General features: G+C 40.1%; 1 protein-coding gene across 1 annotated transcript; it reads right to left on the reverse strand.

The window, feature by feature from the left end:
• Nucleotides 1-33,307: 33,307 nt before the first annotated feature.
• On the reverse strand, nucleotides 33,308-40,852 carry LOC147417946 (uncharacterized). The gene is made up of 2 exons (XM_086507056.1): nucleotides 40,768-40,852; nucleotides 33,308-34,000 (listed from the first exon to the last, which is right to left on the reverse strand). Exons 1-2 carry the CDS (start codon nucleotides 40,850-40,852, stop codon nucleotides 33,510-33,512), a joined length of 576 nt encoding a protein of 191 aa, XP_086363182.1. The 3' UTR covers nucleotides 33,308-33,509.
• Between the last annotated feature and the right edge of the window lie 28,739 nt (nucleotides 40,853-69,591).

Genomic DNA, 69,591 nt, shown 5'->3' on the forward strand with positions numbered 1-69,591 from the left:
GAATATTTGAGAGAGTTTTGTGAAGATTTCTTAGACGACCTTTGTGTTTACTCTTCTTGGAAAGAACATCTATCATGTTTGCGGAAGGTGTTTGAAAAGTGTAGGTTATATCGTATCTCATTGAACCCGTTCAAATGCCAATTTTGGGTCAAGCATGGAGTTATTTTAGGGCATATAGTATCTAAGAATGGTATCTCAACCGATGAGAGCAAAATTAAAGTGATTCTAGAGTTACCACAACCAACCAATTACAAGGGAGTTCAAAGGTTCATGGGACACGTGGGTTATTATCGACGGTTTATTTTATTTTTCACTGAGATAGCACGTCCTTTGTACAAGCTTCTCATTGAATTTAAATGGACTAAAGAGTGTGACCAGGCCTATGAACACTTGAAGAAAACACTAGCAAGTGCTCCGATTTTAAGGACACCTAACTGGGATGTCATTTTCCATGTGCATATTGATGCATCAAACTTTGCTATTGGGTGTGTTCTCACTCAACCAGGAGAACATAAATTGGACTATCCCATTAGCTTTGCAAGCCGTCAATTGAACGATGCTGAAAGGAACTACACCACTACAGAGCGAGAAGGTTTGGCAATGGTTTATGCAGTAAAGAAATTTCGCTACTACCTTCTGGCAAACAAGTTTGTATTTTATGTGGATCATCAAGCGTTGCTGTATCTGGTAAACAAGCCATGCTCCACAGGAAGAATCACACGATGGTTGTTAATTCTTCTGGAGTTTGATTTCACAATTGTAGTGAGACCCGGTAAAAGGCACGTCATGGCTGATCATTTGTCTCGCATACCCAATGGTGAAGCCCCTACAGGAGTTGATGATGAATTACCCGATACTTCCCTATTCATAGTTGAGACTATGCCTGAATGGAGTGAGAACATTGTTAACTTTTTAGTTAATGGTTTTCCACCCAAGGAACTTCGTAAGGATATCGCTCGAAGGCTAGTAAAAGAATGTGAACCCTATTGTTTGATTGCCAGAACTCTGTATAGACTAGGCAAGGATAATATTCTTAGGCGTTGTGCCCGCGAGGATGAATATTTGTATATCTTGCAAGAAGCACATATGGGCATAGCAGGAGGACATTTTTCAGGAGACCTAACTGCTAGAAAGGTGCTGCAATCAGGCTATTGGTGGCCAACTTTATTTAAGGATGAATCACTTTTTACAAAAGGGTGTGATGAGTGCCAACGTTACAAGACCACACAGCACAAAGACAGAATGCCCTTACATCCTATTAAAGTAACCCAACCATTTGAAAAATGGGGCTTAGACTTTGTAGGTTCAATTAGTCCTGCAGCTCGCAACACTCAATCTCGATATATTCTAGTTGCTACGCACTATGTAACAAAGTGGGCTGAAGCTAAGGCTTCACAAAAAGCTGACGCGAGGACAACAGCTAAGTTTCTTTTTGAGAACATTATCACAAGATTTGGTTGCCCTTTTGAAATTGTTAGTGATAATGGTACCCATTTTATAAATGAGGTAATAAGAGAGCTTACCACCACCTTTATGATATCCCACCATAAGTCTACACCTTATTACCCGCAAGCTAATGGACAAGCCGAGAGCACCAACAAAACTCTAATCTCTATTTTAACCAAGACGGTAGAAGCTCATCGCACTAATTGGGATTTGAAGTTGACATCTGCTCTATGGGCTTATCGTACTGCTTATAAAGTGGCTATTAATTGTACGACATTCAAAATGGTATACGGCCAAGAAGCGGTTATGCCTTGGGAGTTTGTCATTCCTAGTCTTAGGGTAGCTTCGCAACAAGGATGGAATGGTAACCCCTTAACCGAGCATTTGTATATCTTAGAAAAACTAGACGAAGAGAGACAGTTGGCTGTGCAAAATGCTCTTGTGGAAAAGGATAGGAGAAAGAAGTGGTTTGATCGCCATGTGAAGGACAAGGACATCAAAGTTGGTGATAAAGTTCTTATGTATGGAGTACGTAAAGAGAAGAAAAAGTTGAAATATGCTGGTAAACGACCATATAAAGTATGTGAAATTACCCCACAAGGTACCCTTCGTGTGGAAACTCTTGATGGAGTTGAAACCATTGGATTCCTCAATGGGAGTAAATTCAAAAGATATTATGATCCTTTAAGCCAAGAAGAACTACGGGTCATTCATCAAAAGAAGGCCGCCAAAGCACAAACCGAGTTAAAGAAGATACAAGCTCAAGCTGAGGCTACGGAGCGACAACAACGTATAAGACAAAAACGAGAGGCTAACCTTGGAGTCACAAATGCATTCCATGTGGAAATCGAAGAGGATTGGTTGGACTCTGACACACCTCTACGATACCCTATTGAGTTAAAAAGTGCCTATGGAAAAGTGCTATATAACGCCTTATTGGACACAGGTGCTAAATATAATCTGCTATCCTATGGGGTGTGGTGTCAGTAAGGGAAGCCACCTCTATCTGAGAGTATTATCCAAGTCAAGGGTGTCAACAACAAAAAGACTACGGTTTTTGGAATCTGGCACACTTCTGTCAGTTATGACAATGGAATTATAGCTCAAGACTTTTTGGTCATGCCTACTGGAACTATGGAGGGTAATATAGACCTAGGACGCACGTGGATGATAGCCACCAAATGCACTATTGATTGGGGAACTGGGGGTGTCACAAAGCAAAAACCAACTCTTATCCCTACCACTCAAGCCATAGTCCCTGAGATATTGCCTAAGGAAATAAAACCCAAGACATTGCATGTCCAGGAGGTTGAACCATATGTCCCCATAGCCCAACTCTCTAGATCTTCAACTGATGTAGTTGAAAGAAAGCTTGAGACACACAAGAACCATCCTAATATAACAAAGAAAGCATACAAGTGGGTCCCTAAAGCTTCTTTAGTAACCATGGCTGATGCTAAAAAATGGAAGCCTCGTAAGAAACGTCCCACTCGCTCCAAGAAATGTAAGAAAACGTGGCGCTGGATTCCTAAACGACTATTAAAAGCCCAAGGATACTATGATGGAAATGAGAAAATTTGGGTACCTAAACGTAAAATGTGTCCTTCCCTATCGACAACAAACCCATATGAGTCAAACAGTGTAACGCTAAAGCCAATGGCAGACCGTGGGAAGGGAAAGATCACAGAATGCTACACACCTAGTCCAGAGCTAGTTTGGGCTCCAAGGCAAACCCAATTTATTTCACCTAGCTCAGGAAGGGGGGAGTTCCATGAAGCTTCTGGCTCCTCATGTAATACATCCATAGAGGTAAAAGCTTCTACACAGCCTCCATCTATAGTAATGGACCTCAATGAAGCTACAAAAGAATCCACACCTCCCAGTGTTCAAGAATCACCTGATAAACCACTTCAAATTCGATCCTGGGAGAGTACCTTACCACCCTTGCAACTTGACGAGGCACCTAGGGTAATAGAAAACTACTGGCAAAAATCCTCACCTATTACCAACTGGAACAATTGGTTTCAAAGGGTGACAAGCTCATTTCAAACGGTATGATCTACCCAAGGAAGGGGGGAGTGTTTGTGGACATCCATCATTCACTTGCTTCCCTCTCAACCTTTCTCCCTGACCTCTTAATCTCCGATCTTAGGGAATGTATATATAAAGCCTTATACTAACAAAAACAAGATAAAAAAGTAAAAGAGCAAGAGCCATCACACAAATCGTAAAAACAAATTATGCACAAGAACACGACCCTTGTAATATTTTCACTCTAACCATCATCTATTTGCGTGTACAGATATGGCTAGTACGCTAGAGTCATCCACTCCTGCCTTGGGTGAGAGGTACCCTCGTTACTTTTCACAAATATTTCACATGGTCTTTCCAGTGCTTGCATGTGAATGGGATTTGATAGGTACGCTAGCATGTGAGAGGAATTTTGAGGAGTTAGAATGGCTGATACGTCTCTTGACCACGTCTGATCCATACTTAGTAGAGAGCGTTTCTCCCATTGCACAAGCCTACCCTTTTGACCAAGATGACTATAGGCGTCTAGTGACCTTCTTAGTAAACATGGGCACCTATGATGAAGAAGAAAATTTACATGACTACACGGATGGCACATATGGTCTCATGGATGACGACTTTGTTTATCTCGACGACGAGGATAGGGGTTTAGCCTTAGGGTTTCCCCCCAACCTCTACAATATCCTATTCCCTTGACTCTTTAGGGGGAGTGCAAATAATTAGGTTAGGGTTCCTTATGTTTTTTGTTGTGTTCAATAAGTGTTGGTACCTTTTCCCACTAATGTGCCTCCTGGAGGTATTCCTTTTGTTTCCTAGTGTGTACAGGAGAGTGTTGCTATTGATAGGATTTGGACCTTCATGGAATCTTTCTCTCGTTCACACTTCAAATCAAGCGCGACCATCAACACAAACAGGTGTTTTATGTCCATTAGCATTTCCCTTATATTTTTGCATCCATGTTTGTCTGCTTTGATTGTGATTGGTAGCATAATATTCGGCGCGTTTGCTTAGTATCAAACATTTAATTCAATGTAATGTTTTGTCATAATCACTTGTCTAGGTTTAAAATTCAAGCAGTCCGACTAAGCTAGTTTGACCAAGTTAGGTATTAGAAATCTTCTCTTAATACCATGGGGAATGCCTTCCTAATAAGCAATGGTTACTTAGGTTCTTAATCCGATTTAGGCAGCATTGTGTGAAATGTACTAGGGCTTTCTAGTGGGCTTAACCCTATTGACCTTTAGCTTAAGTATTATAAAGGGAGTTTACTAATGTGATGAGCCTGGGGAGGGTAAAAGTGTTATATGACCCCCCAAAGTTACAAAATTAAAATGCTGAAAATGAACAAACAAAAAATCAAAGTGCCACAATGAAAAATTTTAAGCTGGAAGAGAAATCCCTACTTAAATTGGTACTTCACTCACATGTATCGCCTATGGTACTAGAGCCCTAGAGGTTCCCAGTGTGGGCGCTTTTCCTTGAAAAGCAAAAAACCCAAGGCATACAAAATAAGCACACACATCAAAATTGAATCAATGTGAAAAGACTTTGGGGGGTCAAAGAAAAGGTAATCAGTCAGGCGATGATTTCATGCAAAATTCCTTTTATCGTAGCTTAACTACAAGGTCTTCTAGGTATAGCCTCTAGTCAGCCCTCGAACATCAAATACTTGGCTCTCGCGATTAACCAACTTAATTGACCAGAAAAAATTGAGAAGTTACCCATGGTATTAATAGTCGAGCTCTAGTGCCTTTTGACCGTTAAATTAGCGACCCCGGACTTGTTTAATTTTTTACCTTTACATCTGTTTATGCATTTGATTATATTGAAATTTAATGTTTATTGCTGAAAAATTGTCTAAAATTCTGTTACCAATCAATTTGTCTGTCTATTGCATATGATTTTTAATTGTATATGAGAATGCAATTACTGTGGCAATGTTGTTTGATTTTGCAGTGATTGAAGAAGACTACGCACATCCATGTCGACTCCTCTCCCATCTCGACGAACGAGCTTCAACTAGATAGCTTCCGAGGACGGAATCTACATCAGAAAAGGGGGCATGTTAACCCTCACGGCACACGGACACCCTATGATCTATAAACGTTGTATTATTTAGAGTCAGGTACCAGGCTTGTCGGACCAATAGGAACAGGGTAAGGGTGATCGCCGATGACAGGCGCACTCTAACTGGAATATTCAAGGAGTTAGTTGGCTAAGTATGGGCGCCCAAGTGTGAATGGGGTGAGCTCATATAAAAGCCACTAAACCTAATTTTTACTCATTCTCTCATTGTGCAATAGAAGCTGCTCTTGCTCCATCTCCACCTTCTCCTTCACCATCTCCTTGTGTGTGTGTGTGTGTGTACGTGTGAGAGAGAGAGTGTGTGAGAGTGTGTGTGTGATCGAGCGTTGCGGCGGCACGACGACGGCGAGGCGGTTGAGCACGGCGTAGCGGCGTCTCCCTCTTCTTCGCGGCCTGGGAATCCTTCATTCGCAACTACGCAGGAAGGTGAGTGACACACCATTCTTCCTTGTGAGCTTGTTTGTTGTATGACTGTGTGCTAGGAGCCTTTGTGGCTCGCACACGACACGTAGCAAGTCCCTAGCCGTGACAGATACTCAGAATGACTTGTTAAATGTACAACTACTTCTAAACAACATTAACGGATAGTTGTTTATGTATATAGCAAGGCTATGAGTTGTTAATGAAAAGGTTTCGTGTTTGTACCATGTTTCACCCTCTATAATGGTTCAAACGTTTTAGCAAGGCTTGCAAATGATTGTAGCAAAAAGTATTTAGTTTCTTTTTAGAACTATTTACATTCCTCGTTAATGTGTGCTAGGAGCATCACATTTGCCATCACTATTGGCAAGGATGATCATGGATATACAGGTTTGGATCAGTTTTTTGCTAAATGCATGCACACTAGGTGTTATGGGCCCTAGTGTTTAGTAAAGTTGATTTGGAGCAGCATGCATATTCATCACATTAGTGCTATAAACCATTTTGCACTCTATGTGAAGTATCTCTATGAGTTTATGTTTGGATCTACCAACCACCAATAGAGGTCATGGCTTGGTTTGGGTGCTTGTGGATCTTTCAAGTTAACCAATATGGTTATGAAAAACACCTCAGTATTGTCCGTTATGGGGATAGGCAGATTGCAAAGAGTAATCTTGTGCTAAATTATATGCACAATGCGTACATTAGCACCAAGCAATCCAATTAGTAATCATTTATTTCTCTAGTTGGAGTTTGCTTACCATTAGTTAAAAGCATGTTTGCAACTAGGTTTAGTCTCTTCATGTATAATTCATGCTCTTAACCATGAACACTAGTTATGGTGGGGTTGTTTTACTAATGAAAATTGAGAACTTATATTTTGTTGATAAGTTACGTCAGCTAGTTACTTTCATGCAAAGTGAAAAGAGGGACTCTTTTGGTACATCTTTGTTGTGATAAGTCTTTTAGCATGCTCATGTGTGTTCTAAATGGAGTCTACACACTATGTTGGATAGGAGCCGGTAACACAAGATGGTTGCAAATGGACAACAATGTGGAAAATCAAAATATTACTTTTGGTTTGATTGAACCTCCTACTGAATCGTGTTGCGGTCAAGCAACCAGCTGGATCCATGAAGGATGCCAATGTGGAAAACATTAGTGTATCACCACTCCTATTTTTTAGGGTAAAAACACTTCTCCAAGGGGGGAGTAATGTCAAGCCTAAGGTAGGATGGGCCAAGGCCAAGGGTTAACTCCAAATATAGCCAGAGGGCAAGGGGCCTATATATAGGCAGGTTGGGTGGTTATGAGCATGTCTATCTTCCCTCGGTCTCACAATGCATGCTTATGACCATGTTTGTGGGTGACTACGTCTCCTAAGCACCAAGTAGAACTTGTCAATCTACTTTGGAGCATTGATACCAAAATCCTTGCAGCAGCTAAGTCTCCCAAGCACCAATTGGACTAGTCATCCAGTTTGGAAAGATGTCGTTGGGTAAAAAAGGAATCCTCTATCCACTAGGAAACCATGGACTAATGACTATGCTTTATCTTTCCTTCCTCATAGTCAAGGATGACTATGATTTCAAGGGAGAGCTAATATCATAAAACGTAATATCTAACTTTCTCAAATGATTTTCTCATCGTAAACTATCCACTTAAAATGGGAAGAAATTGAGAGCAAGATTTGCTAGGCTTATCTCAACAAGGGACCAAGAGGAGAGATAGTACACCAAATAACAATGTGAACCCAATGAAGCTTGAAATAACTAGGTATTTTAGACTATCTGACATTTTCTGAGCTTACCATGAGAGCCCAAGTGGGCAAGTGCAACCCCCCACTTGCAAGGGAAAAGCTCTAGGTGTAGAAAGATGAAAGAGAAGACACACACACACACACACACACACACACACTCTCTAGAGAAGACACACACTCTTTCATATAGGTCATAAAGACACATGACAGGTTCCCAACCATGTTACCCTTGACCAATCTTGAACCATGTTGGCTAGCCAACTTAAAGAACCAATGATAATTAAGATTCATTAGAATAAACTTAATCTCATTGGATAGCCCACAAAGAGAACCAATAAAAATTGATCCCCACATGAGCTATCTAGGGGAGCAAACTAGAATCAATCATCCCATGAGCTAGCTTAAATCCTCAGGGGGGTCACCTATAAAGATGTGAACATAGCACGTGAGTTCAACATAAGGGGTTTTTAAACCTTGAATTACCCTTATTTAACATACATAAGGGTATCTAATGTTGGGGTATAAAGCCCAATGTGGTCGCCCAGGTAAGTGGGCGGGCCGCCAGGTATGTACACATATTATTTTGTAAAAACCTAATAAGAACTCACTATGCTCTACACATTACAGTAGAGCGAGTTCACCATATTGTCGTGCTCTTCTTCTCGCACTCTCTCTCGCGTCGCACTTCCGCTCGTACTCCTTCAACTGGTATCAGAGCTCAGATCGAGGCTCGGGGCAGTACTGCAGGAGGCTAGAGTCACCAACTCAGATTGGAGTTAAATTCGATAGGCGAAGACACGGCCACAAATCTCATTCTGAGGTCATCTCGGTTACCGTTCGGCTTCGACAAAGGTCTGCTTAGGCCATTTTCGACTACGTGGTCTAAGCGGGCGCAGATTCGACTCTGCAAATTTGGGGTTTTCGGCCTACGACTGCAGGTGTTGAGGATATCGACACTCCCAGAGTGTTGATTTGTGGCTGTCTACACATCGAAGGACGGCTCACAATTCTTGGAGGCGTCACATACGACACGGGCGCATCTACACACAGACTATAGGCGACATCCACTAGTTCATCAGGTAGCTTTTGTTTGCTCCTTGATATTCCAGATTTCATCCTGACATTGCAGGTACTTCCACATGGGATGTATTGTCAGAGATGATGTATGTCTGTTGAGGGTTTGCTGGCTGTGAGTCACGCAACAAACAACCGCCGCAGCGGTTACAGCATACAGTGGGAAATTTGTGGATGTATGACTTTGTGGGAAGTCTATGTACTATCAAATTTACTCAGCCTTTGTTGAGGGTCGAGTGAGGTTTTATTGAGCTGGGGGATTCTCGAATGTTGAGATCCTTTCGGTGATACAGGTCTTGGAGCGATCCCTCGAGCACCCTTAGATAGGCAGCTAGGATGTATTGACTGTGAGTTAGACAGTTGGGATTGCATCTTTGCTTTACTGCCGTTGAGGCATTGTCGTAGTCTATGCTTACAGGACAGTGACAGGACAGTGAGAGACAGTACAGGTGCAGGACAGGTTTACCCGCAGCTTACAGTGTCACAGAGAAAGTGTTTTTTGAGTACACCAGATCCATTTTACAAAGGAGACTCTGCCAAAATTTATGCAGAATCTGAAGCTTTCTTGGTTCATTTGACAGGTTGATATTGGTTCAGAGGTCAGTTTACAGGGGAAACTCTGTCGAATTTTTCCCAGAAAGTAAACTACTGTGAAGCGTAGCTATGGCTGGATCACAAAACACTGCTCTTTACAATATCAAGAAGCTGGATGGAACCAATTTCCCATTGTGGAAGCAGCAGATTTGGCACATGTTGGTACAAAAGAAGCAGATAAAACCTATAAAGCTCAAGGGGATAAAACCAGAAGATATGGACGAAGATGAATGGAGCGAAATGGATGAATTGGCACTTTCTACCATTATGCTAACTTTGGTAGAAAGCGTTTACTTCAATGTAGCAGACGAGATGTCGGCTTATCAAGCATGGTTAAATCTGAGTGATCTTTATGAGAAGCAACGTGCAGCTTCACAGGTATACTGGCTTAAGAAGCTTGTTGACTTGAAGATGAAAGAAGGGACACCTATGTCCAATCATCTGAATGAATTCAACACAATCTATAGTCAGTTGTCAGCTCAAGGTGTCAAGTTTGATGAACCTGTTAGAGCTATGTTCCTGTTGATCACATTGCCGGAAAGTTGGGACACTTTTCGCACAGCTTTGAGTAATTCTGCACCTCTAGATGGTTTGAACATAGCAGGTTTAGAAGGAAGTCTGCTTACTAAAGAAACCAATAGAAAGACAATGGACAAAGGCAAAGGAACAGCCTTAGTTGTCAAGGGAAGGACCAAAGAAAAGTACAAAGGTGGAAAGAGGAATCAGTCTCGTAGCAAGTCCCGCAGTGCTAAAGGCAAGAGTGACATAGAATGCTACCATTGTGGCAAGAAGGGTCACATGAAAAGAGACTGTAGAGAATGGAAAGCGCAAAAAGGCAAAGAGAAAGCTGAAGACCATGGTGAGAAGAACATGTCCTCAGTGAAGATTTAAGAAATAAATGTGACAAAAACTGTTGCAGAGGATGACAGTCTAGTGTCAGGAGACATCTACTTCTTGAAGAATACAATGGACTCAGCTCTTCTTACAGCATCTGATGGAAATGCACTGAGTGACTGGATTATAAACTCAGGGGCATCACTTCATGTGTCTCCAAACAAGGAGTGGTTTACCTCTTATGTGACCACTAAAGATCATGTTCGGCTAGGCAATGGGCAGACATGTGAGATCTTAGGTGTTGGAGATGTTCAATTGAAGTTTCAGAATGGCTCTTCTTTCACGCTGAAGAATGTGAGACATGTTCCCGAAATTACAAAGAGCTTGATCAGCACAGGTTTACTTGATGATGCTGGCTACGTCACCACTTTTGGACAGAACATGTGGAATATATCCAAGGGTTCTATGACAGTAGCACATGGAGTAAAGTCTGGAGGACTTTACATGATTTATGTATCAAATGTCTCTAAAAATGTAATCAATGTAACCGAGCAGCCGAACGTTTCTTTGTGGCATAGCCGGTTAGAACATATGTCCAAGAAGGGAATGGAAATCTTGTCTCGTTCTGGTTATTTGCCTCGCTTTTCATTTAATGATTTTGAATTCTGTGAACATTGTCTGTATGGTAAGCAAACACAATAGCCACATAAGCATAGAAGCAGTAGAAGAGATACACAGTTGGCACTTGTTCATAGTGATTTGTGTGGACCTATGCCTAACCTATCTCTAGGGGGAGCTTCTTACTTTATGACATTTATAGATGATTAATTACTCAAGGAAAGTATGGGTTTACTTTCTCAAGCACAAGGATGAAGCGTTTAGTGTTTTCAAAAGATTTGTGACACTTGTGGAGAATCAGAGTGGCAAGAAGCTTAAATGCTGACGCACTGACAATGGTGGAGAGTATGTTTCATAGGCCTTTCAGGACTTTTGTGAGTCAAAAGGTATAAAACGTGAACTTACTGCTCCTTACAATCCTCCTCAAAATGGTGTTGCTGAGAGGATGAATAGGACCATACAAGAGAAGGTCAGAAGTATGTTGTCTAATGCACAGCTACCAAATGGGTTTTGGGCTGAAGCTGTATCAACAGCTGTTCATCTTATAAATAGATCTCCTAGCAAGGTTTTGCAGAAGGATTCACTGCCAGAGATGGTATGGTCAGGCAAAATGCCCTCATACAAGCATCTCAGAGTCTTTGGCTGTGAGGCATATACTCACATTCCAAAGGAATTTAGGAACAAACTTGAGCCAAAGAGTAGAAAGTGCATCTTTCTAGGCTATGGTAATTCTGGTGAGATGGGGGACAGACTTTGGGATCCCGAATCCAGAAAGGTTGTCTGTAGTAATGATGTTCACTTTAATGAATCCAAATATCATTCTAAACCAGAGAGGGTTGAGGAGATTAGAAGAGTTGTCTTCCAAGAAGATGGACCTGCACGTGCAAGACAAAATGTCAGGGCTCAAGAGGAGCAAGGACAGGATAGAGTGGAACCACAGGTTGTTGTTGAGCCTGAGCCACCTATTGTACGTAGATCTGGACATGTCACGCGACCTCCTGATAGGTTTGTTCCATCTATGAACTATGTCATGTTGACTGATTGCAATGAGCCTTCATGTTACAAGGAAGCAGTACAAATGAAGTACTCCGGGAATTGGCAATTGGCCATGCAATTGTTGCCAAGGGCTTTAAGCAAGAACAAGGCATTGACTTTGATGAAGTCTTCTCTCTGGTGATCAAGATGACTACATTGAGATGCTTTCTTGCATTGGTTGCCATATTAGATTTGGTGTTGCACCAAATGGATGTCAAGACAGCGTTCTTGCATGGTGATTTAGATGTGGAAATTTACATGCAGCAGCCAGAAGGGTTTGTTGAGAAAGGCAAGGAAGATTGGGTATGCCAGTTTCTAAAGAGTCTTTATGGCTTAAAACAATCACCGAGGGCATGGTACCATAAATTCCACAAGTTTATGCTTTCTCAAGGCTACAAACGTAGTGAGTTCGATCACTGTCTATATACAAAGAAGGCTAAGGATGGTAGTTGGCTGATCCTTATTTTGTATGTGGATGACATGTTGATTGTTGGCAAGCACTTGGAAGAAATTTCAGCTTTGAAGTCAAAGATGGCAAAATCGTTTGACATGAAAGACATGGGTGAGGCAAGTCATATACTTGGTATGCGCATTGAGAGAGATAGATCAAAGAAGTTGATTTGGTTATCTCAAACATAGTATATTGACAAGGTTTTGCAACGTTTCAATATGGAGAAGGGAAAGGCACTGAGTGTTCCATTGCCACCATATGTGAAATTTAGCAAACAAGATTGTCCTGTGTCTGAGGAAGAACAGGCTGAAATGGATAAGATTCCATATGCATCTGCAGTGGGTAGTTTCATGTATGCAATGATTGCTACTCGCCCAAACATTGCATTTGCATTGGGAGTAGTAAGTCGATACATGTCAAACCCAGGCAAGAAACATTGGGAGGCAGTGAAAGGAATATTGAGATACCTGAAAGCTACAAAGAGTATGCGTATATTCTATGGGAGTCAGGAGCTAAGTGTAAAGGGTTTTACAGACTCAGATTATGCAGGTGACTTACACAACCGAAGGTCTACGTCAGGGTATGTCTTTACATTGGCTGGTGGAGCAGTATCATGGCGTTCTAGATTACAAGATTGTGTTACTCAGTCTACTACAAAGGCTGAATATGTTGCAGCATCAGAGGCATGCAAAGAATCAATTTGGCTTAATCGACTAGTAACAGATTTGGGAATCAAAGAAGAGATGCCTGTGCTATATTGTGATAGTCAAAGTGCTATACAATTGGCTCGCAATCCAGTTTATCACTCAAAGACAAAGCATGTGGATGTGAAGTATCATTTCATCAGGGAAATGCTCGAGGATAAGCAACTTTAGCTTGTCAAAGTTCACACCACAGAAAATCCTACTTATCTACTTACAAAAGGACTTCCCTCAGAGAGCTTTGCGCATTTTCGCAAAGCAGTTAGGTGTAGAGTAGTACATCACTTCTCTACATCTCTTGTATATTAGCTTGTATAGTAGCTTCTCTCACACTTAAAGTACCACATTAGACTTTAAGTGGGAGGTTGTTGGGGTATAAAGCCCAATGTGGTCACCTAGGTAAGTGGGCGGGCCACCAGGTATGTACACATATTCTTTTGTAAAACCTAATAAGAACTCACTATGCTCTACACATTACAGTAGAGCGAGTTCACCATATCGTCGTGCTCTTCTTCTCGCACTCTCTCTCGCTTCGCACTTTCGCTCGTACTCCTTCATGCTCTACACATTACAGTAGAGCGAGCTCACCATATCGTCGTGCTCTTCTTCTCACACTCTCTCTCGCGTCGCACTTCCGCTCGTACTCCTTCATCTAATAAAGGAGGTTTACACAGATTGAATAAGAAAGGGGTCCATTTTATCCATGAAAAATCTACAGATTAGGGAGTTTAGAAATAGGTCATGAATGCACGTGATATGGAGGGTTTACATATAGTGAACCTCCCGAGCTTAAATCTCATTGGATATCTTACCTTTAGAGCCAGTAATAATTTAGCTCCTTTTAATTAAAGAATTAAGCCCTTTCTCAAACAGGGAACAAAGGACACTTGTGACAATGCTAACCCTCTTTCTTATTATGAAGAAATCTATTCATTGGCTAGCCCCTTGGCAAGGACCAATAGCCTTCAAGCATGCCTTTTGGGAGAGAGGGTCGATGGGGGATGGGGTTGATTTCTCTTGCACTTAAAGCTCATTTTACAAATAATGAAGCTCTCCTTCTCATCGAGAAGGAAGGGAGAAGCCTACACCAGCAACACTTGACCATGGAATGCAAATCCAGGCAAGTGCCAAGCTTACAAGAATTCTCATCTCCTTCACCATATCCATTACTATGTCATGCTATGTTGTACAAGTGAACAAATGTGATAAGAATTCTTCCTCTCTTTCCTCACTCCCCACTAGATCTCTCCACCTTTGAAGGTGTTTGAGGTCTTGGGATTGAGGCCCTACCAAGTGTAATTTTGGTGCATGAATCTTTCCATCTTCATGGCATTAATTGGTCTTTGAAGACACAAAGTTTGTATTATTAACAAGTCTCTCTCAATGGGAGAAGTTATAATATAAAGTCCTTTTGGAGGGGGACCGCCGGATCCAAGTAAATCCCATCCTTAACAAATGTTGGTTTTAATCTCTCTTTCTTTTTCAAATTATTTTGCATGCCAAGCTCACAAGTTATGTTGTTTCTTGTTATAGACTCCAACCAAGCACTTTCTTTTTGCTTCTATCTCCTTAATAAAACACTCTTGCTCATATAATTCCTTTGTAGTTAATGAAACTAGCTTAATTTTGTCACATTTACAACACAAACCGTGATTGACAAAATCGAGTAAAGAAAATGTCCAAATAAAATGCAACAATTATCCTTAGTTTGAAAAACATGATGTATATGTACAATCCATATGAAAAAATTTCAAAGCATTTGGAGAACATTTTATACCAAAATGCTAAGAGTGATATCAAGTTAGTAATTTATGAGTCCAGCGGAGTAGCAAAGCAATAAGGAGCACCTTTAAGAAGTGAAGTTGCAACTATAATGCCAGAACACGGATATGATGAGAATATTAGACATTGTGATATTCAACTTTTGAATATTAATGATAGTATTAGGAGAATCCTCGGGGGGTTCACTATGTGTAAAACTACCATATCACGTGCGTTCAAGACATGTTTGTAAAACGGGCCCTTATCTGTGAATTTTTAAAAGAATATAACATACCCTTTTCTTTCAAAATTTGTAAGTTTTTTTCAAATTTGAAAAAATAATGCCCTTCTGTATATATATTTCTGTAAGTTTCAAGAACTTTAAATACCCTTCTGTTGAACTCACGTGATAGGTTATATTTTTACTAGGTGACCTCCCCAGGGGAGAATCACAAATCTAAACAACTCTTATATGTCATCAACATATGTTTTTCTTTTCCCTAAAGGATAAAAAGGGTGGCATTTGAATATACCAAATCAGATTCAAAGTACATCCACACACAAGAAAGAAAATAATTTATTCCTCAAAAAGATTATTATTCTTACAAACTAAAAATCAAAATTGACACCAATGTATATCTGCTAAGAGGAAGTATGCTTGTTCAAAGATATTTAGTCAATGCTCATAGTAGTAATATTGAAGAATCCAAACTACTTTGATTAAGAAAAAATAATCAAATCTAAGAAGATTATATCAAGGAATTTTTGACACGGTGAGTGAAATGGATGCTTAAATCAAAATTGATGCAAACAATCCTAGAAGAAGAATTATCCTACAAACAAGTTTCTAAAAGTAGGACACATGCATCAACTTTACCAAGATGCAATGGCAATTATCAAATCCAATGGTGAAATTTAAGATTCTTTTCTTCCAAACCAAAGAGCTAATGATTGAGCAGACTTAGCTATGCGAGTTTTTCACAAAAGGCACGATGAATTGATGAATTCTTCGACAAGCTTCTTGGAAAATTCAAGATCCAAGTTTCTCTTGTTGAGTTTCAAAAAAGAGGTTTATATTGTTCTCATATTCTTTTGATCTTGAGAAAGGAAAAATAATACTAAACATTATAATATATTTATTTGTGCTGAGATTCTAGACAAGGGTGTTTTTTGAGATTATGATATTATTTGTCACTGCAATATACATGTTCCATGTGGAGACATGAATAAAAATATAGCTTGCATGAAAAATGGAAGATGTGTTTGCCATTATCCTAGAAAATTACAAAAACCACTACATTGGATGGTGATGGATATCTGATATACATGAGATGTGACAATGGAAAATCAATAAAGTCTAAGCAACAAAAGCTGGAAAATATTGTTAACATATACATGTGGTAGTGATGTGTATGAACACACTTAGGACTTTCGGGGAATTGTTTTCCTCACTTGGAGTTTTTTTCCCATGTGCATTGTATTTATGCCCATCACTCTAGTTCTATCTTATCTTGTTGTTGTTGTTGGAATTGCCTTGGGAAGAACTTTGAGCATTGTTCTTCCCCTTTGAATCATTTTGATATTTGTTTTCTATGGGCTTCGCATTTCTCTTAGACCCTTGTTGGAAATTAATACGAGAAGCAACCATAGTGTGGTGGATGAATTCGGTGATAGAACTAGGCTATTGTGAGTTGACATACTCAGCCATTTCTTTAGGTAATCCCGTAAAAGAATGTTGCTTTTGCTCGGCAAAGTCTATCTTTTGAAAGATTGTAGCCTTGAGATGTAAATCCCAAAACTTTTCTACATATTTGTGGATAGACTCATTGGAGAGCAACTTTAAACTGTGTCATTTGGTGAGCACTTTATCTTTGACATCACTTGCAAGAAATTTCTTCATGATGGAAACTCGTAGAGTATTCCATGCCTTTGGAGCTTCATTGTTGCTAGGAAGGCTAGCCCACCATTGACGAGCAGATTTTTGAAAGTGCATAGCTACATGATGTAGCTTCAAGGATTCATTGAAGCCCTCGTCTCCAAAGGCCGCATCGAATTGCTAGATGAAGGCCAATACTTTGTCAGTAGCACCAAAGGTGCCATCATAGGTGAGAAAAGAGATACTCTTTCCTCCCTCTTTGAACTTCTTAAGCTTGTGGGGCCTTTTCCAATCAGGATAGGATTTGCGATGTCCTCTCCTCTTATATTATCTAGGAGAATAGCTGATCCTTTCATTGAAAGATAAGGAAGGTGAGTGAAGAAGGAAAAGAGGGTAACCTCTTTCTCATCTTTTTCTTACTTTGTTTCCTCTCTCTCCTCTCAGAGTGACGAGGAGAAGGACTATAGGATGATCTTTTCCTCTTGGGAGAAATTGGGGATCTTCGAGACCGCCGTCTTCATGGAGCCACATCTTCAAAGGAATTCGGAGATTCACTTCTTTCTTGTTCATTGGATTCCTCCTCTTCTCTTATCGGAGAAAGTCTTATCTTGGAAGTCTCAACAAGAGGCTTCCTAAGATCTCTTTCTCTTCTTGGAGAGGTAGGGAAATCCCATAAGCACAAAGTTGCTAAGTAACATCGGCTTGTAGGACAGAGTTGCCCATAGCTTGTTGCAACCTGGTAACAAGATAGTTCACAAACATTGGGGCATCATCAGTAGCACCTTTTTGTGCAAAATCAAAGCTGTCAATATTCATTCTACTCTCTTTATTATTTTCATCCACCCTAACTAAACTTATGTATATATGCTACTTGGTGCTTTGGTTTTTGGTACCCTCAAAAACCTTAGTTGCTACTCTTCTTTACCTTTGAAAATTAGCTCTCATGCCACACCCGTGGTTTAGGGAATGTTGATTGCAAAGAGTAGTGGAGAGGGTCTAACATTGCTTGGTTGATTATGATTCCTCTTGAACTTTCTAGTAGATCAATAATGGTTAAATCAAAGGCAAGCCCTGAAAGACTCTATCATTAAGTCTATAGTAACCAACCGTGTACCTCAAACTAAGTCCTTTTCAACCAAGTTAATAGATGCCTATCCCACTTACCCTCTTGCAATGAACATGCCCAACCTTTCATGGACAACTTAAGGACCTCTCTTCCTAAGAAAGAAAAGAGAAACCAATAGCTTTGATACCAATGTAGTGGAATATAGCTATAACATTGACTGCAGCTGAAATTGAAATATTAATAGAGCATTTTCTTTAAGAGAATTCTTAAAGAGCATAAAAAAAGTAATTGATTCAAGGTAGCAAAATGAACATTAATCCTAATTAGCTTTGCATGAACAATACTTGTAAGAGAAACAGAGAAAGGGTTAGAGAAATTGACAACAATTGTTGATCGGATTTATGTGGAGCCGGTCCCCCCTCCTAAAGGCTTTTGTATTATAGTTTTCCCCAGAGACGATGTCTCCTGAACACCAAGGAGAGCTTGTCACTCTACTATGGAAGATTGATACAGGGTAATATGAAAAAATTCTTGCAGTAGCTAAGGCTCTCAAGCACTCAATGGACTAGTCATCCATTCTGTAACGGTGTCGTAGGGTAAAATAGGGATCCTCTACCTGCTAGCAAACGGACTAATAATGAATAGGCTTTATCTTCTCTACCTCATAGTCAAGGACGACTATGATTTCAAGAGAAAGGTAGCATCATAAAAACTAATATCTAATTCTCTCAAATGATTTTCTCATGTTAAACTGACCATTTAATATGGGGAGGTACCAAGGGAGTAAAAGCTAGAATATTGGTAAGGCTGTCAGACTGAACTCAGCAGGGATCCAAAGGGGGACAGTCTTCAAAAGAGCAATGTGCATCAATGGATCTTAAAAGACCTAAGGTTCAGCTCCAATAAGACTTCCATAGGCTATAGTTCCTAAAATTAATTAAAAAATTCAATGGCCAAAAGTGGGGAAAATTGGATGGTTATGGGAAGACTAAAAAGTATTCCCACATCCCTAGGAAGCAGGGGGCAAGCCCTAATGGTAGGGGAAGAGAGAGAAACACACACACACACACACCCAAGCTCTCCCTTTACACAAAGGGAATAATGGACATATGGCAGGCTCCTAGCCCAGATGCCCCCAATCTCCCCTCAAATCCTATTGGATGGCCATAGATGTGGACCAATGAGAATTAGGCTAGAATAAAATTAGTCTAATCAATTTAAAAATGCTTGATATAAGAACCAATAGAAATTAAGCTCCCTAGAAGACTATTGGACAGTCTACCAAGGGGTCCTATGAGCATCCAACATCCAAATGGCTTGCTTAATTCCTATTGGCCAAAAGACTAAAAGGTCCAATGAGAGTTTAAATAAACTATTTTAATTACCTAAATCTCTCACAAAAGGGGAAAGGGGGACACATGTCACAAGGCTATCAATTATGCTTCTAAATTGTTATTTGCTAAGCTTCGCAGAGCCAATGGGAAACCAGCAAGAGTAATTGGGAGGAGGGCTTGACTAAGAGAGAGAGAGAGAGAGAGGGAAAGAGGGAGAGAGAGAGGTTGGTATTTTAATCTATCTAATTTTTTCTATACACACACACAACTCATGTGTTGAGCAAGAATGGCATGCTCATCTCCTCTACCATGCTAATTACTAAGCTAAGCTATTCTATTAGAGTGATTATGTAAGGAGAATACTTCTTTCTTGTAAGATACATCTTCTTATTCTCAATCTTTCCTCATTCCCTGCTAGCTCTCACCATCTTTGAAGGTGTGTGAGGTCTTGGGACTGACACTACAAGAGGCTATTCATATTAGCGACGCTCACATAGCGACGCTCAAAAAAAAAAATCCCTACGTCGCTATGAGCGTCGCAAATTTCTTTGTAAATTTGCGACGCTCATAGCGACGCCGGCTGGGCTAAAAAAATAACAGAGAGCGCCCAAAAACTCAGATCTCAGATCTGAGTTTTTCGGCGCCCTCAAGCAAGGAGCAGGTAACGCTCTCTCCCTCTCTCTCTCTCTTTCTTCTCCACACACACACACACACACGAGGAGAGGAAGGAGAGCCAGGTATGCTCCTTCCCTCTCCTCACTCTCATGTTCCCTTCCCCTCTTTCTCTCTCCCTCTCTCTCTCTCAAACACACACACATAGTGTTTTTGAGAGAGAGAGAGAGAGAGAGAGAGAGAGAGAGAGAGAGAGTACAAACATAAACAAAAACGCTCACACACATACATAAACAAAGAATGCACACACACATTGAGAGAGGAAAAGAGAGAGAGAGCATGCATAACAAAAAACGCATACATTGAGAGAGGAAAAGAGAGAGAGAACATGCATAAACAAAAAACGCACACATTCAGAGAGGAAAAGAGAGAGAAAACATGCATAAACAAAAAAACGCACACACATTGAGAGAGAAAGAGAGAGAAACTAATTTAACGTCATAGGAAACTAATTAAAATTAAAAGACCTAAAGATCTAGCCGACAAGGAGTTGAACTCAAGACCTATTATTCAAGAGGGAAATGGCATAACCAATCTATCATACTTGGCATGGGTGATAGAAAGGTTATACCATTTATCTCTTTTTATTGGCACACACATCCACACACGCGCACACACACAAGAAGAAGAGAGTTATAACGTCGTAGGAAACTATCCTAAAAGACGTTAAAGATTAGGTTAGATGTAGACTTACGTTAAATTAGATTTAGGTTTATTTAAGTTAAATTAGATTAGATTTAGGTTTATTTTTAATTAGATTTACGTTTATTTACGCTAGATTTAGATTTACGTTATATTAGATTAGATTTAGGTCTTCATAGACTGCGATGCCTGCATGAAGCGGGTGAAGAAAGCCCTCAATGGAATATAGGGTATTGCTGCCTTCACTCATGGTGGGCTCCGTCGATCCAAAAGTACTGGTGAAATGTCTTCAGAAGATAGGGAAGAAGGTGGATCTTCAGGGCGGCAAGAGTCACTACATCCCCGACACAATGACCATCTAGACAACCTCTAGTCATTCAACAGCAACTTCAAAGTTAGTAACAAGAGCAAGAATGGTCTAAAGGGCCAATTGCTGTCGTCAGATGTGGATGGAGATGAGGCAATGTCACCGCCGGATGTTAACTCTCACATCTTTAGTGATGAGAATGCCAACTCTTGCCGAGTTATGTGAAAAATTATGTGTTAAATCAGTTTTAAGGTTCTTATAATCCCTGTTAGTTTAGTTCTTTGTTTTTAATATAACATAATTTACGTTACATTTAGATTTATGTTATATTAGATTAGACTTAGGTTTATTTAGGTTTACCCACACACACACACACACACACAAGAAGAAGAGAGTTCTAACGTCGTAGGAAACTATCCCAAAAGACGTTAAAGATTAGGTTAGATGTAGACTTACGTTAAATTAGATGTAGGTTTATTTTTAGTTAGATTTACGCTTATTTACATTAGATCAAGTCCACGCAAGAATTACTTACGGTTTAGGGTTTAGAGTTAGACGAACAGTGAAAAGATCTACTGTGAAAAGATGTTAAGATGCAGTGAAGTGCTACAGCTAGAGAAGAGGCAAAGGGGTTTTGTACAGGGTCTGTAGATTTCTTGTACCCACAAATATAGGTATTGACCAATAAAGACGAGATTATAACCCGGTGGTTCTGATCTCCGTGCACCTCTAGACCGAGGTGTGCGGGGATTGGACATGACTAGAGAATGTGAGGTAGAGAGAGAGAGAGAGAGAGAGAGAGAGAGAGAGAGAGAGAGAGAGATAAGACGAAGAATGCCAATAGAATATTAAATTTGTTGTCCAGGTTATAAGATTTTTATCCTCATTATGAGTAGTGACGAGGATGTGGGACCGTCCAACCGAAACACCTATCTCTCAACGAGGGTCTTATGTCCTTGTAATCAATGCAAGCATGATGTGCGACGGACAAGACGTGTTTCTTTGTAGCACGTTCGCGAATTTGGCGAGTTCGATCCATCTATTATAGATCGAGTTGTTGCCAATTATAACTCGTCGGACTCTGACGCTGGCCAACAAGCAGCAATCTTGCAACCCAATAGACGTGTTCGCAGGCGCTTTGGTCAAGCAGCATATGTGAGGCCATAAAACTCTAAATGTATAATGATCTGATATATTTTTACACGACTGTATCGTATTTTTATGTTGTGTAGATTGCTTAAAGAGCACATACTACCAGCTGACAATGTGATGCCAGATTCCCGAGATGAAGCAAGAAAGATTTTGCGAAACTTGGGGATGGATTACAATTCTATCCACGCTTGTCCTAATGACTGCATTCTTTTCAGAGGGGAATACATAGACATGGGGAAGTGTCCGAAATGTGATTCCGAAAGATATCGAGTAGATCTCCACGGGACAAAAATTCCACAAAAGGTTTTGCGACACTTTCCTCTGCTTCCTCGCATCAAGCATTTCTTCGAATGTAAGTCCATGGCCGCCCTAGCATCATGGCATGAGGAGAATAAATCTTCGGATGGTGTGCTACGAATTCCTGCAGATTGCGCAGCCTGGAAACATATAGATGGAACATGGTCGGATTTTGCCAGGGAAGCTCGAAATTTGCGCTTAGGCCTAGCTATGGATGGCGTAAATCCATTTGGTCAAAGATCAACATCTTACAGTGTATGGGCCGTTGTCATCGTCAACTACAACATTCCCCCGTGGTTGACTACGAAGAAGGGGCACCTATGGCTAAGCTTGATTGTGCCAGGGCGATATAAAGTGGAGAATATGGATGTGTATCTTCGTCCACTATTGGAAGAGCTACAACAATTGTGGATTGGCATAGAGGTGGTGGATATGAGCCGACACACAGGACGACGGAATGCTTTGATCACAGGCATTCTAATGTGGACCATGCATGACTATCCCGGGCTAACAGAATGCTCAGGTGATCTATTGACACTCCTCACTCAGACACTGTAAATCTTGTTTTTTCCCATAGTTGATCTATTATCATGTGTATACATGCAGGGCTTCAAACAAGCGGATACAGAGCATGTGTCACATGTGGACCTAGACTGAATGCACGTAGGGCGCCCTCACTGAAGAAGCAAATCTACGAAGGTCATCAAGCGTATCTTCCAGAGAATCATGTGTGATGTGACGGCTTTTTGGGAAGAGAGCCACCAAGGATGTCTGCACAAGCATGGTTAGAGCAGAAGGAGATGTGCGATGACGGATTGCCTCCAGGGATGAAGAGACTATCTCTATGGTACGAGTTACCATACTGGCCCCGACTCATGATCAATCACTTGCTCGATCCAATGCACATATTCAAGAATGTGGGTAATCTACTATGGGACCATCTGACCGGTAAGAAAGATACTTTGGGAGCCAGAGTTGACCTTAGAAATGTGGATCGTATGGAGCAATATTGGCCGCAAACAGCGTCTGATGGATCGATAAAACTCCCTAAAGCACCATGGATTTTCACAGGAGCCCAAGAACGCAAAGTAAAAGAGACCATTCGATCTTTGTGGACCCCCACTGGCGTAATGCACTCGCTCCGAACGTGTTTTACTAAAGAAGGAAAGCTTACCGGTTTGAAGTCACTTGATTGGCATAAAATGCGTCAGGTACGTTCATAGTGGACTTTAATATCATTGCATAAAATGTGAACGTTAATATCATTGCTGCACATACTTTACAGTTTATTTTACCGGTTGCCATTGAGGGATGTTTGTCTCTCGACATCCGTAACACAATCTACAAACTTGCAAAGCTGGTGCAATGGATCTCACAAAAGGAGATCAACGTAGACTCCATACCATTCGCCAAACTAAATGCTGCGGAGCTTGTGTGCATGTTTGAGAAACATTTTCCTACTACCATGCTAACCATTCAGGTGCATCTTCTTGTTCACATAGTTGATGAGGTGGAAATAGCTAGCACAGTTCATTCCAGATGGATGTTCTTCTTAGAACGTTTCATGAAAACGCTTAAGGGATATGTGCGTCAAAAGGCACGTCCGGAGGGTAGCATGGCAAAAGGTTGGTTGGTATCAGAGTCCGTAGTGTACATTCGAGAGTGGCTAGACGGATTTGATAAAGCCCGGGACACGCTATGGCAAACCATAGATGATGAGCGCATATCTGGGATTGTCATGTGCAATCTCGGTGTTGAGAAGAAGATGACGGAAGATCTAGAGGCTAAAATCAACCGATTTTGCATGCTTCACAATCCAGTGATGCAAAAAAGGATTTCACAATATGAGGATGCAAAGCAAGAGTGACAAAGGGCATGAATCGAGTGGAGACGGGGAAGACGACCACCGATGCACTATCCGACGGTTCTGGAGAGCCTACCAACCTTCATGAGCTTAAGATGGTTGCACAACCAATTGAAAAGCGCACAACAATGCGGTGACGAAGTGACTGAGAAAGAGTGGGAGTACTCTCGGGGTTGCGCGACCAAGGTAAGTTTGCAATGTACGACTAGCTAGTGACTTTATTTCTAAACGTTTGAACGGCCACTCATAATCTTTGTTCGTTGTAGTATAAGTCATACACAGCAGCATGGTGTAAAGGTCGACATTTTAGGGTGGAACAAATCGACAAAAAGCGTTTTACTCAAGATTGTGGAATCATGGCAAAATTTGAACAGTCTAGTCGACAACGTTCCTCTGATGCAGATCCTGTGGTGGCGGAACTCACTTACTTCGGCACGCTACAAGAGATTTTGAGAATCGATTATAGAGGATTTTTTGTCGACTTGTTCGACGTGCAATGGTTCAAGATAATCATGGAGGGTCGCAACGCTACTGTGCGTAGAGGAGAGTCTGGTTTTCTTGAGGTGGATTCTACTAAGAAATGGACTGACCTAAGAGACACTTTCGTACTACCAGATCATTGTGAACAAGTAAGTATGTAAATAGTTAACATCCCCCTTTTACAAGTTATGTGCTTGAAAGCTCTCATGTAAGTTACGTGGCTCTGGCAGGTAATATTTCATCCTACAAAGTCTACATCAAACTGGTGGTACGTCATAGAGGTAGCCCCTAGTAGTGCAAGGACGTATGAAGGCTACCATGTGCCAATCACAACGGCATCAATGGAGGAGATCAGAGAAGATGCTCAATCAAAAGCCGATGCGGTGGTGCCAGACGAGCATCAAGATGCTACTACTCTATATGGGGTGCATGCAGAGGAGCTACAAAATGAAACAGAGGATATGTGTTTAAACGGAGAGCTCTACATAGATATAGGAAGTTATGCTGAGTTATGCGAGGATGAGAGAGAGATCTCTTAAAGCCACAAATATTGTATTTGAACAATTTTGCTCCGTGTTGTAAAAGCTCTGGCTCTCTAAGTACCTTCCATGGTGTATAACGCTCTTTTCTACTCGCGCTCACATCTTTTGATTGAAAATTCTGAGTTTTCGACTTGCCTCTTCTATCACTCAATTCATTGCGTCATTGTATTTATATGCGTCATTACGTCATTGTATTTAATGGTCTTTGCATCATTGTCTACTCTATTCATTCAATATTAAGTTTAAATATTCGTGTGTTTAATGCAGGTATGGATGATGAGGAGTTTCTTTCTTCTTTGTCACCGCAGCAGAGACAATGGTACGTGGAGCGTCATCGCTCTGGCGCATCATCGCGCGTTCCTACTCCATCCGCATCTCCCTCTATTTTGGAGCATTCGACGCGCTCCAAAGCTTCGGCGTCGACGAGACGAGCTTCACACTCGTCTAGACACCTGCGCTCTAGTGGTGGCGGTGGCGGTTGTTGTGGGGATTCCGCCACCGATGCCTCCACACCGCCTCATGTTCGACGAGGCTCTTTACCCTCCCCTTCTTTGCCCGCCCCCACACCAGCCACAGCATCGCCATCTACGCCAGGTTTTGCACAGCTGACTGTTCCTAGCAGCTACACACCTCTACCTACTCCGCCAGGGGCCACCCCACTCGACACTCCTCGCTTCGGGGCCCAAACGCCGATGGAGACACCTGACATCCGTACCCCCATCGACACGCTACTAGAGACCCCTGCCGGGACACCCAGGTTCACGTGTCACCGGCCAGAGGGCTTGCCTTACTCCGTCGACTTCAACGACGGCATCATCATGGATGATGACGGCAAGAAGGTGATCTCGCGCATGCGTGGTCTTTGCTCTCAGCTGTTTAGACACTACATACTAAACAAATGGAGTGAAGTACCAAGTGATTTAAAAAACAGAGTCATCAGCATACTTCATGATGAGTTTTCCGTTCCAACACGGGATCAGCGCTTCAATGAAGACCTGATGAAGATTCGAATGCGCGAATACTGCAAACACAAGCGTTCCGAAGTGCAAAAAGCAATCAAGCATGGGTGGAACAGGCCAAATTGGCTCGCCAAAGAAGATTGGAAGAATGCAAAGAAAGCAGCGCGCGAGAATCCCAACAAGTGGAAGCAACAAAAGGATGCAGCCAGAGCGCGAGTAGAGGCAGGGAGCTCGCACCACTTGGGGAGCGGTGGATGGGCATCATTTGAGGCCGATTTTGTAAGTGTTTTCGCATTGCTCTTTATGTTCGATAGTTTAGGGTTTATGAGTTTTTTAATTCTAACATAATGAATTCTTTGTATGTTTTGACAGTGGTCGATGACAGGACGTGATCCCACACCGTACGAGCGCGAGTACGCAGGCAGGAAGGGCTTAAACGCCCTGATGGACATTCTCAGTTCTCACGGCGGCATGGTTAGTATTAGGGTTTACTCTTTTCTATTTTTTGTATTGTTTTATAAATGTCGTTATATGTTTATACTTACTGAAAGCTGTCTTATTGTCTTTTTTTGCAGAATCCGACAGATACGCCGCTTGGACGCGATGAGACGTCTGACTAGACGACGTCAATTTAGCCGTAGCTAGATAGCATTAGTTTAGGGTTTCTCATAGCTTATGTATCATGAGACGGATTTTATACGTCTTTTTGAACCATGTATATTATTACATTTGTCAACGCAGTTCATTTTGCCAATCAATTCTTTATGCCTATGATGTTGTACAATTGTCATTATTACATTTGCCAATCAATTCATTTTGCCTATGATGTGTACAATTGTCAATTTTACGCTTGTCAATTTTGCAAACAATGCGTCTTGTGGGTGACTATTTTGGGTCTATTATCTACCCTTGCACTTTTTTTAAAAAGTGAATCAAGTACAATATGGTTGATGGGTGGCAGGGCATTCAATGCCCTGTCACCAAAAAAAAAAATCTCTCGGGCATCGCTATAACCGTCGCTATTTATGGATCTGTAGCGTCGCTATGAGCGTCGCTATAGACTTCTGTGTAAACGTCGCTATAACCGTCGCTATGAGCGCCGCTATGAGCGTCGCTATATAGCGACGGTTATAGCGACGCTCTCGTAGCGATGCTATTAGCGACGGTTTTAGCGACGCCGGGGGTTATAACAACCGAGTGTATTTCCGTCGCTAACAGCGTCACAAGAGCACACAACCTCTTGTAGTGTGAGGCTAGGCCCACTAGGTGTATTTTTCAAGCATAATTTGGTGCATGAAGGTTCCATCTTCATTGTACCAAAGAGTTTTGTCAAGGAACACAAAGATTGTATTGTACAAAAGTCTCCCTTGATGGGAGAAGCTATAATACAAAGTCTTTTTGGAGGTGGGACCGGATCCATGTAAATCCGGTCCTCAATTGTTGTCAATTGTTCTATTTCTCTCTCTTTTTAGGTATTGTCTATGCCAAACTAGCTAGGTATAAACTGCTATAATGCTTTCTCCAACTAAGTACTCTCTCTATGCTCACTAGGAACTTGTTCTTAATGAAATTCTCACTATGTTATCATTTTTCCACTACACACAAGTTACTAGTGCATTAATTTCTACAAAGCACCTCAAGCTTCTTGGCCCCCAAGTACCTTAAGCACTTCAAGCATCTTAGTCATCAAGCATGACAAGCACCTTAGTCAACAAGCACAACAAGCACCTCAAGCTTGGGCCGGGTTCCCACCTCAATCTCAGCTTGCCTAAAGTCCTAGGTCTAAGGACTTTTAACATTAACCTTTAGAGGTCCTTAATGAAGCTAACCCTAAGGTATTTTAAGCTCCATTAGCTGGCATTGCTCTTTGCTAGAGCATCTCCCATTTAGATCCATTGCCTTTGCTCCCATGCTGAAATAAATCTAAAAGCATGTCTATATTCTTACTCTTGTTCCCTGTTTATTCTCCCAGATGAAATGATCAGTTTAATATAAGAAAATCATTTGGATTAGTTAGATATTATATTTTATGGCAATGGACATTGCTTAAGCAATATTATTTGGGTCGCTTGAGTGATATTATTTGCACCGCTTAAGCGACACTTTTTCATCGCTAAAGACATCGTGTAGCTAATATTCTTACACCATTTTATTTGTTTAGGCGAAGTCTTTTGGCACCCCTAGCAACAAAGATTAGTAGTATTGAATTCTTAAAAAAATATCTTAAGTAGACATTTAATGTGTCAAGTGGAATTTTTTGTGATTACCATTTGTTATTATCATATTCACATAATTGCACTTTATGTGATTGTATTTAAGCCAATGAATGGTGACCTAATAACCCACCAAAATCCCGTCCGACTATTATTTCTTTGTGGCGGGCCCACTTGGATATGGCAAAAACTCATCAGCAAGCCTATCAGGATGTGGAAAATCCCAATGGGAGTACCAATTTGGGTGGTTTTTTTAGGTTAATAGGAAGGTAACTTAACATTAAAAAGTGAATATTTAACGTGATCATGTGTTTTAAATAGTGATCACTCAACATTATTAACATGCTTGCGTGTTTGTAACTATGTTAATGAGATCCCTGAGATTCTTAAACACAAACTTACTCATTTTTAGCACAAAGTAAGACTCTGATAGAAATCAATACTATACTTGGGCTACATGGAAAAAGTTTAAAAGATTTTCTAGGTCTATTTAAGAACTACTCTTTATAGCACCAATGAGTGCATATTTTGATATGTTAAATCCTACGTTAAGATAAACGTCATGACTTCCAAACCACTAGAAATTTTCCATGTTTCACTATATATAAACATTAATTTGTTTAAATAGCATGTCCATATCTATAGAAGATGAAGGATCCTTAGATTCAAATAGCTTATCATAAGAAGAAATAAGCTTTGAGAAGTCAAAGGAAGAAGCAATGTCACATGAAACGGAGACAAATCTAAATGATTTCAATAAAGTGCATGGGCAAAACAATTTTAATGTGGCATGCTTTTTGTGGTAGTTAGCATATTCAAATGTGCACATCTAAAAAAACTCAAACACACGATAAAATTTTCACAAATAAAATCAAAATTTGTCGGAGTTTGAACATTTGGACTCCTTGTTTCAAGAGCTTTTGATTAATATATCATGTGTCAACGATCTTAGAATCTAGCTCATGTTATTGTGTTGGTTAGCATATGTCAATGGTATGCTAATTAGCACTCTTCAGGGCAACTTAAAGCATGCCATGTTAACATGCTTTCACTTGCATACAAGAACATAATGGAATCTATTTCACACAAAAAAATCAAAGATTTTCTTCTTAGATAGTCTTGGTGGGATCGAAAAAAACATATTTATATGACTTCATTCTTAAACAATTGGGAGGGAATGGAGCGATTGCATTTCCTTTGGAATTGCAAGCATTGCTATTGTCAAAAGAAAGAACAAATCATTCACGTTTTCCTTGACAAAGTAGCATTATTATTTTCAAAAGGAAGAACAACTCATTCAAGTTTCAAAATTCCATTGAATTTGACTTGAACAAGTACTTCTAACATAAAGTACTTGCAAACTTGATTTGAAACATAAGTTTCATTATCTGAGATGAAGATCCAATGACTCATAGATTTACATTTGTATCATTGGATATGACTTTTATTTTATGTCAAATAGCAAACCCTTTGGAGGAAAGAACATTGTTTGAGGTGGATATTTTTAATTTATAAATATTGCCAGTTGTACCAAAAGGAAGTTAAACAAATATTGTCAATGCAGCAAATCTCCATTATGGAATAATGTAGAGATTTTAAATCTAAGCAAAAATATTAGATTATAGTAAGATAGTTGTTTGCAAAACAAAAGATATGCGAAATGGATTCTTGCTATTGGCCGTAATGGAAAAATAAATGACACCAATCAAAGAACACTTGATGAGAAAATGTTGATTGAAACAAGTGAAAGGGCCACGGTGGCTTTATATATAAAACAATAAGAAAGTGATAAAATTATTAGGTTGAGTTTAACTAGAATCAATGTTCAAGAAAGGATTTCCTTAGCTTAGCCTTGAGCCGATTGAAAATCAAGACTAGCTGGTTGCAAACCATGGTAAAGGGAAGAAAAATCAGTGAAATATGTGAGAAAATAGTTTTAAAATCCTATAAATTTCAAAATCTTTGCTAGTGCTTCCGATTTGCTTCTTTGCAAGGAGGAAACTGGGGCAACGACTGCTTAATAATAAAGGAGACTTTCTTGAACACTAACTGAAATTAAGTTATAGAATGCAAGAAAAGTCAAGCCATGTAGGTTGTGAAATGAAAGGTGAAATAAAAACAACTCATCAATATATATTTGCATATGTATATATATAAATATAAATATGTATGTATAGAATTAAAGAGAATTATGTAAGGTGAAGCTTCATTTTAGCATTCTAAAACAATAGAATGCAAGAAAAGTCACGACATGTCAGGATGTGAAATGAAAGGTGAAATAAAAAGATCCGTATAATATTTTAAAATCAAAAGAACATTTAAGATAAGTCTCAATCATTATTGTAAACATTGAAACTATGCCTAACTCAACTCTCCTCTAAGGCTTCTTTTAGAAAGCCAAAAATGACGTGAGAAAGGTGATTTCTTGGCTATATGAAGGTACACATAATATAGATTTTTTTCAAAAGTTTTTCAAGAAGAGAGCTATTTTTGCACCAAGAAATGATAAAGTTCATAAAATAATTTTGATGTCTGTGGATTTGATGGAAGGAGACGTAATGGAATATCTTAGAGTAGATTCAATATAGAAACAATATAAAAACAAAAATCTTATTACAATTAAGTATCTCAATAGCTTAAATCTTGGAGGAGGATATCCACCTCATTTTTTAAAACAATATAAAAATTAAAACTTTATTACGATTGAATATCTAAATAGCTTAAATCCTGGAGGAGTATATCCACCTCAGAATGCACCTATCATATTATTGAGAAACATAAATCCCCAAAGAGGTCTATTCAATGGAACGTTTATGATTTGTGAAAATTTCTTCAAAAGAGTTCTTGAACTTGAAATCATTATAGAAAGTCACATTGGAGATAGAGCCTCTTTGCCAAAAATAACGCTCATTCTAAATTCAAGGACTTGATCATTTGAAATGAGACAAAGACACCTTTTTATACAACTCGCTTTTGCACTGGCAATAAATAATTCTCAAGGAAGAAGTATATCTAAGTTGGGAATATATTTATCAACACCCATAGACAATTAATGTATGTTACATCATCAAACGAATTTTCTTAGGAGTTGATAAAGAATATGCAAAAAATCACACAACCAATGTTCTTAATGAAGAAATATTGGAATTAATAAGTAGAAGAAACTAAAGGTATAAAAATGCACTTTGATATCCATAAATTACTTTTTTAAAAATAGTTAACATATTAAAAAATACATTAACAAAGTAAATGTGAATATATTATTAACATTAAAAAATAATACATGAATTTTATGTTGAGTTTAATCAATGTTGATAGAGAGTTGAATAACAGATATTTTCATGTCTTGCTCAATAGAGATGGAGACCATTAGGAAATCATTTTTTCAAGAAACAATCACCTATACAAGAAATTATATTTTTCAAGAAACAATCACCTATACTTGCATCTCTCATAGCTTCTGCTAGTAGGTTCTCAATTTATTACGAGGAATCCTCCAAGATTCCTCCTCATTGTCTTAGGACAAGTGTTGTCGTTGGTATGCTCCCCTTCTCTCAACAAAAGAGGGGTTTGAACTCACACACAAGTGAAGAAGGTTTTAATGTTGCTACCCTACACCACAAGGGCCACTATGGCATTATGCTATGGGACAACCACATTAATTTTCATGATATGAATGCCACTTTCCCTCCACCTCCTGCTTGCATGACCCCCGTGCCTTTGTCCCTTCTGCCTCTTGCTTGCGCCACGCACCTCTGTCCCCCTCTTTTGCCCCCTCTTCCGCCTCCGACTTTGACGGCCTCTGCACTCCATACCTACATCATCTGAGATTCCCTTGTTTTATCTAATCAACTCCAGCCAATACCCCCTACTTGCATGTAGACGGCATGGCATTATGTAGAACTTTCATATAAACAAGAAATTCATGTTGAGGCTCTAAGGGATGTTGAAACCATGTTTTGCTTTGTAGTTCTCTATGTATGTCAAATTGTGCTACTTGACAGGACCTAGTGTGCCAGGGCAGATTGGCGCTAGTGGCATTCATGGGCTCTTCATGGGCAATTAGTGTAATGAAATTAAATACAAGGTAAATACCAAGTGAATTCGATTTGAGTGCAAATGAAAAGCACAAAACATTAGATTCATAATGAAGTATGTACATAGTGATTTTATAGCCAAACACTACTTGATGCTAAAGGATAGAGATCATGGACCTTCTTAAATGTAGTCTTTGCGGACTTCATTTAATGGGGTCTTCATAGGTCATGGATGTATGCATGTATGTATGCCTCATACACTATGTGAGAGATGATTCCCATGAAGAGGTTTGCCATAACACTACTTTTAAAAACCCAAAAACACTATTTCCTTTGCAAGCATTGCTTACAAATTTAAAGAAGAGTTGCAAAACGGCTCTTGCATAATAAAGAGCATAACACATGTAATCCCTATAGTTAATAGTCAAAGATACTTATGTACAAGTCCATGGAAATCAATGTAAAACGCTCTAAAGTTGCACTCACACAATTTAAAAAACATATGAGAGAGAGAGAGAGAGAGAGAGAGAGAGTCGAAGGAAGTACCTCAGTACTAGTAAGTCTTAAACTCAAGAATATTGTGTACTTGAGTCACCGGATGATAGAATATACTCAAGTCTTTAGCTCAAAGAATATTGCATGGGACATATAGTTGACTCTTGAGGACTATAAATATCATCTCTCTGGCTCTCTCTCAACATGTAGGACTTTTGCCCTTTGCATTACTTTAAAAACCCCAAGGACATTACAACCACCCAAAGACATTAGAGCTAGTGAAAACCCCCCCTGAGATATAACAGGAAACCGGAGGCAAAGTAGAATGGACAATTGTAGAAGAGCTCTCTCTCTCTCTCTCTCTCTCTCTCCCCACAAAAGAGGCAAGTACTACAAAGCTCTAAGTATATAGAAAGCCCAAAGGTGGAAAAAAAACTAGAAAACCCCTCATCCATCATATCCCCCCCTCTCTCTCTTCACTGGGAATTTTCAAATCAAATGTGAATAATATACAGTACATAGAGCATGAGAGAAAACATACTACAATGCAAAAATACTCGAGCACAATCTAATATCAGCATTAAAGAATGTGATGCTTACAAAATTTGCTGTCAATACAGCAATTGGTATGATTTAAAAATGTCTGATAAAACAACTAATTCAACGACAATCTGTTTGTGCAAGCAAGACAGGGAAGGGGGGGGGGAGGGGGGGGGACGGGGGGGGGGGGGCAAACAACCCATGATCTTTGGCGACCAGTGTAACTAGTGAAGAGCAAGGAAGATGAGTGTTGGGATCATGATGATGGTTGTCAATGGGGCATATGTCATGCCGATCGATGTCGCCGCACTTGTTGGCTCCGGCGCCGGGGATGGAGACGGAGAGGAGCCCTGAAAAGGGTGAATTCCTGGAATCTCTGGCACGAATGGAATTGTTGGATAGATAGGTGGAAGAGGGCCTAGAGCGTCCATGGGTGGGGGCGCCGGTGATGGTGTCGGCGTTACAAGAGGCGGTGGCAACGGGATGGGCTTATGACGAGAAGACGCTGGTGCTGGGGTCGGAGCATATGTGGGTGATGGTGCCGGAGCATATGCAGGTGATGGGGCTGGGGCCGGCGCAAATTTTCCTGCACTTGCGGACGAGCACAAAGAGTGGATTGCCATGAAAGCAAGGAGAAGAAGCATGGCCTGCGAGGAGGCGACGTTGCGTCGAGGGAACATATTGCCTTCACGAAGAAAGCTAAGCACCCAAAACGCTGCACGGAGAAGAAAAGGATTAGCTTTGAGACAATGTATTGCTCGCTCTCTCTCTCTCTCTCTCTCTCTCTCTCTCTCTCTCTCACACACACACACAAACACACACACAGACGATCACCACGAGCCCACACGCGCAGACGCGCACACAATCTTACCAGCTATAACTCAGAGTCTTCTGGCTGTCGTCGGTTGCAGAATTGTAAGTTCGACTGCGTGCGGACTAAGTAGAGAGAACTAAATATAGAGTACTTCTGAAAAGAATCACATTTTTCTCCTTTTGCCTCACTAAAAATGACCCCCTTTGACCAGCGTCCGAAAAAAATTATTTTCCCTTCCATACACAATTCCTTTTTAATCTTTTTAGCCTGTCCAAAGGCTACAGCGATGCCTTCTCTTTTTGCTGACTAAAATAGAAAAAGTTTGAGTTATATTTTCAAGTTTTTTTTGATAGGCCAAAAAATTTGATTGGTTGACATAAGGTAGTGGGCATTTATTGTTGCAAAATAGTGTTTAAAAAATGATGAAGCATTGAAAATTGAAATGGTGGTCTTGAGAAGGAAGCATCGTGATTCGTGTCTTTGAAAATCGGACCCTCTGGGTTTTGAGGGACGTCGTCACCTTGGATACCTTTGTCTTGGGAGGTGGATGGTCGACATGAAGTGGGGTGATGTTTTTGAGGCCATTATGAATTGTTCTCTCTCTCTCTATATATATCTCTCTCTCATCCCTTGATTACGGACTGACCCCGCTTCTTTCTCTCTTTCTTTCCCTAATTACGGACCGACCCCGCCTCTTTCTCTCTCTCATTTGCTCCATGCCTGTGTAGTCTCCAAGGTTAATGTGTCGTGTAGTGTAGCGACAACAGTTTGCAGTTTGAATGAGGATTTTTTCTCAGCCCATCATTCTCTCTTTCCAACTTCTTTGTGGGATAGGTGAAACTAAGCATGATTTTATTGACATCTTTCTATGTCAATACGATAATAGGAAGGGCTAACAGCCAAGAAGAAGGGATACACATCATCCATTACCACCTCTTTTGGAATGGCTAAGTGCCATCTCCATCAGTGATTTCTTTCAAGATCGAACGATTCTATTTCTTTGAGTACCAGGCAGGTGCCTTGACTACAGGTAAGTGAACACTGTGTTCAACCTCCAGGTACGCATATGATTTGGTTTAATTCCATTTTTGCATATGCTTTGCTTGACTTTTTCAAGTTGGATGAATAAACTTCTATGTTTAATTCATCCTTTTTGCTCTTCAGCAAGATGACAAGGTCACGTAAGAGCCAAGAAATTTGGGTTGTAGTGTCCACAATAAATTTTTTCATACCGCAGCTATAGACCCATTTGTAGGGTTTGATTTGGCACATGTTGTCACATGGGATAAAACATGGTCTAAGAACTCAAGGAGTTTGGTTTATCCAGTGTGGAGCATGGATAGTGAGGGTCTCTCTCATGCACGTCGCATGCGTGTTTACAATTACCTCCACATTCAAGTACATCTTGTACTTGCAGGATGTTCTTTTTTCAAACACCCTTACCTGAGACATATTCCACATGTTGAGAATATGAGTCTCTGGGGATGACACTAGCACCACTATTCCAATTATGTGTCACGACAATGTCCCTATGTGCTGGTCAAATCCGTTTATAAAACCGTTTTGAGCATATCATATCAGGAACAATTTCAATGGCCAGAAATTGTCGAATACTCAAAATGACTTGTTAAACGTACAAGTGCTCCTAAACAACATTAACAAATGGTTGTTTATGCATATAGCAAGGCTATGAGTTGGTTTCATTGTTTGTACTTAGAAGTGATTAATATTTCATCTTTTATTATGGTTCAAACTTTCTAGCAAGGCTTGCAAATGATTGCAACAAAAAGTATTTAGTTTCTTTTCAGAACTATTTACATTCCTCTTTAATGTGTGCTAAGAGCTTCACATTCACCATCAGTATTGGCAAGGATGATCATGGATATACACGTTTGGATCAATTTTTTGCTAAATGCATGCACACTAGGTGTTATGAGCCCTAGTGTTTAGCAAAGGCTAATTTGGAGTGGCATGCATATTCATTACATTAGTGCTATGAAGCATTTTGCACTCTATGTGAAATATCTCTATGAGGTTATGTTTGGATCTACTAATCACCAATAGAAGTCATGGATTGGTTTGGGTGCTTGTGGATCTTTCAAGTTGACCAAGATGGTTATGAAAAACACCTTAATATTTTTGGTTATCCAAGGGGATAGGCAGATTACAAAGTGTAATCTTATGCTAAAGGATATGCACAGTGCATATGTTAGCACAAGAAATCCAATTAGTAAGCATTTATTGCTCTAGTTGGAGTTTGCTTACCATAAGTTAAAAGCATGTTTGCGACTAGGTTTAGTCTCTTCATGTATAATTCATGTTCTTAACCTTGAACACTAGTTATGGTGGGGTTGTTTACTAATGAAAATTGAGAACAAGTCAAGGACTTATATTTTGCTGATAAGTTACATCAGCTAGTTACTTTCATGGAAAGTGAAAAGAGGTACTCTTTCGGGTACATCTTTGTTGTGACAACTCGTTTAGCATGCTCATGTGCATTCTAAATGGAGTCTACGCACTATCTTGGATAGGAGCCGGTAACACAAGATGGTTGCAAATGGACAGCAATGTGGAAAATCAAGATGTTACTTTTGGTTTCATTGAACCTCCTACTGAACCGTGTATCACCATTCTTGTTTTCAAGCACAAAAATGCTTCTCCAAGGGGGGAGCAAGGAGTGTGAGACTGAGGGAAGATAGACATGCTCATAACCACCCAACCTTCTTATATATAGGCCCGTGGACCTCTAGCACTTAGCTATATATAGCCCATGTACCACATGTGTATCCGAAGTTGACCCTTGGTCTTGGCCCATCCTACCTTAGGCCTGGCATGCATACCTTAAAATTTGTGCACAATAAGATAAAGTGAGTCATATAAGACAAAAACATTATACATTAACACCATATTAGAGATTTTGAAACTTTAGATCCAATTTGGGAATTACCAATGTCTTGAAGATTTGGCCATATAGACAAATCCTCAAGGGGTCCACCTAAAAATATGTAAGTGTAGCACGCCAGTTCACCCGGAGGGATTTTTTTATACAACAAAGAGTTACAAAACTACATGTACAACAGGGGTTTAAAAATGGAAAATTGAAAAGGAGTTACAAGTTTATGAAGGAAGAAGGATCTTTAAGTTCATGATGAAGTATGTGTATAGAGGGGTTCTAAAAATACCTCTTGAATGCACATGCTATAGGTATTTTTGAAAGGTGTACCCCCTTGAGACAAATCTCAAACTATTTTTTAAGGCCAAAGACTTCCACAAGGTAGTACTTGAAAAGCTCTTATGAGCCATGCTCTCAAAACTTTGGCTAAGATTTGTCCATGTGGTCAAATCTTAAGCTTGTTTTGAAAGTGGGAATTGGAAAAATTCAAAATTCACCAATATGGTGTCCATTATATACATCTACATGTGCTTACTCAAGTGAGTCATTATAAGCCTTGACAAGGTGCGTACTATCCTTCAGTTGGATTCCTTGCATCCATCTAGCTTCTTCAAAAGGATAATTTTTGAATTTGATAAGATATTGTCGAATAATCTTACCATCTCGAAAAAAAATGATGGCTTCTTGAGGTGGTTCTCCTTTGTAAGGCTTAAGTAAGCTCAGATGGAATACATTGTGTATGATCCAATGATTGGGCAACTTCAATTGATAAGCCATCTCATTGATTGGCTTTAGAATTTGAAAGGGACCATAGTATTTTTTTGCTAGTTTAGCATAATACTTTTTGTGTCCCGTAGGATTCTTGCTCGAGGTATGCCTTAGGCAAATTTAGTAAACTTTAGCAAGACCTAATCACCTTGCTTAAATGTCAAGGCTCTTCTATGCTTATTAGTAGTAGACTTTTGCTTTTTGTGAGAGATAACTATAGCTTCTTTAATCTTTTGAAAAGATTCTTTTAAGTCTCGGCTATATTCATCAACAATGAAGATCTTCCCATGTACTTTGCATAGCAAGGGGAATTTGGATCTTCCCTCAATGACCTCAAATGGTTCTTTTCTTGTAGAAATATGTATACCATTGTTGTATGCATACTCTAGAAGAGGTAGGTTCTTCTCAGATTGAGAACGTTGATCTACTTTTGTAACATAGGCTGTTAGTAGATCAAGGATCGTGGAGTTGGCTATTTCACTTTGATCATCCATTTATGGGTGATAGACCAAAGAGAATTTTAATTCAGTACCTAGATTTTCAAAGAGACCCTTCCAAAAATTAATGGTCATTTAAGGTTCTCTTTTTTGACACAGTGGATTTAGGCAAGCCATGGTCCTTAAAAATTTGTGATATGAAGAGGGTTGTCATTTGATCTGCCTTGATATTCTTTTTGACAGGTGTGAAATGAGCCTATTTGTTGAACTTGTCAAGTATAGTCCATATTCCCATGGATAGACTTCGGCAATTGAAAATGGAATCCATGGATATGCTCTCTCGTGGTGAATCATGGATTGGCAATGGCTAGAGTAATCCAAGTTGCTTCCCTCAATCATATTTTGTCTTTTGGCATATCACTCACTTGGAAACATAGTCTTGTATGTTTTTTTTTCCTGGTAGGCCAATAGAAGTATGTTTCTACTCCTCATAGAGTAAATTTAATTTCTCTATGCCCACATAAGGATGAGCTTGAGTTTCATACATTACTTTCTCACAAAGTGTGTGAGTAACACATAGCCTATTGCCTTAGAGAAGATAACCATCTTGCAAGGTAAATGGTTCTTCTTTCTTCCCTAATGCAAGGGCAAAGATTATATCTTTAAAATTTGGATTAGTAGCATACTCATCTATCGTAGAAGATAGATCATTGTGAGTTTCTACTGTTATAGAATTTACCCATGGCTACCATCACGAAAGTGCGTCGATCACGTGGTTGTGCTTGCTTGCAATGTGAGAAATATGAAAATTAAACTGCAAAAGAAAATTTTCCCACCTCATTTGTTTGTTAGAAAGCTTGGTTTGGGTCATGAAGTATTTGAGGCTTTGATGATCCGTATGTCAAATAAATGGAGTCCCTAGGAGATAATGCTTCCATGTTTCTAGGGCATGTAGGACAACTAACAGCTCCTTTTTATAAACTCCCAATGTTCACTTGTTGAAATTCAATCTCCTACTCTCATATACTATGGCATGCCCTTTTTGAAGAAAAACTATTCCAAGGAAGTTACCGCAAGTATTGCATTGGACCTCAAAGGTCTTTGTGAGATCCGTTAAAGTAAGCACGAGTTGAGGGATAATCTTTTGTTTAAGCATATCAAAAGCTTCTTGCTCCTTTCTAGTCCATGCATGCGTAACATTATGATTAGTTACATCATGTAGTGGACTGGCTATTAATGAGAATTCTTCTATTAAGTACCTATAGTATGCACACATACAATAGAGCTTTGTAACTCACATTAGGAAAATTTTGAACTCATTTTTGGGCCTTTTAAGAGTGCCACATCATCAAAGTTGTACAAAAGAAAGCAACCCGGTAGACCCCTCTAAATATTGCTTAGAACCCCATGATATGACCTATCATTGGAAAGTTCTTGAAAAATGGATTCTAAAGAGCCAAGGTCCGAAAATTTTGGATGACTTCTATGAAAGTTATGCCCTTTTTTTTCAATCAGCCAGGTTTTGTTACCGTTACGGTAATCTAAAATCACCTTTTTCTAGATCTACATGAAGGCAATGTCCGATACATGCATGCTATATATCAATAGATAGCATTTGAAGAGTAGATTCTAAATATCCAACCTCCGACAAGTTTGGAACTTTGTGGAATCCATTTGGATACCAATTTGAGAGATAATATGACCTAAGTAGTGAATTTCTTGCAAGAAAATTTGACTTTTCTTTTTATTAATAAAAACTTAAGCCTATTATCTCTCAAAGCTTGAAAAATTACCTAGAGGTGTTTCTTGTGCTCCTCAAGAAATTTTGAGTAGATGATCATATCGTTGAGAAAAATACTCCAGTGAAGTTGCGGTATGGTCAAAAGATTTTCTTTATCATACAATTGAAAGTGGCTAGAGCATTTATCAAGCAAAAATGCATGACAAGATATTCATAACAACCAAATGTAGTACAAAAAGTGGTCTTTAAAATATCTTCATTGACTATCCTTACTTGATGATAGCCACGCTTAAGGTCAATCCTACTAAAGTAGGTAGACCCTTGCAACTTATCAAATAGATCTTCTACCCAAGGCATGGGGAGTCTATTCTAAATTGTGATTTTGTTTAGGGCTCTGTAGTCTATGCAGTTGTGATAGGTGCCATCTTTCTTTTGCACTAATAGGATTGGCAAGAAAAATGGGGATGAAGTAGGCCTTTCCATCCTTTTTTCTACCAATTCATTCACTTGACTCATAATCTCCTCTTATGGTGCTTGAGAGATTCTATAAGGAGAGTCTTATTGGGAGGTGAAATTCCTAGTAGTAGTTGTATGGCATGGTCATCATCCCCTCGTTTTGGAGGTAACTCTCCAAGGATGTTATCAATGAAAAAATCTTAAAATTGGTTTATGAAATTAGATAAGTTCAATTCTTCTTGATTTTCATCATTATTATTTAGTAAATTAGAAGTGTCATTCATAGACCCTCCAACAAAAATCATGTATGCGGAAACCAAACTTTTCATTGACTTGTCAAAAGCTTGTGTATGTACAAGAGATATGGTGTTACCTTTCTCACTTGCATCTATATACATATCTCTGTCTCTATACTTAGAATGGATTTTTCTCTTAAGAAGCTTCATAGAGGCAGCCATGTAATGAAACCATGGTGCCCCTAGAATTACATCTCATGTTTGAGAGGAGAGATAAAGAACTGTTCTTTATCCACATAAATTTGGAAATGAAAAGTGATGTTCTTTCAATCCTCTTTTAGCTTCTTAAGCTTGTTGGACCTTTTCCATGGGGCATAAAATTTTTGGTGTCCTCTCCTCTTAGGCTCCTTGGAGGAGTGGCCACTACTTTCACTGGGAGAGGAGGGTGATGAAGATGGAGAAGAGGGTGACCTCTTTCTCTCCTTTTTTTGCTTGGGAGTTCTTTCTTCTCTCTTAGAATCAAGATGAGAAGATTTACGTGGAAATATTTTCCTCTTTGGAGGAGTTGGAGACCTTTGTGACCATCGTTTTCTTGGAGCCGCATCTTCAATAGAAGTGTTCGGAGACTGATTGAAAGTTCCCCTAGCTCCCTAAAGTTGTTATAACTATTATAACTTCTTTTAGGAGTGATTACTTCTAATACAAGAGGTTTGGATCTAAGAAAGGCATCCTAAATTGATGTAGGCCTCATAGCTTCAAGGTGTGTGCTCAATGGTTTGCTAAGGCCCTGACAAAAATGGGCAATCTATTGCTCCATTGTAATCTGGGGAGCATATTGTCATAAAGACACATACTTGGTGTAGTACTCCTCCACCGAAATCCCTAGTTGGTGTAAGCCAAAAAAATCATTCATCTTAATAGCTTGGTGTGAAAGATTCCCCCCAAGATGGTCTACTGGTGGGATTGTTTCTACAATTTTGTTTCTACCAGAGTTTGGCATACCCATTGAGGTAGAGCATACCTAGCATAGATTGATTTTCTTGGTCAGTTCTTCCTGCCATAAAGTAGTCTTTCATAGAATCAAGCCATGCTTCAACATCACACTCTAAGTTGGGTCCTTCTCCCTTGAAGGTAGGGAGTTCGACTTGCTTTCATAGTAGTTTCTTTTCTTGCGTAACTATGTAAAGGCTATTCGTGAGAGTATTACCCTTGGGATTGAATAGTGAGGTTTAATATTAAACAAAGATCTACCTACCTAATATGATTTCAAACTTATCTTTTAATCAAAAACCCCATAAGAATGATGCCAAAACCACAATTGATTTCTTGTATGAGAATGTGTTCACAAGATATGGGCTGCCAATAGAAATTGTCAGTGATAGGGGAACTCATTTCCTCAACGAGGTAATTGAGTATCTGCTTAATGAATTTATGGTCATCCATAACAAATCCGCTTCCTATCACCTACAAGCAAATGGACAAGCTGAGCATACAAATAAAATTCTTTGGGTGAGTGGGAGGTTAAGTGTAAGATTCCCCTGACTTTGGGGCTTTCCCCCTCCTTTGTAGGGTCTCTTTTTGACTCAAGCACCTTACCCCCCATGCATGGGAAGCTTCTCAACAACCTTTCTCATTAAGCATGACAAGCACCTTAGTCATGAAGCACACAAAAATAGTAAAAAACTCACAGACAATCCAAAATTATCCTGAAAAAATCAAAATAAATCGAACAATTCATAAAACCTTCAAAAAATTCCAAAAAAAATAGAAAATTACCAGAAAAATTATTTAAAAAAAAACTTTTCCAAAAAATTATAAAAAATCATAAAAATACTAAAAATTTTAGAAAATTCAAAATTTCACAAATAATTAGGAAAAATAAAAAGAAAGTTTTCGAAAGTGCAAGAAAAGCCAGCAAAAGCCAGAAAGAGTCAAAAAAAGCCAAAACGAGGCCGAAAAGTAAAAATAGCACCGCCGAAAAAAGTCAAAAATAGCAAAAGCAAAGTCGGAAAGTAGACCGCACACCGAGCAACACCGCAAGCCGAAAATCACACCTGGCAAACTGCTCAAAAGAGAATCAGAGATCAGCCGAAAAAAAATGAGCAAAAAGACCAACTCCAAGCAGTGGAACGTCAGGCAAATACATTTCAAAAAAATTGCATGCTAGAAATTGACTAGTGCGACTAATTGCGCTGCAAATCAGCTTCCAATTGGACGAACAGACACAAGTCACGATGGATTGCAAATTAAGTTGTTCAAGTCCCAGATTTTCATCAGTTCAAAGTCCAAATCAATTCTAACACAGTCGAGCTAGACTTAATCAACTCTTGTGAGATTGATGAGCAGTCAACTATAAAGGTGCTTTGCCACAAGCAGTTTTATCAAAACTAAGCAGGAGAAATTCTGCTAATCAATACTAGAATCTGCCAATTGACAGTTTATGTAGATCAAGCCAACATGGACTCAAATCAAGTCGAGAGTTCAAGTACAACAGAGCAAGCTAGTAGCAGTGGCAATGCGTGCACAACTGCTACAGAACAGATTTTACGCCTATATGGCTACAATGGGGACAAAGTCTTAAATGCAGATTTAGAAGTTCATAGGTATCTTATGAGCAGTAAAAGCAGCACAGAAGCTAAGATCTTATTGATCAGAGTAAAGCCAAATTCAGAGAACTCCCAGATGTACACAGACTTTAGTGGAGCCAGGTATTGCAAGCTCAAAGACGAAGTGCAAATAGAAGTGCAAAAAATCAACCCAAGTGTTTATCCAAAAATTTGCATAAGTCAGTAGAACATAGATTTAGTGCATATGCAATCAGGATCATTGTACATGGACTACAATGGTCAGATCTATAGTTGAGAGCCAAACTTACAAGATCCAATAGATCAACCAATAGAAGAAAATCTAATTGGAGAACAAAGCCAAAGACGGTATAGAGGTCTAGATGGAGCAATATACAGCTTGTCTATGATGCCTTGGGTCCTGAAACCACAAAAGCTCATATCATAGGAGACCCATGGGCTAGACAATATCAGGACAAAGATAATGCTATTTGCAGCTTGACTTGAGGGATAATTTGTCATGTTTCTCGGAGATACATAGAAAACTATGTGGAAGTTTAACAGATGTCAACCATCAACAATGCTACCCAAAGTGTACCTTCACAATCTCAAAAGGTGAGACTAAATCAGAGCCAACCAATTTTGAACTCTTGCAATGAAGCAGGCTATAGTGATCATCCTAGGAAGGGGGGAGCTGCAAATCCATCAAGTTCAGCTTATGTACGAGGAAATGCTACACCAGTTAGAAACAAGCAAACCCCTTCATGGCAAAGACCATTGAAAGATCATATGGTTGTTGGAAGTTTCCAAGTGAACCATATTCCATCAGAATCTACAAACAAATGCTTATATGAAGATCATCAAGGACCAAAATTTCAGTTGATCTCCACAAGTCAAAGTCAAAAGCCGACAAATCCAATAGTGTTCAAACAGTTACATGTGACCAAGCTCACATATGCATATCAAGATGCACATGGTAACGAATATCAACAAGATCCTGACCTTGTACGAACCCATACGGATGGCCCGACTGAAGTCAAAGACTATCTGAAGATGATGCAAAGCCTTAAACTGCCAAAACAGGTGACAGAAAAGTCAAAGTCAATGGGAGCTAAAGTCCAAAAACCTACACAAAGGTCACCACCAAAATCTCCTCCAAAGAGATAGATTCTGCCAAAAAGTACAGTGGATCTTTTAAGGTCAAAGGTTACTCAGATGCAGGTAGACAATGCTCAACAATTGCAAAAAAGTGCAATATTATAGCCAATGGAGTCAACATCAATTGAAGCAGGCGGTCAAAGCAAAGAAAATGCACATAAAGTCCAACCAAAGGCTGTTGTCATAGCAAAAGAAGTCAATCCAGACACAGATCTAAGAAGATCAAGTGCAACATCATCGGTGAAAACGAAGAAAAGCTATCAAGTGAAGTAAAGCTAGATTTTCAGTTAGACAAAAACCTCATGTCTTTTTGCACTTGGAAAAGATGTGGCCAAACACAACTGGAAGATGCTCCTAAATTTGTGAGCATATCAAGATAAACGAGCAAAATGCTGGGGAATCATCTCCACCACCATTGAAGTAACTTCATAGATCATCAAAGCTCAATTTCATGTGATCACAGCAAAGGATATGCCAGACAACATCATAATGGGAATGCCAATGGCCCAGAAGATGTTAGAGATACGGAATGCAAACATGACAGAGTCATCATAGACATCAAAGAATGAAGACCAAGACTGGTCACCCGCGGACGACAGCACAAAGTCCTCAACCACAGTTAAAATAGAGACTTATGTCAAAGCAGATCATATTGAAAATGGTTCATCTCCATCGATCAAAACTTCAGAAGAGCTTAGAGAAAATCAGGCAATAGCAAGTGCAGATCAAACAGAGCAAAGAGCAACCACGGAAGCTATTGAGCAGAGAATGCCATCAAAGCCAGAAGTTAAGAAGAACCTGGTTGCAGACAATCAAGAAGCAATAGGAAGTCCAAAGATCAATCACACACTGCCAGCTAAATCAGCTGATGTAAGTCAGATTGGAAAACAAAGTCTCAAGCTACTCTCCATAGAGACACCGCTAGATCAAGATGAGACCATGGCAAAATCAACACAAAGATCTTCAATAGAACCAAAATTTCGAGATTCAGAGTTGCAAAATTCACAAGGATCGAAGACAAATCTTGCAAAAAAAGGTAAACTCAAAGTGGACCCTCCACCGTCTAGCAAAGAAATTGTGACAGCATATGCCTCTACATCAAAGAATCCTCATGAATCAGCTTCTTCAAGCAAGTCAGGCTTTGAAAACTTCAAGTCAATTGTTGACCCAACCGAAACCAATAAGGAGACACCCGGAAAAACAAAGATATATCAACCAAAGTACTCAAGAAAGAAAAATATAGTCAAGAAAGTGTTTGTTCCAAGCAGTTTAGTCAAAGTCAATGATCCGGTTTGGATTAAAGACGGGAAATCAACATAGAAAGACAAACACATGGGATGGATAGCATCACAATGAAGCTTAAAAGAACAGGATTACTATGGAAGTAACAGACAGATATGGGTACCAAAATCGCAGGTTAGGGCATATGAAGTAACTTCAAGACCCTCCCAAGAAAGAAGGGCCACAAGGGATCAACCTCGACAATATTCTAGGATACCTAAGAAGCAGGTATACAACAGAACAACATTGAAAGATGCTAAAGTCTACCACAACTTTCAAGAGGATACAGAAAAAAGATGGATCTCAAAGAATGTTCCTCTTAGACAAGGATTTTACACAAGGTATACAAAGATTTGGCTACGAGTCAACCACAAGCCAACTGCAACTACACCAGACCTGCATGAAGATCTTAGGAACTCAACAAGACCTAGAGCGAAGCAAAGTCAACGATGGAGATACAAAGGTCATCAAGAGATTTGGATTCCTAAGTCTTCCAATGCTCCTAGTCAAAAACCAAATGCCGACAGTGAACAGAGGCCTACAACAACATCAAAGACTTCTATAAACAGACCCAATTGGAGAATCAAATAGATAATGGAGTCTTCACAATCAAAGAAGACAACCCAAACAACATGAATGCAGATTCAAAGATGATAAAACAGGTATGGCAAAAGAAACCTTCAATGCCAACTTGGTCCTTCACAAATCCTCATTTTGAGGATTCAAGCTTACTTTTACCTGAAGAAATATTTGTAGTAAGCACAAGAATGTGAAAATTCAAGTTGCTAGGGTGTAAAAAACACTCTTTGGTATAGTCAGCAAAGCTTTAGTCTCAAAGCTTCAAGTCATATTAAACTATGTGCTAAGAGTCATAGTTATTAGGCTTACGCTCAAGCTGGAAGAGTTGAGTATATCAAAGTCATGTTGCTCATGCTGGATGAGATGAGCATAAGAGTCAAAGTCTATTAACTTAGAATTGGATGAGATGAGCATAAGAGTCAAAGTCTATTAACTGACAATTGGTGGAGTGTCCTAGAGTCCAACACTCACACACAGTGCACAGTAAGAAGCACATATCCTCGTCAACGAAAACCATTCTTAAAGGGGTGCCAGCTTGCAAAGCCATGTCATGTGCTTTTATACCTACCATTTTTCTAAAGAACCCCTCAAAATCCTTCTTACACAGCATATTGTTTTCCATGCATTTTTGTGTATGCATAAATAGGATGTCCCATCATTGGACATATGCATTAGACACTCTTTTTGCTTCCACCTATGCACCATGAGTGGACTACAACAGGCAAACCAATGTTCCATCATACTACCCTTTCATATTTACTGCCTTTTTATTTCCATATCTATCAGAAAAAAATCCTTTCAGTACTTTATTAATATTTTCCATGCTAATAAGTACTCTAATAAGTACTCCAATAATGCGCTTATTCCAAAGGTACTTTTTTCCCATTAGGTTTTTTTCCTTTGGTCATCCAGGTATTAGACCCTAATTTAGAACCTCATCATTCTACTTCCCTTGTACATACTTTTCATAAATTAAAAAAAAGCCTCCTCATTATGCTATTACAACGGATAAATGCAACATCATCTCTCACACCAGACATATTTGGACCAATGAAGATGCTGCAGCAGATTGAACCTCATCAACAAATTCAACGACAAATGAAGACAATCAGCCCATCAACAACCAATCAAAACCTTCCACAGCCTCCACGGACACTTCTCAACAGTGCCCGAGGATGGCACTAAAATCGGAAGGGGGGAATGTTAACTGCGTCAATGCCAGTTAACAGAAGCTGCTAAAGACCAAAGACGTACGAATGTACATCGAAGATCAAAGTGAAGAAGCAGTAAAGATTGGAATTACACATTTTCCCAAAATGGTCACATATTGTAAATTCCCGATTTATTTCAAGCCATTGTAATATTCTAATGTGTTACGGGCTCAATGGGAGTTCCAAGCTATAAAGAATAGGTCAGTTATCGTGCCTAGGTTGCAGATTCAGTAAGTGGTGCAGCTCTAAAGGCCTTGGACGCCCGGAAATTGCATATTTTTACCCTAGGTATATAAGGCAGTGTGTAAAAGAAATTAGGGTTCTCAAGTCATTTGTTGAGAGCACTCTTTGTTGAGAGCTTTGAGGTGTGTGGCTATGGAGTCCTTGAGCTTCTCCTTGCTCATGAGACTTGATTAACACTAATTAATGATTCATTCTCTCTCACTATGCCTCTCTCTTACTTCTTATGATTGCCTATGATGCTTAGATTAACTAGATTTTAACTAATTAGTGTTTAATCCCTATCTAATCTTGTGTGATTGCCCTCTTTTGCTTGTGTGTGCATGTAGGTTTGATTGGAGTGTGGTGCTCGATAGATCTATGTGTGTGTGCTTGCGATTAGTGTGTTGCATGATGATAGGATTAGTGTTGTGTGTGTCTTGCAATCGTAGTGTGTGTGATTAGGTTGATTAGAGGTGAAGAGAAGTGGATATGGAGATTGCCCTTCATTGCGGCTTAGCTCCTCCATAGGCTAAGAAGCTCACCTCGTAGAGTTAACCATTTTTGTTGCCATGATTAGCTCACTAATCGTGTGAGTGTTTCCATGCCCTAGTCGGGTAGCTCATCCCTCCGGAATGATAATTTTGTTGGTCATTGGAGCTACTGCAACGATGGGACCCCCAACATAAACAAAAAGCAAAAGAATTAGACAAGAGGGCTTCCATTGATGTGGATCAACCTTCTTGCACTAGGGAGCAAATACACATACACAAAGAGATAGAAAATGTCTAGAAAACTTATGTGTGTTCTTTTTGGTGCAGAAAGCTCCAAGATCTATGCAAGTTCACTAAGCTCATGAATTTTGGAGCCCTCAAGATAGCAAGACTAGCTCCTTTTATAGCATTGACTAACATGTTGTAATTAGGGTTGCAGGAAGACACACACAGCTTGGAGAAGACGAAGGGATCTCAAGGCACACAACAGAGAGTGTATTACTTAGTGTGCAATGGAAAGATAGATAACCCTAGAGTGATGAGCGTATATACAATGCACGGGGGAAAAACCTCCTAAAGAGGGGAAAAGATGCCACAGCAGTCCTAAGTGTGTTCACACACATCACTACCACATGTATATGGTAACAAATCCCCCCTGGAGTGATGCGATGAACGAGAGCTAGCACATGAGTAAAGGGAAGTGCCATGCCCTGAGGACATGATCAGTCCACAAAGGGGAGTAAGCCCAAAGCTTTGTGGAAAGCTTTGAACTTCTCACGAGACAATGCCTTTGTGAAAATATTTGTCCTGTGTTGGCACGTAAGCCAAGTTGATCTCTCCTACTAAGAGCCTCTCCCTGACATAGTGGTAATGCATCTCAATGTGCTTTGTTCGAGCATGAAAAATTGGGTTCCTCGCAATTGCCAATGCACTCAGTTTGTCAGTGTAGATAGTGTTAGCAGTGTCCTGTTTAACACCCAAATCAGCCATACGGCGTCTGAGCCATACACACTCAATCGTAGCTGTGAAGACTACCTTGTACTCAGCCTCACAACTCAAAGTGGCCACAACAGGTTGGTTCTTGCTCAACCATTATATACATGAACTGCCAAGCATGAAACAAAAACCACTTGTGGACATTCCCGTGTAAAAACAACCAGCCCAATCTGAGTCTGAAAAAGCATGTAATTCTAGCGGCAATGATCCCCCCTTGGGATAAAACAAGCCAAGACGTAAAGTGCCACTCAAGTAGCAAAAAATCCTCTTGACAACCTGCCAATGCTTAGACCCTGGGTTATGTATAAATTTGATGACCTGTGGACTGCAAACTGAATATCCAGCCTCGTGTTGCATACATAAATGAGGTAGCCAACAGCAATTTGGTAAAGAGTGACATCAGCAGGATCACCAGTATCATGTAGACTCCACTTCAAACCTGTTTCCATGGGAGTGGCAATAGGTTTGCAATCCTCAAGTCCAAATTTACATAGCAACGTCTCTATGTAACTTTTCTGACACAAGGCGATACCACCATCACACTGCTTAAATTGTATACCCAAGTAATGATGCAACATCCTCAAATCATTCATCTTGAAAGTAGCATTCAAATCAATTTTAAATTTAGCAATATGTGTCTCATTGGGCCCAATGATCAGCAAATCATCCACACAAAGAACAACAATGAGAAGTTCATCACCATCACACTTGACATACAATGTGCTTTTTGTTGAACTGTTACGAAAGCCTTGTTTGACCAAACGAATGTCAGCTTTCTTGAGAGAATTAGATATTAAGCGTAAGTAGCTCACTAAAACTTTTACACACGTAATTCATGCAAAATCAAAAGAAAAAGATGTGGGCCTTTCATGAGAGCATTATAATTTCTCTTGTGGAAAATAAGGTTAGTTCCAAAAACAATTCTATTATTTAGTTGCCTTTGATTTATGGCATTTACCCTTATAAGAGGAATTTAGGTGAGAGAATAAAAGTAAGTCAAAAATCAATAAAAAAATTTATGCAGGAGATTAAGGGATAATTAAAGATATTACTCACGATTCTTCATGCATACTATCTAAGTAAATATGATCTCTAGTCACCTATGGTGAAAGAGAGTGCTTTCTACTCTCTCTATGCCATATTAGTCTGGTAATCTAAAGAGCTTGAAATAAGGGAACTTGAAATAACATCGTGGTTAGTTGTTAGCAATGTGATTAGTAATGAATCATAATTAGAAAAAAATTAAGAAGTTGTTCTTCTTCCCAAGGAAGCAAGGAAAAGGCTTGCTTGTAAGAGCTTAAGCATGAATTTAAGTAAGCATGAAGCCTAAATCACTTTTGAGCAAGTGCAATAGCATAAAAAGAACAAGAAGATGCTACCTTAGTATGTGTATGGTATAGTCTTCTCCTTGCTTTGGACGTAGTCGGCTCTCTCCCTCTTCACTTTTACTTGAAGACCACCAATTTTGCTACTTGGATTGAGAGAAAGGAATGAGATAAATGAGATTCAAGCTTGGGAGAGCTTGAGGATTAGGAGAGAGGATAGTGATGGTGTCAGGCTATGGGGGATCGTAACAAGTAGAAGCCATGGCGAGAGAGGAAGCAAGTAGAGATTGAGCGAGAGAAAGAGATAGACAGAGATAGAGAAAGAGAGAGAGAGAGAGAGAGAGAGAGAGAGAGAGAGAGATTCAACACAGAGGAAAAAACACGCTATGCTAATATTTCTTTGATTAAAAATCTACATATAGAGTTAAAAATTTCCATGCAAACTCTATTGACAAATGGAGATATGTCTGCACGCTTATAGGAGTACTTTCCCACGGGTTGACATGACTTTAATGGACCATACTTGGGCTTGGAACCCAATAACCCCCCCTCAAGCCCAAACCACTAACTAGGGACTTGATACAGACTATGGTAGTGTTCAATCACCTGAAACTATGAGTAGAAGTTCCCCCCCTTGACAACAACATAGGGATGTGTGTGTGTGTGTGTGTGTGTACTTCCCTCAAACAACCATCAGTGTGAGACAACAAGAACTCAGAACCAAACATAAAAGGGCAATATTACCACTGATGTGTGGCAGTGTCTATAACCCGTACCTTTTATTGACAAATGATTGGCAACATTAAAAAAACGAAAAAACTACAGGACGTCACTATCTACGAGAAGCATCCGTGCTTCACCATCTTCATCACCTTCAACCATGTTGATCTATCATTTATTCTTCTTAAAACATTTATCTGAAGGAAGATTGGTCTTTTCACAGTGGATGCAAGGATTTTTGCTAAAACAGTCCTTAGCTTGATATTACTTCGACCACAAATTGAACAAGGTCAAGTGCTGGTAGTTGGCCTTGTTGAAGTTACATTTCTGGTTGAAGTTGCAGTCAAAGTGCAACCACAAGCTACATATGAAATAGGTACGATAGAACTAACACATGGTACTCATTTCTCTTCTTCCTCCAGTGAATTAATTATACCGTCCAAAGACGGCAGCGGATCCTTCTCCTTTAATAGTTACAATTTGATGAAATTCTCAGGTAAGCTATTAAGGAAAACAGCTATAAGATCTTCATGTGGCACAAGGGCTTCAACATAAATTAGCTGAGTACAAATGCTTTTCGATCTGTTAGCTAAAGCTACAATATTCTCATCATCACACATGGAAAGAGAATACAGGTCCATTTTAAGGCTCATCTTGGAGTATTTGGCTTTACGACCAAACACTTTCTTTAATTCCACCCATGCAACATTTGACGATCGCACATCATCCAAATAGTGAATAAAGTTGTCTTCGAGAGATGTAAGAATATTACCTAATGCTTGCTTGTCCTTACATTGTTTCTCTATGGATAATGCCCTTGTAACTGCAGCCGATATACCTGCTTTGTCGGTTGATAGTGGCTTCATGACACTCCATAATTTTTTTTGCATAAGATAGCCTTTCACTTTAATTTGCCAAATATGAAAACCGAAACCATTAAACTTATCGACTTTCGATACCATATTAAAGCCTTCAAGAAACTTGGTAACAAGGGTGGTCATTGTTGGTTATTGCACTGGCTTTGTCTTCGTGTTGCTCATGTAGCTCAAAAATGAGCATGTTCATATGCTATTAGAAGCAGTGCAATAATACCAACCAAACACCTTTGGATAGTTTTGATAAGCACAAAATTGTTTACCAAGTATCTTGCTTTTTTGCACGCCTTTTGATATGTTGTTGCACTCTCACCAGCTTTTAGAGCTTTGTGTTACCATATACATGTGGTAGTGATGTGTGTAAACACACTAGGACCATCGGGGCATTTTTTCCTCCTTCAGGAGGTTTTTTCCCCCGTGCATTGTATATACATCCATCACTCTAGGGCTAACTATATTTCCATTGCACACTAAGTAATACACTCTCTGTTGTCTCTTTGTTGTGTGCCTTGAGCTTCCTTCATCTTCTCCAAGATGTATGTGTTTCCCTACAACCCTAATTCCAACAATTGGTATCAAAGCAGGTCACGTCCTCTCGGGCTTAGTCGCCCAGCAGCTCCAGCACACGCCTGCTCACTTTCTTTGATTTCTATGAGCTTTGGCAAGCGTTTTCAGGTCGACAAAAATTTTGGGAGCACTCATAGAGCTCCGTCTACTCAGATTTTTGGTTCGGGCTCATTTCAGCCTCCGTTTCCACTACAGGCAGTACTATGCAAACTATTTTGTCATTTTTTGTAGAAGTTTTTTAAATGCTATTTTTTGCATTACACGTCCTTACAGTCTTCTATAGTTTGTGCTATATAGCACGTGTTGTTCCCGCTTTGTTTCTCCTCTTTTCGGGCAGTTTTCACATCAGGTGCAACATTTACCATGGCTGACAACAACACAGATGTGTTCAAGATGTTTATTGTTGAGGAAAGATTGGATGGGGACAATTACCCTATGTGGGCTTATATGATGTAACATGTTCTTGTGTTGAAGGGCATCTGGAATATTGTGCAGGGCAGTGATGTATGTCCTGGTTCTGAGGATGTAGGCGGTGTTGAGGATGTTGCAGGTCTTGCTGCAAGGATTGTTGTTGTTAGAGTTGTTTTGCCTACAGCTGAGCAAGCTCGTTGGGATGTAAAAGATACGCATGCTCATGCATTGATTGTGTAGTTTGTGAAGTGCACTATTACTCCCCACATTTGTACAACGAAATCTACCGAACAGGCTTGGGATATTCTAACAGGTCTTCACGCAAGCCACAATGAGGCTAAAATTGCTCTGCCACGTAAAGAGCTGGGATCAAAGATTATGCATGAGGAAGATGAAATGGACAATTTCCTTGCTAGTGTCAAGGATGTTAATGAGCAACTAATTTTTGTTGGAGATGTCATTTCTGACAATTCACTTGTGCAGACTATTCTTGATGCCTTGCCAGACTCTTACCAGACTTTTGCTAGTTGGAGACTTATGACGACCCAAGGAAATCCTGAAGTTGTCAAGTTTGATGCATTATGCACATTGTTTTTGCAAGAGTCACTTTCCAAAAAACGGGACTAGACAGCGTGCAGTTGAACAAGCTTTTATTGCTGCTCAAAGAAAAGGCGGTAACAGCAATGCAACCACTTCTTATGGTTCTTATGCGAGTGGAAAATCACCTTTTCCTAATGCTTCTGTTGGTAGCAATTCATCTATAAATTCTCGTGATAAGGGAAAAAGAAGATGCATTGCCATTATTGTAAAGCTAATGATCACTTGAACAAGCAGTGTCTAAAATTGAAGGCAGAAGAGGCTAAGAAGAATGAGGCTGAATCCACTATAGGGTCCAATAGAAGTGCAGTGATTGTAGAGTCTTTTGTCGAAGGAGATTGTGATGATGATGTTGATGCAGAATGGGCATTTAGTGCAGAGTACACTTATGATCCTATTGTCCATGATGCATGTATGTCAATTGCTATAGATTCACATGTGTGGTATTTTAACAGTGATGCTACAAAGCACATTACATCACATCGTGATTTGTTTACCTTTATTGAGTCTCTCATTGGAATACGGTGACTTGTGCCAACAATGCCTCTTATCATGTTCAAGGAGTTTGAAAGATTGTGCTTACTGCTGCAAATGGTAGTTCTTTCACACTTGTTGATGCATTGTATGTACGTGGATCAAGAAGAATCTTTTTTCTATATTTGCACTTGCTAGACTTGGACTTGTAGTCAAATTTGTGGATGATAGATGTACAATTCATGATCTCAATTTTGGTGATGAAATCGTTGCATCTAACCTTTTGTGTCATGGGCTGTATAAGCTCGCTTTGTATGACAAGTGTGGACAAAATTTTGCAAATGCAGTTGCAGATTCAAGGGCTGTTTCAGATGCAAAACTCTGGCATGCACACTTTGGGCATCTCAATTTTGCCAATTTGTTGCATTTGCAGAAATCTAATATGGTTGCTTCTTTGCTGCCTCTTGAAGCACCTGTCAAACATGTTTGTGAAGCCTGTATTTTGGGTACGATGCAGTGTTCTAAGTTTCCAAAGGATGGTTCAGTTAAAGGGGCGCAATTTTTGGGCGAGCAATTTCTGGCAAACGCTTTTTAAGAATCAGGCGAGCGGATTCCCAAAAGATCCTTTATCTACCTCTCTCTCTCTCTCTCTCTCTCTCTCTCTCTCTCTCTCTCCCTTTTCAACTAGAATTTGATTGCAGGTTCAGGGCCAACTTACATTCAAACAAAAACCACCATGGATGAATTCAATACACTATTGAGAAGGCAAAGAGAAGCTCCTTACACACACTTATGGTCTATTTGATATAGCAAACCCCAAATCTATGTGTTCCATTGCATCAAAAGTAATTACATATGGGGGGGGATACACCGTGGGTAAAGGTGGATGAGAGAAGGGCCATGGGGGGCCATATGGTCTGGGAGGAAACAAAGGTCGTACCAACGGGGTCAATGCACCAAATGGTGGGGGAACTCCTCCAAATGGGAGAGGGTACGAACCATATGTGGGGAGGCCTGTAGGTAGAGAAAGAGGCAATGGATCAACTCCGGGCGGGGCCTCAGATGTGGAGGCACTGAATGCACTGGGAGATGGTCCAGTTGCACGCTATGCCAACACTGGGGCCGTGAAAGTAGTATGTGGAGCTGCTATTGTCCCGCCCTGACTGTTGAGGGTGTCGACAAAGGTGGCTCCAACGGATGAATCTTCTCTGTCACCTGCTTTAGATGCTCAATTACATGAACTCTATCACTCCTATGAAACATCAATTTCGAGCCTAAATCGAAAGGTCGGTGCTGAGCCGGCTCTAGATAAGCACTAAAAACTTATCAATCCTTCTCACAACTGATGCAATGCCTACATAGTAGTAAACATTGTGCTGCCAATGTCCCCACTCCGGCAAAAAAATCCAACACAGCATCTCCCATGTTCGTGAAGGTACCTAGTATCCATCTACAAAACAACAAAAATCTTTAGATTTTTTATACCTCCATTTTTTTAGGAACGTGAAGAATAAACATCCAATAAGTTTCTAGCACCTGGCAAATCCAGGACTCCTCTCAACACCTCTATGATAAGGCCTGCCCATACAATCAAGCATCCATTCTGTGGAATCTGTACCTAGTAGTGTCTCCCACAACATGTCATCAGCTCTGCAGAGAAGCCACGTACATTTGCTGCAATCTCTCCATCCGCTTGATCATACCTCGGAAGCCGACACCTGCCGGTTCTAGGAGGTGAAAAAATGACTAGCAACAAAGTACTAACCTACGAATAACATTAAAACGTAGATATTTTGAAATGTGAACATCAAAGATACTGTTCAATATCAAAACAAAAAACAACATACCCCATCTACATAGTCCTAACAGTCGTACAGCTAGACTCCGACATCCGTATGTACAATATCCTCAACAACTGGAAATGAGCTCGCTCTGCCTTCGAAGTGACAATGAATAGATGTTCTGCACGACATGTCGCCACAACCATGCCATCAACCAAAAGAAACTCGGTTGTGAGAAGGAATGCAGCATACAACAAGCTCGCTATCCCGTTGGTTCCATAAAGGAACCCCACCTGTGCTAGATGCATGTGGCCTAGTGTGTAAGGGAAAGGCCATGAACATCAAACGTACACCACCCAATCTCAAGTTGGGGTTCATCTGCCCTGTTTCTACTAGAGAGCCCAAGAATCTACGTAGTGATAGCATAGAACTGCGCACAATCTTTGTTAGCACTAAAATTGTGGACATAACTATGAAGGCAAATTAGCGTGGCTTACCTTTCATTGCACAACACATTTGGAATAGCTTTGGCCAAGCACTTGACACTAGCATGCATTGCAAGGTGGCGTGGCTCTACATGCATATTTGTATGCTCAACATAAGATCAAATATATCTTGCATGCAATGCTAAAGAGAACAACACAACATTAACCATTTTCACGTACCTGGAGGGTTTTCTCCAACCACTCTGGCCATGTCCAATAGGTCCTCTGCAGCCCTGCCCTATGATGGTGAACATGGAGGGGAGTCCTGAGTGTCCCCTACCGGTCTCGGAGTGAAGGAAAGTGTCAGTACACTGTGGCTCATAGCACCAAGTCTCTAAGCACTATCGTTTACTTCTACAGAATACTCCTCAACCACATTCTTACTCTCACTATCACTGGAAGCAACAGCTCTCTTCTTTCTCTTCCCACATTGCCGATCAACCAATGGTGCTTACGGGGCCGATGTGGAGTCAATTTTTGGGTCTTTCTTTAAGTGTTTCTTTGAGTCTCGTTTCTTTATTGTGTTCGGAGATAGTGCATCCTCTATCACAATGGCTTTCTTCCATGAAGTAGAATGCTCTGCTATTAACTAAAAAAGAAAATTATAGTGCCCATGTTGTATTGCATGGCAAAGGAAAAATCTACATAGTATGATACCTATGTAAAGTGCTTCCTCTTTGGGTGGGTACTCCTTGTTCGGGTAATCCAGCCACCAAGGACACTTGAGCCACGCTCCCTTTGGCCGCAAGTCATCTATCCACGCGTCTGATATAAGCCCGTCTCCTCTCTCTCCAACCTGCACCATGCATCACTGGGATGCTCGGGAATGGGGAAGACTAGAGCATCTCTCCACCATATACAAGACAGCAAACAATGTTCTAAGCCACCCTGACAAGATTAGTATAACCTACAACATATGTAATGTTTCAATCAAAGATGTCCAACATGTACAACATGCATCGTGCCGTGCAAGCAAAGTGGGGTTGCTCTTCGGGATCTTGTGTGGACTTGATCCGTGCACTCCACTTCTTGAAGTCTTTGTCAAAGTGGTTCTGTCAGTATGTTTGCAATGTGTGTGCGAGTGTGCAACCATGCCTCTCTTCGGCCTTCTCGTGTTGGATGGCAACGTGTTGATTCTTGCCCTCCATTTTCTCGGCCATCTCAAGCACTCTTCTGCAGAGCAGATAACAGGACACAATTAAGATTACCAACAAATTAATTTGAGGACATAATCACTTGATCCACCTTTCCAATTTCCACCAATACACGTAATATCGAAGCCATTGGATCCATACCTTCTCCATCAACCCTATGCCATTCTCTTTCAAGGATGCATCACCACCTTGGAGCAAGTCAATTAAGCGGCACTTCCTAGCAAAGGAAAAGGGAGAGTTCTTTTTCCTTGAGACATAATCAAAAGAGAAAGATATCAAAAGACTTGAATAACATTTACTTACTCTTTTGGGCTAATGCATGCACGCGCAACCTCTGCCACTCTAAAGGGTGTCATTTTGGTGGTCTTCTTGTCCCAACCTGTAAATGATATACATTTTTGGAAAAAGTCGTTGCCATTTTTTGGATTTGCAATGGTTCTTATCTCAAGCCCTTTGCGCGTGAAATATTTTTCTGTTTGAGATAGCACAAAACCGATGCTTTTCTCGTATGAGTCAGGTGCAAACACCCATACCTCATGTAACATTGTTCCAAATGTCGCATGTTCCTAAGTGGAGTAACTATCTCATTACTTGCTTATCAAGGCGAACATTTCCTGAGGATAAGAGTAAACGTCGTCAAAGAGCAATTGAAACTGAAGCAAGAGACTATGCTCTTATAGGAAACCAATTGTATAGGAGAGGTAAGGACCAACATCTGCGTCTTTGTGCAAATGAAGATGAGTATATTCCAATTATAGAACAAGCACATGCTGGATTAGTTGGAGGTCACTTTTCTAGTGAGACCACTGCAAGAGCAATCTTAATGGCAGGCATATGGTGGCCAACACTTTTTGCAGACGCCAAAAAACAGGAAGACATGGAAATGCAATGTCTTTTTTGGGAGTGCCTAAATGATGTAATGTTATCATGTGGGTGTGACAAAGCTAATTTCTTTGGCTTCATGGTGGATGAAGTTCAAGCAAATTGGAATGCAGTTTGAATTGTTTTCAATGGTGGCGACAAGACCAATACAATGAGCGGTTGAGAGCATTCTTGTCTTTTTCATTGGAAGCAAAGCTTGAATCAACACACAATGAAGTATGTGGCGCATGCTTCTCAACACACACACGCAAAGAAATGTGTGAGAAGTGGAGGCAAGCACCAACAAAAGAGGCTACAGTAGCAAAGGCTCGTCTGATACGCCAATGGTGGCGTAATGGTCATTGCATAGGCCATGACATTCCATACATGGATTCATGGCTTAGTTGGTGGGAAATTCGTATTGCACAGTGGGGTGGCATAATGACGTGTGTAGAAAGAATCTCTGATGGACCAAACACTCCACGCACAAACCTTGCAAAGAGCAAGCATGATAGCTGGCTAGCAGGGGAGGGTTTCCGTAAACGCATTTCATTATATGATGCATGTACAATCATCCTTGCAAATTCCATCTTACAGAGCACAAAGGCCAGTTCATACAGCCATGGAAAACACATTGGGAAGGGTCCATTGATACAGAATCTTGCGGAACACCATGAAAAACTTCCCAGTCAAGTAATAAGAGCAGTGAATGAGGCTATCTCAAGGGCACTCCAATGTATAAACAACCGACTCCATTGGTAGGAGATAAGGAGACATCAAGGCAAAAATGCAATCCAAATGAAGTTATCAATGTGGAAGATGATGCATCGCATAGGCCTAAGTACAACTTGATCATCAAAGATCACAAGAAGTGTGGAAGACCCCATAAGATCAACTTTGCAGAAGAAGGGATATCACAAACCCCAAAACGAAGTATAGGTTCGGGTGGGCAGTATGTAGTGGAACGCAAGTTCAATGAGGCAATGTCAGCCCATATGCCGAAGTCCACAAGGTAGTAGAGTCACATGTAGCGGCACGCCAAGAGGAGGACGAAGGTGTGGAAGCAGTATTGCAAGTTCTAGCTTTGGTATAAAGGCCCCATCTTTTGAAGGATATCAAAAGCATCTGAATGGTGTGGTGCGCCAGTGGTTTTGGTTTTGTCTGGATCATGTCTTGCATTGCCATATAGTAGACCAGAACATTGAGCTGCAGCCTCAACATACACCACACACTTGGCCCGTGCATGTGGGCACCAACCTATCTGAGGATGACTGCAAATATTGCATGAAGGGGGGTATCAGGTGGAGCTCAGGAAAGAAGAAATCTCTAATGTAACGGCAGTTGTTCCTGCACAAAATATGACCCACTCTCCTTTCAAGTCAAAAGATACAGCCACTCCTGAAGGCAGTGCAGAGCCATAGTGCGAGATGGTGTGCGTGTACGGTATTGGACTTCCATTTTTTTAGGACGTTGCTTGCAAGATCAGTTTAGCACTACCGCTGAGAGCCAAGGTCGTAGAAGAGATATGTGCGGCTGATGGTGTTAATGAGGTCTTCAAAGTAGAGACCAAAAATGAAGATGGTCATGTCGGGTTGTACAATGTTTGTATTTGCAACCAGCCATTGTGCACATGTCCAAATTTCATGGAACGCATGTCAAAGCAAAAACCATATCTTGCATATAAACATTTATATTTTATTTATCTACGTGTGCTAGGGTTAAGCCAAAATGAGAACATCTTTATCCATCAACCAATTATGGCAGATGTTGATATCTTCAGGGCACTGAGCCAAGGCCGCGGACCTATCCAGGCATGGATGCATAGCATTTGTCATTTCTCACTTTTTATATGTCAATTCACAAAATGAACAACTCTACCAGGTTCTAATTTTATCTTATGATGGCCACATTTCGATACATTGATTTGCAGTTTTTTAAAATTTGGAAAGTGGTTGTTTATGTGTCAACTCGTGAATAAAGTAATATAATATTTCCACAACGTCTATAAATTTCCATTGCTTGAATTATTTTTGTGAAAGCGTCCACTAGCTATCACAGCACACTTCTCTTACTTTTCACGATGTCTTGACGATCTTGAGCATAAAATGAAGTCTGCGTGGGATGCCATGGAAGCCATTCCCAACGGAGAGGCGTTGTATGGAGCGGATTGGTTTAGGGAGGCTCTGAAGGAAATAGTCAATGTGTATCGCCTCTATCATTGCCGCACAAAACTCAATATGCCAACCTTGCTCAGCTTGAACGAGAAGGGACAATTCGCTTTCTCTTGTGGAAGAAGATTGGGCTCATCACAGAGGAGGATGAGGAGCAAATGACACAGCAGCTAGGGAATGTGGTGAATCTTCTTTTGCCACTCAAAGGCAGCACATCTACTCCTAAAACCGGGCCTTCTAGAGATGAACGCTTCTTGCCTATGTAATGCAAGTGCAATAAATGTAACTTTCTATAATTAATGGTGTTCTTGATTTAAGTACCCTTGTCTCTATTGTTTTTGAAAAAAAAAATTTAGCTCGCATATCTTTGTCTATGTCTCAACCTCGTTGCCTCTCTCTCTCTCTCTCTCTCTCTCTCTCTCTCTCTCTCTCTCTCTCTCTCTCACACACACACACACACACACACACACACAGAGAGAGAGAGAGAGAGATAGAGAGAAGAAAAAGACGAAGGAGTGGAGACTAGCAAAATTGCATGAGAGATAGAGAAGGAGGAAGAGAGAATCTTTTTAGGAATCTACTCGCCTGATTCCTAAAAAGCGCTCACCAAAAATTGCTCACCTGGAAATATCCCCCCAGTCAAAGACACATGCAGGTTGCAGCTTGTGCATAGTGATGTTTGTGGGCCCATGCAAACTCCGTCCTTGGGAAATTACCTTTACTTTATGACTTTCATTGATGATTATTCCAGGCACGCATGGGTATTTCCGCTTAAAGCAAAGTCGGAAGTTTTTATGTGCTTCAAACAATTTTTGGCTATGGCTGAAAATGTCTCCAAATGCACTATGGGCACCCTCTGTTCCGATCAAGGGGGGGAGTATATGTCTCATGAATTTAACACCAATGTACAGTGCCTTATACATCTCAGCAAAATGGTGTTGCTGAGAGGAAAAACTGATCACTTACAGAAATGGCACGATGTATGGTCAAAAGTGAAGCTTTGCCGCATTCTTTTTGGCTTGAGGCCATCATGTGTGCCACTAATGTACTAAGCAGGTGTCCTACAAAAGCTTTGCAATCTATTACTCCATATGAAGCATGGCATGATAGAAAGCCTTCTATTGAGCACATGCGTGTTTTTGGTTTGGCATATGCTTTGGTGCCACAAACACAGTGCGGAAAATTGGATGATAAGGCTGTCAAATGTATTTTTGTTGGTTATAGTGCTGAAAGCAAAGTTTACAGGTTGTATCATCCACAAATAAAGTGTATCTTGGTTTCACGGGATGTTGTGTTCGTGGAAGAATCTGTTCAACCTTTGATGTCATGTACTAGAGATAGTAATGTCAGCTCACAGGACATTTTTGACACTTTGTTGCCTCTTATCAGTGGTGGAAGTTAGAATGTAAACTCCCATGAGGCAAATGTACAATCTATGGGGGGTTTTGAAAATGTTATTGATCATCTATTATTGATGTAGATGTACATGGTGTACTTGATGAGGAAAGGCTGAAAATGAGTAGGCTAGAGGTATGACAAAATGGCTAGTGCATACATTGCATGATAATAAATTGGATGCCTTTGTCTAGTTGTACTCTTTCAGACTCTTGCCATCCATCTTATGCATCAAATTGTTATGCTTTGGCTGTGTCTAGCTTACATGATGTTGAGGAACCTCTGTCTTTTGATGAAGCACAAAATTCAAAAAATTGGATGGCTACCATGCAATCAGATGATGATGCACTTATAGAAAATGACACATGGACTTTATGTGATTTGCCCTCCTAGAAAAAAGGCCATTGATACAAAGTGGGTTTACAAGTTGAAATGCAAGCCGGATGGTGAGATTGATCGCTATAAGGATCGACTTGTTGCAAAGGGTTATGCATAAAAAAGGCATAGATTATGAAGAAGACTTTTGCTCCCACATGTCGTATGACTATTGTGCCTTTTCTATGCGCATTGGCAGCTCATTTTGGTTGGGATGTACATCAAGCAGACATTGCTACTACTTTCTTAAATGGTGACATATTTTAAGAAGTTTATGTAACACAGCCTCGCGGTTTTGTCAAGAAAGGACAAGAGGATAAAGTGTGCAAATGTAACAAAGCTTTGTATGGGTTGAAGCAATCTCCTCGTGCTTGGTATGAGAAGGCTGACACTCATTTGGTCAAATGAGTCTTTCGTAACAGTCCAACAAAAATCACATTGTATGTCAAGTGTGAGGGCAGTGTACTTCTCATTGTTGTTCTATATGTGGATGATTTGCTAATCACTGGTCCCAATGAGGCACATATTGTTAAATTTAAGGTTGATTTGAATGCTAATTTTCAAGTTTGAAAGATTTGGGGATGTTGCATCATCACTTGGGCATACAATTTAAGCAGTGTGATGGTGGTATTGCCTTCTATCAGAAAAGTTACATAGAGACATTGATATGTAAGTTTGGACTTGAGGATTGCAAACCTATTGCCACTCCCATGGAAACAGTTTGAGGTTGAGTCTACATGATGTTGGTGATCCTGTTGATGTCACTCTTTACCAAACTATTGTTGGCTACCTCATTTATGTATGCAACACAAGGCTAGATATTCATTTTGTAGTCTCATAGGTCAGCAAATTTATGCATAGCCCACGGTCTAAGCATTGGTAGGTAGTCAAGAGGATACGAGTTACAGGTAGCTAGACTTGAGCTTTGGTAGTGGTTGAACCATTCTCCCACTTGCTCCACATACATGTCCTAGGTATATTTCGAAATTGAGAGTTGCATTAGTGTGATGATTGCATAGCACAATTTTGTTACACTAGTATGGGAGAATTTATGCGTTGATGTGCTTGAGCACTACGAGTGCTGATGAGCTTTTTTGATAGCGCTTTCTTCCCGTAGGGAGCTCCTTTTGGTTTAGGTTTGGTGCACTTCTCGTTAGCATCGGTTTATGTACATTGTCCTTCTACATGTTGTAGAGACATAGCTTTTGTTTATCCCACTTTGACACTATTTTGGTGATAGTAGTCAAGTTGTTCTCCCACTTGGGCATTCACTTATGGTAGTCAATATGTGTGATAGTTTTGAGTACATGATGATGACTCATGTGATACAGTGGTCTTGCTTGTATCGACACTTAAGATGTTGACATTGTGGTCCCACAGGGCACATTAGACGACGTTGCTTTAGATGCGTGAGGTAGTAGAGGAGATGTATGCAAGATGCAAATGCAGCTTTGACATATGTTAGAGAGGTTGTTGTATTTGTAGTATATGCTAGTGATGATGATGTTACACTTGCCTTGAGTATATCTCTTGCAAATATGTCTCTAGATAGCACACTTTCTCCACATTGGTTACTAGATGGCAATGCTACTTTCCCCGTCACACCATGTCATGACTAGTTTAGTAGTTTTTCTAGTGGGAGACATGGTTTTTTCCAAGTCACTAATGGTTAAGTGTGTGACATAGAGGGCACAATAGACATATGTTTATCAGTGCCCATCATTGCAACATACACACTATGTCATGTCCGCTACGTTCCTTAGCTGAGATAAAGCTTTATCTCAGTTAGATAGTTGAGAGACAATGGATGTTAGGAATAGGTTAGAGTAGTCCTTCTAGATGCATTTGGTTTGCTAGTCACTATTAGAGAAGTCAGAATTGCTTGATCTATTTATTGCATGTATATGAGGTCTAAGATGGTTTAGTCTTGATTACATTACAATCATGTCAGCGAGAGACTAGACATGTATCTTGCACAAATGAGATCTAGAGTGTTGTGCATTACATGTTTATAGATGCAAACTTATGTGGCCATGCTCTAGCAAGATACAACAGATTGATCCTCTTAGGATAGAGATGTCTCCTACCATGGACATGAGCAATATGGATTTCTTTGACATGGTAGAGACTGATATGGTGATGCCAAGACATGTGGATACAATCCCTATGGATGGTGAGGGAGCAATGACTACCCTAAAGTCCAGATTGATGCGTCCATATGTGACTAGTTCTAGTGATGATGTAGTAAGCGTTGAGATACTTGCCATGCATAGATTGGCAAAGGTCATTCTACATGGTGTTGAGACACCTGCCCCCACAGATAGATTGGCAGAGGTCATTACACATGATCATTGGTCATGTATATGATGGTAGATATTACACATTTATCATTAGCATTTATCACTCTCATGTACGACCTCTTAGTGCCAAGACCCAATATAGCAATTTGTAGGACTTCACGTGCTTCAAAATCCATACACCAGCTCATTGCACCCATGCTTACCATGAGTAATGGGTATGCTTGGAGGTTATAAATAGAGAGTGGAGGGCTGACATGGAGTTACAAGACTATAACCATGGAGATGAACCAAGTGAAAGAGTTATATAATGCAATCATGTGTAGAACTATGAATGTGGATACCTTATCTGAGCAACTCACCAAGCCATACTATACTTGGCACATCCAATCTACCATGGATAGGATGGATATTCACGCACCCTCTTAGTGTTGACATGTAGAATTGACATGGATAACAATTATGCTTGTATGATGACACATGTTTCTAACTTATGAAACTAATTCTATGTGTTGTTTGTGATGGTGACAATATCGATACTAGCACTCGCTTGATATTCATGTAGCCTAGACTAATTGTATTACCTTGTGTAGAATTGGATTAATGAAATTGCTTGCATTGGTTACTTTGAATTCTTGAGTTTCATCAAAGTTGGTTATATTTTATTTCTTGCTACCTACACACACTAATGGATTAGCTTCAATTTCTATCCAATACTTTTTACCTCTCATGATTCTCTTTGATACTCAAAAAGTCCCTATTGGTTGGCATATGATGAGAGGATACCTTCCCCCTAGATTTGTGCAAGGATTGTTGCTATGTGTGAAGGATACTATACTTCATAATGCCATCATTGGTCATGATTTGGCTAAAATGGAATTGATGAGGGTTTTCAACTACTGGTTCTATCTCAACTAGGCATCCTTGCTTGGCTCAATATCTATGCAATTGCAAAAGGTAGACCATGTAACATTTAATGCACTAGTAACTTGTGTGTAGCGGAAATTGGTAACTTAGTGAGCATTTCATTAAGAACAAGTTCCTAATGAGCATAGAGAGAGTACTTATGTTGAGAAAGCAACATAGCAATTTACACCTAGCTAATTTGGCATTGACAATACTTGAAAAGAGAAAGAAATAGAACAATTGACAAAAATTGAGGACTGGATTTACATGGAGACGGTCCCCCCTCCATAAAGGCTTTGTATTATAGCTTCTCCCATCTAAGGAGACTTTTGTACAATACAATCTTAGTGTTCCTTGATAAAACTAGTTGGTACGATGAAGATGGAAGCTTCATGCATCAAATTATGCTTGAAAAACACACCTGGTTTCCCTAGCCTCAGTCCGAAGACCTCGCACACCTTCAAAAATGGTGAGAGCTAGCAGGGAATGAGGATAGATTGAGAGGAAGAAGATGTATTTTACAAGAAAGAAGTATTCTCCTTACATAATCACTCTGATAGCATAGCTTAGCTTAGTAATTAGGATGGTAGAGTGGATGAGCATTGTTGAAGATGATGAAACAGGAAACAGAAGGAAGACAGCAACTCAGAGTAGGAAGAAGATGGAGAAGGAGAAGACACAGAGCTTGTGTACGAGATCTCTGTAGTCTCTCTCTCTCTGTATTGGAATAATAATATACAAACTCAGAGCTACAAAGCTTATATGAAACCCTAAGAGATAAGGTGTCCTTTCACACCGGATGTCCAGGGGGAAAAACCCAGTGGGAGAAAAGTGCCCCTGGTGAAGCGCGTATACACACTAACAATACTACATGTCTACAAATCCCCCCTGTAGTGATAGTGTGAATCCGTACAAGGTAGCAGATCATCATGTGTATGAGAGTAAGCCCAAAGCTTTTCGGAAAGCTTCAAACTTTTCTCGTGATAACGCCTTCGTAAATAGATCTGCAATGTTATCCTGTGTAGGACAGTAAGTTAGTGTGATCTCCCCTGCATGTAGCCTTTCCCTGACATAGTGGTAGTGAACCTCTATGTGCTTTGTTCTTGCATGAAATACTGGATTCCTTGCAACTGCCATAGCACTCTGACTGTCAGTGAAAATGGTAGTGGGTGCCTGTTGACACTCACAAAGATCTGCCAATAACCTGCGTATCCATACACAATCAACTGTTGCCGTGAAAGCTGCCCTGTACTCAGCTTCACAAGTTGATGTAGCCACTGTGGGTTGCTTCTTGCTTAGCCAAGATATACATGCATTTCCCAAGAAAAAACAATTGCCACTTGTGGAATGTCGTGTGTCAAAATCACCAGCCCAATCTGAATCGCTGTAACCAAGAAGCTGCATAGAACTGTGCTTTCCATACATATCCCCCCTTGGAAAGAACATGGCAAGATTAGGGGTACCTGAAAGGTAACGAAGTATGCGCTTCACAGCTTGCCAATGATGCATACCTGGGCTGTGCATAAATCTGCTTGCTTGTGAAACCCCAAATTGAATGTCTGGACGAGTGTTGCCTGCCAAATATATCAAGCAACCAACCGCTGCTGCATAAGTATGTACATCAAAAGGTTCTCCAGCATCGTGCATGCTCAACTTTGATCCAGTTTCTACGGGTGTAGAGATTGGCTTACAATTTTGCATACCAAACTTGTCCAAAATTTTATGCAAATATTTTGCCTGCAACATGTATATGCCATCCTCTGATTGCACAAACTGAATACCCAAGTAATAATGTAGCAAACCAAGATCAGACATCTCAAAGGTTTTTCTCAAAGCATCTTTAAACGCTTCAATTTCATCTGCAGTATTGCCTGTAAGAAGCATATCATCCACATAAAGTGTTAGCATAATGAGAACTCCATCTCTCTTTTTGACATACAAAGTACTTTCTGTTGGACTATTCTGAAATCCCTGGCCAATCAAATAAGTATGTATCTTCTCATACCATGCTCTTGGAGCCTGTTTGAGACCATACAAAGCTTTACGCAATCTACATACCTTTTGCTCTTGACCTTTTACAACAAAACCACTTGGTTGAATTACATAAACTTTTTCCTGCAAATCACCATTCAAAAAAGCAGTTTTGATATCCAACTGATGCACTTTCCAACCATGATGAGCAGCAATTGCAACTAGTGATCTAACTGTGGACGCACGAGAAGTAGGAGCAAAGGTTTCATCATAATCTATGCCTTTCTGTTGCGCATAGCCTTTTGCCACAAGCCTTGCTTTGTACCTGTCAACAGTACCATCTTGTTTCCTTTTTACCTTAAAAACCCACTTTGTACCAATAGGCTTTTTACCTGTAGGCAAGTCCACTAGATCCCATGTATGATTCTTATGAATAGAATCAATTTCTTGTTGCATAGCATCTTTCCACTGAACACACTCTAAAGCTTGTTCAAATGAATCAGGCTCATCTGCATCACAAAGAGTGCTAAAGCAAGCCAAATCTACTTGCTCTCTGCCAAAAGTAGTACCAGCACGTGTTTTTCGTGGCAACGGTGCATCCAACTTGCTATCCTGCAAAGTTTTCTGAACCCATTTAGGCAAGGTTCTTTCTTCCCTGAGAACTTCTTGCTCTTCACGCACAATTTCCTCTACATCATGAGGTGTCACATGCTGATCAAAAGATTGATCAAGATTATCAACCTGTTGTGATTCTTGATTCTCCACAAAAGAAGGAAGCAAACCTTCAAATACATCATGTGTCTGCATATGAGGTACATCAAAAGCAACCATAGGTTGAGCAGTAGTTTCTGCAAAAATTACATCACGACTTTCAAAAATCTTGTTTGTAGCAGGATTGTAAAGTCTATAACCTTTACTTCCACTACTGTACCCCACAAATATACATTTGATTGCCTTATCATCAAGCTTCCCACGTAACTGCTGAGGGATGTGAGCATAAGCAAGACAACCAAAAACACGAAGATAACTGACTGAAGGTTTTTTGTCATACCAAGCTTCATATGCAGTAATGGTCTTCAAGGCACGAGTAGGACACCTGTTCAAAACATGTGCTGCACAAGCAATTGCCTCCATCCATAGTTTATGAGGCAAACTCTTAGCCTTGAGCATACATCTAGCTGTCTCCATTAAAGACCTGTTCTTCCTTTCTGCAACACCATTCTGTTGTGGTGTGTATGGCATAGTGCATTGGTGTTTAATGCCTTTCTTTCCCAAAAAATCCTTAAATGCACCTGACATGTATTCACCTCCTCGATCGGTACGAAGAGTCTGTACTTTGCAACCTGTTTCATTTTCAACCATGGCGACATAATGTTGAAAAACTGCAAACACGTCTGACTTTGCTTTGAGTGGATACACCCAACAAAACCTGGAAAAGTCATCAATGAAGGTCACAAAATAAAGGCTGTTTCCTATAGATGGCGTCCTCATAGGACCACATACATCACTGTGTACAAGCTGCAACTTTCGTGTCGCTCTAACTGAACCATCCTGCGAAAATGCAAATCTGTGCATCTTTCCAAGAACGCAACCTTCACATACATGTCTTGGTGGCATCTCCAATAAAGACAAATCATGCACCATATTATGACGTTGTAAAGTCATCAAACTACCATAACTAACATGCCCAAATCTAGCATGCCACAACTCAGCATCCTGCATGGCCTGAGTCTTTGTTTCTGCAATACATACCTGAATCTGCTTTTCATAACGATCTAGCACAAATAGTCCATTGTCCAGCGTACCTGTAGTGATAAGAGAATAACCATTCTCTCGATCTCGTACAACACATCTGTCATCCTCAAAAATGACCCGAAGACCATTTTTTGCAAGAGAGGATACAGACAACAAATTCTTCTTGATCCCTGGAACATATAAGACATCTGGCAAGCATAAATCTGAACCATCTGAAATGGTAATCAAAATCTTACCAACGCCTTTGATTGGATAAGAAGCATTATTTGCACATGTCACCTTCTTTCCTGCTGGAGCTGCATCCAATGAACAAAACAAATCCTTCCTTGAAGTAATATG

The sequence above is a fragment of the Adiantum capillus-veneris genome, chromosome 30 (assembly GCF_014529385.1).
Source record: "Adiantum capillus-veneris isolate H3 chromosome 30, ASM1452938v2, whole genome shotgun sequence".
In the NCBI taxonomy this organism is placed as follows: Eukaryota; Viridiplantae; Streptophyta; class Polypodiopsida; order Polypodiales; family Pteridaceae; genus Adiantum; species Adiantum capillus-veneris.

What these genes read in the sequence shown, in the direction of transcription:
- LOC147417946 (XM_086507056.1), bottom strand. Translation starts at nt 40,852, where the DNA reads ATGGCTGCCTCTATGAAGCTTCTTAAGAGAAAAATCCATTCTAAGTAT. An exon ending in TATAGATGCAAGTGAGAAAG is followed by an intron (nt 34,001 to 40,767) that starts GTAACACCATAT and finishes TTCTCCGTGCAG; the next exon opens with CGTTTTGGGTGCTTAGCTTT.